This window comes from Maylandia zebra, linkage group LG7 (assembly GCF_041146795.1).
Source record: "Maylandia zebra isolate NMK-2024a linkage group LG7, Mzebra_GT3a, whole genome shotgun sequence".
NCBI lineage: Eukaryota > Metazoa > Chordata > Actinopteri > Cichliformes > Cichlidae > Maylandia > Maylandia zebra.
Window position 1 is genome coordinate 19795879 of NC_135173.1, and position 72089 is coordinate 19867967.

General features: G+C 41.7%; 2 protein-coding genes across 4 annotated transcripts in view; both read left to right on the forward strand.

Moving 5' to 3' along the window:
- The first annotated feature begins 8250 nt into the window (after positions 1 to 8250).
- On the forward strand, positions 8251 to 42328 carry si:dkey-82f1.1 (DENN domain-containing protein 2A). The gene is made up of 20 exons (XM_004563816.3): positions 8251 to 8672; positions 23577 to 23663; positions 26316 to 27350; positions 28619 to 28746; positions 29985 to 30097; positions 30209 to 30406; positions 30593 to 30686; positions 31472 to 31522; positions 31765 to 31952; positions 32338 to 32447; positions 33901 to 33970; positions 34503 to 34580; positions 35554 to 35694; positions 35844 to 35992; positions 37639 to 37816; positions 37936 to 37977; positions 38141 to 38246; positions 39890 to 40171; positions 41179 to 41265; positions 41405 to 42328. Exons 2-20 carry the CDS (start codon positions 23578 to 23580, stop codon positions 41434 to 41436), a joined length of 3168 nt encoding a protein of 1055 aa, XP_004563873.1. The 5' UTR covers positions 8251 to 8672; position 23577; the 3' UTR covers positions 41437 to 42328.
- A 13497-nt stretch (positions 42329 to 55825) lies between these two features.
- The window catches only part of tead4 (TEA domain transcription factor 4), a 26657-nt gene continuing 10393 nt past the window's right edge, over positions 55826 to 72089 (forward strand). Inside the window, exons 1-4 of one of the 3 annotated variants that reach the window (XM_076886025.1) lie at positions 55826 to 55954; positions 67794 to 67858; positions 70399 to 70470; positions 71966 to 72089. The exon at positions 71966 to 72089 is cut by the window's right edge and continues 11 nt beyond it. In XM_076886025.1, the coding sequence (XP_076742140.1) occupies positions 71999 to 72089 (91 nt within the window). In that variant the 5' untranslated portion in view covers positions 55826 to 55954; positions 67794 to 67858; positions 70399 to 70470; positions 71966 to 71998. Of the gene's footprint in view, positions 55960 to 67793; positions 67859 to 70398; positions 70471 to 71965 lie in introns of all 3 variants that reach the window. The other 2 variants (XM_076886024.1, XM_014409911.3) reach the window with 2 other exon arrangements.

Here is a 72089-nt window from a genome sequence, read left to right on the forward strand (position 1 = left end):
CACATCTCTGTATAGTGACAGTTCTTATGATTTAAACATGCAAATGTTCAGCATTCAAACTACAGGTGAACAATAGTCAGATGTTTCCCCCATTATGTCGATATCAGCCAGTCAAGTACACACCTACACAGCATATCAACAAACCGTGGAAAAAAAAAACACAGAAAAAAATTAATGAATGATTGCTGGTAATGGTCTCTATATATGTATGGCGTTATTTTTGTGCCACTATTCTGAGCGCATGTAAAAAAAAGGTTTGCAGCTGCAAGTGTTGTATTTTCAGGAAAAATTTATTTTGAGCGAAAAAAAGCTGAATTTGAGTGAACAAAATTCATTCCTGCGTGCAAAAAATGTATTTCGGTGTTTGCTATTATCCATACACAATAGCAGCCCCTCTCACTCAGTTTTTGCATTTGCGCTCGCTCTCAACGTGTTGCTTGCGCTCTCAAATTCAAATTTTATTTGTCACGTACACAGTCATACACAGTACGATATGTAGTGAAATGCTTGGACAACTGCTCGTGACCTAAAGAAAACAAAAAAGGAAAAGGCTATGAATAAGATAGGAAATAAATATGAAAAATTAAAAAGGGTAAATTTAACTAGGAAGGAATAAAATATAAATTAAGGTTAAAAATGAAATAACTGTACAACACAAATTAGAATGAAGGGTAAATTTAACTGGGAAAGAATAAGATAAAATATATAAATTAAAGTTGAAAATAAAATAACTGTACAACAAAATACACAATATAGAACTATATAAGAATGTATGAAGAAATATAAATAAACATAATATTTGTCGTCAGCAAACTTGATGATGGTGGTGGAGCTGGTAGTGGCCACACAGTCATATGTGTACAAAGAGTACAGCAGGGGGCTCAGAACACACCCCTGGGGGGCTCCAGTGCTGAGAGTGGTGGAGGCTGAGACATGTCCGCCCATCCTTACGGCCTGTGGTCTGCCAGTTAGGAAGTTGGAGATCCACTGACACATAGATGAGCTGAGTCCCAGATGCTCCAGCTTGGTGGTGAGTGTGGAGGGAATTATGGTGTTAAATGCAGAGCTGTAGTCTATGAAGAGCATTTTAACATAATTCCCCTTTCTAGTGTCCAAGTGAGTGAGTGATGTGTGGAGGAGATGAGAGATGGCATCGTCTGTGGAACGATTTGGACGGTAAGCGAACTGTAGTGGGTCCAGTGTGTCTGGTAGTGAAGAAATGATGAAGTCTCTGACCAGGCGTTCAAAACACTTCATCACTACTGAGGTGAGGGCTACAGGGCGATAGTCATTGAGAGAAGCAGGGTGGGGTTTCTTGGGGACAGGAACAATGATGGACTCTTTGAAGCATGTGGGGATCACCGACTGAGATAAAGAGATGTTGAATATCTCAGTGAACACAGGAGCTAGCTGGTATGCGCAGTCTCTTAGGATACGACCTGGGATGCCGTCTGGTCCTGCTGCTTTCCTGGTGTTCACTCTTTTGAAGGCTCTCCTTACTTCATGCTCGGAGATGACGAGCACGTTTCCGGTGCTGGCAGTATCTTCCTGTCTGCAGCCGTTAGCGCCGCTAACACTGGCATTGTTGGAGTCCTTAGCTGCAGCCTCGAAGCAAGCATAGAAAGTCTTTAGCTCGTCTGCCAGAGTCACAGCCGCGTTCGTCATACCGGTTGTTGGTGCTTTATAGTCCGTTATTGTCCTTAGTCCCCGCCACAGGCTCCTAGAGTCACTCTGTTGGAGTTGTGACTCTAGTTTCCTCCCGTAGCGCTGCTTCGCCTCTTTCACCGCCCTCCGCACGTTATATGACGCGGCTTTGTACAGGTCCATGTCCCCCGTCGTGAGTCCCGTGTTGTAGGCAGCGGTGCGGGATCTCAGAGCGTCGCGGATGGTTTTATCCACCCACGGCTTCTGGTTGGGAAACATTGTGATAGTCTTTGTCTCCACGGTATCATCCGCTAGTTTCCCGATGAATCCCACAACCGCTTCCGTAAACACGTTGACATCATCATCGGAGCTGTTTCTGAACATGCCCCAGTCTGCGTCATCGAGTGCATCCTGTAACGCGGCCACCGATTGATCCGTCCAGCGCGCGACCTTCCTCTGAACCGGAACTTCCTGTTTCAGCCTTTGTTTTTATTTTTGCGTCACAATAAGCGTCCCGGTGTTGTGTCTGGTGCTGTGTGAGTGCCTCATGCAGCTTGCATAAGGCGGTGACCGTGTACGCTTATTGTGGAATATAAACGGCACTTATAATGACCGATGTAAATTCCCGAGGTAGATAAAAAGGACGACACATGATGGACAGTAGTTCCAGATTTGGTGTGCAGGAGCGTGTGAGAGGAACAACGTTCGCACTGTTGCACCAGTTGTTGTTCACCATTAAACACACGCCGCCTCCCCTTGACTTCCCCGAGTCCCGTGTCCTGTCCATGCGGTGAACCGAGAAGAACTCGGCCGGCTGGATGGCGTGGTCCGGCACCGCGGGGTTCAGCCATGTCTCGGTGAAGCAGAGGAGATTGCAGTCCCGAATGTCTCTCTGGAACTTTACCCTGGCCCTGAGGTCGTCAAGCTTATTCTCCAGTGACTGGACGTTGGCGAGCAGGATGCTAGGCAGAGGTGTGCAGTGTGCACGAGCTCTCAGCCTGTTCGTGACGCCGGCTCGCTTCCCTCTAGGCCGCCGCTTCCCTTTGTTCTCCCTCAAGATCTCACTCGGCCAGCTCGGATCCGGAGTTAAAAACTTCGAATTGTGAGTACATTGTATACCAATAGAAACAAGAGTGTCACTGTCATACCTAATGTACCCAATGGTGATGATTTTGCCGATTTAGAAACGCTGAAAACTAACTTAAAAAACAAAGACAAAGAAAAAGTGGTCGGAGCAGTCGTGACGGCAGCCGACCTCACCGGCGCCATCTTAACGCTCTCAACATTTCTGCCCGTGCGCGCTCAACTGTTTCTCTACACAGTTATATTTGTGCCACAAAACCAGCTAATCACTGTTCTGGTCTCCAATCAGCTCGAAATGACGAAATGCAATATCCCAGAATCCATTTCGTCCAAAACTCAAACGAGGCAGTGGCGGAGGAACACAGAGTGGCGGAGTTTGAAATATTACTCTTTCTGGGTCACAAAATAAACTTTTAAGGTATTTTCATGCGAGAATGGTGCTGTGTAAACTTCAAATATCTGCTCGATTCATCAACACATCACATATTTGCATAAGTGCTCTAACGTTTTCTGAGATGCCTGTTAGCCTCCGAGCACTCTCTCCTGTACAGTACAAAATCGCTACATCGATCGCCAGCAGTGTGACTCTGAAGTGCTGTACTGTATGTTTGTACGTTTTTTCCCCAACAAACGCAACAATGTCGACGAAACGTTTTGCACCGTCAAAGGCACCTGTGGTAGGACCAAAAAGGCAGAGGAAGATAACTATTGCACAAAAAATTGGACTTATGATTCATTGATTCATTAATGTTGAATTCTCTGGCAGATGCTCTATTCTCATGTTCTGTACCTGAAAACAAGGTTTGATCTTTGGTTTCATTCTATAATACTGGACTTATTTTTCTACAAAGGTTTGAACTTTGAGAGTGTTTAAACAAGAGAGAAAGTGTGAAAATGTTCGTGCGAGTCTAAGAAAAGTGTGTAGGGGGTTTTGTACAGCCTTAAAACATCTAAAATAATTGTAAAAAATAAAGTTGGTTACTTTGCGGATTTCACCTATCGCTGGTTATTTTCAGAATATAACACCTCCGATAAACAAGGGACCACTGTATACAAATACTGAGAAATATAAAATTTGAATACTTTCTCTCTTTTGCTCTGTTGCGCAGGGGAAAAAATATCGACAAGACGGTGAACATCATCTACAGATATATTCGGAGGAGACTGTGCATTGGTGGCATTTATGAAAGAACCATAACATCTATTACAATAATAATAACATTAGATGAAAGAGGACAACAATGGCTAAGTTTTTCTAAGTTGAACGGTATTGAAGGAGATAGCGACCAAAAAATATACGGAAGATGAAAAGTAGAAGAACAATACTGTGGATGCTTAATCAGCATCCACACTAATTATTGAAGGTCTGTGTAAAGATGTCATCTGATCCATAGATGGAGACATATCACACACGATTCTGGGAGCCTGTTCAGTCTGTTTTTCCTGCTCTTATCTTACAAGAAGGATGCAAGGGAGAAAAAACGGAAGTACAAGGGTCAGAGAGGTGATCTAATTAATGCAATTGAAATATTAGAACACCGTAAATGCTGAGTTTAAGTAAGGATACAATTTTATGATGTCATTTAGCTACATAGCTACAATCTATAACATGTAAAAATAATGTAAATTTAATGGAATCAGGTTAAAAGAAATGTGCTTGGTTGATATACATTCAGTTTACACCAAACATGTTGTCATTGATGATTATTACTTTGAATAAATAAACCGTTGACTTTATATGTTTCAGGTGAAGTTTACTCAAGATTTTTGTATAATGAAGAAACTTTTTTGTGTGGTGTCATTAAAAATGGCCCAGTTGCTCATTCATAATGCTGTAAAATAAGTCTTTTGTTTTATAACCAAGTATTCCTTAAGAAAACAGGCGTCACTGCAGGACTATTGCTGTGATTCAAAATAGAAGTAAGGTGACTGGAGTAAGAAAGAGGAAGAGAGGATAAGTTATGAAACCATAAACAGTTTTGTTATGTTTGTTTTACTCTTTATGGGGAAGTTGAGAAGTCTTATTCGAAAGTAGCAACTCTCTGTATGACTGTAAACGATAGCTATCTCTGAAAAGCTTTGACATTTATTTTCTTGATTTGTTGATAATTACAAAATAAAAAAATGTTCACAAAAACAAGTGCGGTGTGACAAAGAATTGTGTGTTTATTGGAAGTGCCAGGATATTCCTGAACAAATTTCCTTAGAGAGTGCTCAGGCGTTTCTTTATCATTTTTCCGTAATCATGGATTGCAAGTAAAACAGCTTCCAGGATAACAGGCTAAGGGAAAGGGCAGCACAGGGAACAAAACACACTTTGGGTGTGATTTCAGTGCCACTTCCTTTGCTAAAAACAGAGGTCTTGCAAATAGCCTACTATGCACCATCAAGCACTGAGAACTTGTTTGAGTTGTGTTCATAATCATGATGTGACTCCCCTGGACAGTGGGCTCAGTACACTCTCAGGATCCCAGCTGTAGGCTTGATAGAGGACTCAGCAACACAATAAGGTGGCATAAATGCCAAACAGATGTTGCTAGCCTCCACCTTCCACCCTATTACCCCCACAGCTATTGAAGGACAAGCTAGGCTTTTTAGATCTCTCTTGCATTTCAAAGGGGAGGTCAGGGTTTAGGCTCAGAGATCAGCAAGATAGTTGTTTTGCTGAAGTAATGCTGTTTGAAATTTTGTGAAGGCACACCCAGGCCTGATTACTGTCAGACCTGTTCAATCAAAAAAAAATACTTAAATAGAACCTGTGTGACAAACTGAAGTAGGCTTAAAGATCTCAAATAGCTGCACGAGCAAAAGAAACAGCTGACAAACAAATTCAATTCAGTTTTATTTATATAGCGCCAAATCACAACAACAGTCGCCTTAAGGCGCTTTATATTGTAAAGTAGACCCTACAATAATACATAAAGAGAAAACCCAACAATCAAATGACCCCCTATGAGCAAGCACTCTGGCGACAGTGGGAAGGAAAAACTCCCTTTTAACAGGAAGAAACCTCTGGCAAAACCAGGCTCAGGGAGGGATGGTCATCTGCTGCGACCGGTTGGGGTGAGAGAAGGAAGACAGGATAGAAGACATGCTGTGAAAGAGAGACAGGGATTAATAACAAGTATGATTCAATGCAGAGAGGTCTATTAACACATAGTGAGTGAGAAAGGTCATGCATCATGGGAGTCCCCCAGCATAACTAAGGGAGGATTCAGGGTCACCTGATCCAGCCCTAATTATATGCTTTAGCAAAAAGGAAAATTTTAAGCCTGATCTTAAAAGTACAGATACTGTCTCCCGAATCCAAACTGGAAGCTGGTTCCATAGAAGAGGGGCCTGAAAACTGAAGGCTCTCCCTCCCATTCTACTTTGAAATACTTTTAAATAAGAACAACAAGTAAGCCTGCAGTGCAAGAGCGAAGTGCTATAATGGGGTGATATGGCACTACAAGGTCATTAAGATAAGATGGGGAATGATTATTTAAGACCTTGTATGTGAGGAGCAGGATTTTGAATTTAATTCTGGATTTAACAGGAATCCAATGAAGGGAAGCCAATACAGGAGTACAGCCAATACAAACAAAGTAATTGACATCTATCAGCCTGGGTTACAGAGCCATGTATAAGGCTTTGGAACTCTAGTGAATCACAGTGAGAGCCATTATCCACTAACAAAGAAAACTTGGCCCAGTGGTGAACCTTAAAAGGAGTGGCCAGCCTACCAAAATTACTCCAACTCATCGGAGAGGTCACAAATGAACCCGGAACAACATCTAAAGAACATCTAAAGAAATCCCATGGGAGGGTTTTGAGGAGAAAAGAACTTTTTGGAAGGTTTGAGTCTGGTGTAAAACTAATACAGCATTTCATAAAAAGAACATCATACCAACAATCAAACATGATGGTGGTAGTGTGATGGTCTGGGGCTGCTTTGCTGCACCGGGACCAAGACGATTTGCTGTAATTGATGGAACTATGAATTCTGCTGTCTACCAGGAAATAATGAAATATTATATCGAGCCATCAGTTCGTGCAGCAGGACAATGACCTGAAATACACTGGCAAGTCCACCTCTGAATGGTTAGAGTGGCCCTGTCAAAGTCCAGACTTAAATCTGGCTGAGATCCTTTGGCCTTTTGACCTTGAACAGACTATTCATGCTCGGAAACCCCCCGGGGTTACTGAATTAAAACAACTCTGCAAAGAAGAGTGGACCAATGAGCCAGTGTTATGAAAGACTCCTTATCTTCTGGTTATCACAAACACTTGATTGCAGTTTGTTCCAAGAGTGGCACAACCAGTTACAAGGTTTGGATAACTTTTCCCCCCTCTAAATAAAATAAACGCTCGAAAAACTACATTTTGCATTTACTCTGGTTATTTTTGTGTCATTAATTATTTTTTGATGGAATCTGTAAGTGAGACAAATAAGCAAAAAAAAGAAAAAAAAACTCAGAAGGGGGCAAATACTTTTTAACAGCAGTGTATGTGTGTTATTAGTTATCTATGGTGGAAAAAACTACCACAGAGTACACACTCTGAAACATGAATCACCCAGAGTCAACACATGACTGTTGTACAACTTTACATTAAATATGTTTTCATATTTTGGCGCTTTGACATTCTTGTATACAGAAACGGTCACACCAATAAAGCATATTTCAACTTTAATGGACCCATTAAGCAAAAAAAAAAAAAAAAAGTAACTAATGCTTGATTAAAGTATACAACACCTGCAGGCGCTCACAGAGCAGTGCTGCTGTTAGGTAACATTTTTCAATCTAAGATGTGACATGTCTTAGGCCTCTTTAACATCTATTTCACTGCATGTTCATGTGTGATTTTTGACAGGTTTGGAAGAATTTATGTCTTTAAGCTTCCAATAATGCACTTACTAAAGAGAGAGTGTGTGTGGGTTTGAACAAGTTAATATTCAATGGCCCTGGTCATCAGTATGCCTGTCTGGTCTTGTTTTCTGCTTTCTCCACAGGATCATTGAGTTACCCTGCTGCCTTGGGCTTAAGATGAGGAGCTGAATTCCTCAGTCTGTATTTCCTAACACGGATAGGTCAGTAATCAGCTCAAACCATTTTTCTCTTTGAAATCTCTGAAATCTTACCACACAGACACACACACTGAGCATTTGGAGCACTTAACTACCTGTGGTTGTTGTTGCCACTGATTTTTGGTCACATGTGAAGTCTTTGAGAAGATAAAACTGATTAATTGGCTCCCGGAGTTGGATTTTTATTTATGTATTCACTTGCGCTCAGCTTTGGCCCTTCCTGCGCCATTCTTTCAGTTTTTTCCCCCCTCCACTCGGTTTCCCTAGCAACCAGGGCTCCAATCACCCGGCCAGCTGCAGATTAGTTCAGCAGTGGGGGGTTTAGGTGGGTGGGAGGAGTTGTGGTGGGGGGGGAGGGGGGTGATGATGGAAAATGAAGAAGGAGGAGAGAGAGCGAGAGGAGGAAGGAAGAAGGGGAGGGGGTGGCTCGAGGGAAGGAGGGGTGGGAAAAGTTTGAGAAGGGGCGAGAGAGAGAGAGCGAGTCAGTGTCACTGAGAGATAGGGAGTCTCTGAGTGTGCGTTTACGGCATAAGGAGCCGTAAAGGTTTTAGTTCGCAGGCAGAAGACTGAAGAACAGAGGAGGAGGAGGCATATCCCCAACTTTGTGACTTTTTCAGAGTATTTTTTGTACCCTGCACCCAGTGTCTTTTTTCTGTGTGTATACGTGGGAGGTACTGACAAGGGCAATGCAAAGTGAGAGAAGTGAGAGGCAGGGGTAAGGCTGCTCAAACTTCAGGAAGAGAGAGAGAGGAAGAAAGGCAAAATACTCTGATGCAAAGGAAGCATGCAAGTGGATGCTGTCTTCTGCGGGGTCAGGATTCGCAAAATGAGAAACTGCCCCAGGAGCACTTCACCAGGGCTCACCCAGCTCAGAAAGGTAAGATTTCATTTCTCACATGTTTCTATAAATTATTGTTTTTACTGAACTAAGTGAAAACTTTTTTCCTGGGAAGCTACTGCTACTTTTGGTTTTTTGTTTTTTTTTTAAATTAGTATTGGCAAAGGATTTAAAGCAATCTTTGTGCGTTTACAAGTCGTCCTCACATATAATGCTTGTTTGTATAAAGAAAGCGCGTCCATGTTTCTTCAATGCAATATGTACGACAGAAGTTAGGGTATGGTTTCCTCTGAATTTTTATGAGTCACCGGTTATCCCGGACTGCTTTGGCTGCAGTTAAAGTATCCTGAGTGTTGCTCAAATAGTCAGTCAAAAAAACATCTGAATCAAGTCCACGGATCTCAGCTCTCTGGACCTCTGTGAGCTGTTTGTGCACATGCGTGCTCAACGGTTGTCAGCTCTCAGCGTTTATTAAATGAAAACAGCGTGTGGGTAGATGGTCTGGTGACAATTTGGATAATGGTCAAAGTGTGTGCTGCATTCCAAACTTGGCTTGTTAAGGGAGAGAGAGAGAGACAGAAAAGAGGGGATAAGTGAGATGAGCATTCTTCGTGGTGAACAAAGGCACCTCTTCATGCATTGCTTGTGTTGTTGTGAGGGGGCAAGCTTGGGTGGAAACCTCAGGTAGTTCCAGAAAAATGTCAGCTTACCAATATCGGGAAATGATCTGTATGCACGAGTATGCATTAGTGAGAGTTTGGAGCTGGGATAAAATGTCATTACACTTGAGAGCCTGCAGTTCATATGTTATAATATACTGTATGTGCTGTAGTCATTAAACAGAGGTCCACAACAGTACTTTTCTTCTTTTCAGTTTTTCCTGTTTAGCAACCTTTTATCTTTGGACTCTGGTTCACAGGACAGTGTGGATTATGTAGATATCCACATCAATAGCTGTTAAGTATCTCTTTAAATATATAGACAAGTTGCACAGTAACCATGGAGAAACAGAAAGCAACCAGAAGGAGTCTTTTTTTAAAAAAAGAATGAATGAAAATATAGTGCATCACAATGTTGGCTATGCTGCAAAGTGAATATGTGGCATGGCTGTAAAAAGAGTATTTAATACTACAAAATCACCACCTACATATAAAGAGGTCACCGTTGTGAATTATTGTTAAACTATAACTTACTGTAATATGTTGATATGTCCCAGGAGATAATAAAAAAAAGCACCATGATGTTAAATTCACTGTAAACAAACACAGTCTTGTTTATCTTCTTTCTCAGCAAAATTCTTGAATGCATTTCCTACCTCTTAAAACAACATTACAAAATTTTATTTGTTTGGAAATATTCCGAAACTTGCTGGAGAAACTTCATCTTTCCATCATTGTTGTACTGATGATATGTGGTATTGCCAAGAAAGCGGAACGCCAGCCGTAACATCTCCTCTCCGTTTCCTTCAGCAAATATGGTTGCTTTTTGTGTTGAAAGCCAGTTGAAGTAGAAATGCCCATATAAGGCGGTTATATTTGTCTGTCCTTTGCACCTATGTAGTCTAAAGATGCAGCTACCAACCATACGTGGTAGCATTAGCTCATAACTTTGCGCTCCACCTTGTTATCCAAACGTGAATACTTCTGTCTCATAAAAACAACGCATTCTATGGCGTGCACACGCAGGATGAAAAACACTGCTCTACTATGCCACTAGTGGTCAAAGAGACAATAATAAGTTTGATACAGTACTTTCTGTTTCAAAGCAGATTGTAAAACTGAAGGATCGTCTGCCATGTCCTGTAAGCAAAGGATGGCTATCAGTCAGCCAATATAATCCATCCCAGTGGATTCCTCAAGTCTCCTCGAGTATTTCAGTCTGTTGGGTGATCATTAAACCCAAGAACAAAATCCTTGGAACATGCAGCACTGGAATATTTATATTTCTGACTGAGGCGCAGCCAAACTTTTTTTTTTCTGTACTTTAGGTTCACTTAAATGGGTAAGGCTGGGACGTTTATTGAATTGAGAATGGCTGACTCCCCCAGCGTTGCAGAGAGAAGGTTTATAGAGCTGGAGATAAAGACACAGGGACCATCTGTCTGCTAGTCAGCAAACTTATAATAAGTGAGCTGCAGTCTTTTCCTGTAAACACATTGTGTCTGTCTCTGTGTTTGTGTCTGGTAGTAGTGTTACTATCATACACAAACTGGCCTGGCAGATTGGATTTTTGCATTCTGAGTTAAGGTCGGAGGCTAATTGCCTTCATGGCTGCGGTGTAAGACAATATGCACTGTAGAGGAAAAGTCAGCACTTGTGACTTTGCATTCATCACACAGGATTTCTACCCTCCCTATTTTTCAGTCATGCCCCTCCTCTGTTACTCATTTTTGCTCTCAGCCATTTGCTCCACTTTTCCCTGTTTGACTTTTCACACCAAAATCCTGACACACTCATATCCATGTTATTTTCACTCAGCGTCCATCTATGTGTTCCCTCATGATAAACACACTTAGACACATCAACACATGCAAAGCACAAGGGCTTAAATCTACTCAGAGAATGTTTCATCAGCATGTATTCATTGTGTGTGTGTGTTTGGGGGGGGGGGTCCTGAATTCTGAAACACCAGATGTTTAGTATTGTGACAAATTGGTCATCTTTCATGAGTGCACTGGCTTGTTTTTTTTTACTTGGATGCATACTGAAGTGGAGAAATCAGTCTTGATTCATTGGAATGACTCACTAGAGTACAAGTACATCCAGGAAAGCAGCGTTTTAGCTCCGTGCTGACGCAAAGGTCTCTATTTTGCAAGAAAGTTAACTGTTACGGACCTGTTTTTACGCGGACCCACACTTTTCATGGATTTGTTTTGCAAATGTATCAGACAGCTGTGCACACATGAAGCCCGTGCACATATCTGTGTACTGCAGTTTCACTGTATTGTGTGCATATTTTAGCAGTGTTTCTCTGTGTGTGTGTGTGTGTGTCCGTGACATCTGTCTCCTCTATTGTTTTCAACTCCAAAAAGTGACAGCAGGCCTTTAGGAGGTTACGGCCCATCCACCCCTCCTCTTATAGGCGCTCTGCTCTTGACAGCTGCTCCGCAGGGTGGCGTGCAACTTAAAGACCCCCCCAGGCCAATCTCCTACAGCCGCCGTTGTTACCACAGTGACATACCCTGAAAGAACAAGCGATGGTCAAAGAATTCCTCTGGTTTCCAAGTTGTGGTGGCAGTGGGCATTTATCTGTGATGTTGTTAGATGGCCATGGGTTTAATCATAGTTAAAAAAAAACAACCTTTGATACCTCCTCTCTCTCTCTCTCTCTCTCTCTCTCTCTCTCTCACACACACACACACACACACACACACACACACGGATGCAAGAATAATTCGTACCATCTTAGAGACCTGGAATCCTGTTTCAACTCACATAAATGCATATATTTATATTTATAATGCATACCATCACACTGGATACTGGAGTCATTTATCCAGTTGGCAGCTGGCCATATAGCTTTCAAGTTCACCCGTAACCTTGACACAAACACACACAAATACACACAGAGAAATCTGGGTGCCCCCAGCCTCTCGCATGCAAGCTGTCGCTCTGTCTGGCATCTTCTCTCTCTTTCAATGTCTGACTTATATTAAAAAGAGCTCTGACCACAGCCAGAGGGAAAATGGTTGCTGTGACACTAATTGGAACGTTTAACAGGACATGGCATGCCGAATTTCTGTCCTGCTGCGCTGTTTACATAGACAGCGGTGCAGAATGTGAATCTCTAGCAGAGAGATGGGCATAGACAGAGGCAGCTGCAGCTGGATGGCAGGTTGTTAGATGTGGCCTTGGAAAATCATCACGGGAAAACCAGTGCTGACAACCACCATCCAAACCAAAGTGCCAGCCCCGTGTGGCTTTGTAGCCTGTGCCCGTTGGCGGCGTGTGGCATAAACCCGAACACACACATGCACGCACATGCGCACACACGTGCAGAAAAACAGGCGCAGACAGATTCAAACAAAGACATGGAAATACAGGCGAGAACGTTTACAGCCTCACTGGTACAAAACCTTTCCATGCACATCTACAAACACTGTGTTTAAGAAGAAACATGCATTTACTCTTTGCTTAACATCCCCAACTTGGTGGGAGTAAAAAACATACTTGTAGGTGGAGAAGGCTGCAGTCTGGAAAGGAATGTGTCCATCTGGGTTCAAAGTGTAATTATAATGTGGCTGTACACCTCATTGATTTGGGCTCAGGTTGCCTTGTTATGATGGGCATTCCAAGCAAAGTGGGAAAAGGTTAGTGCACAGTTTGAATCTCTTCTCTTTTCTAAATTTACAGGTTGTTTACCTGTGAATTTAGTGATCTACTCTAAAATGACAATTAAAACAATACTGGAGATTTCATCAAAGTGTAACAACATAATGAGTAGATGCCCCAGACAATCTGCAGACACAGAGCAGCTTTGATCATACCAAATCACATCTAAGCACTGTCTTGTTAGATGGAGAGAAAGTAGTAGTTGTCTCTTTGTCTGTCTCCAGCTTAATTATGGTTTTCATAATGTAATTTCTGTATTTTATTGCAATACAGTTCAAAGCTTTATTGGCTGGTTTGCAGTTCTAGTTTAGCAATATTTAACTAAAAAAACAGAATACATTTTTGCACAAGTTTCTTCTTTGTAAGTTTTTCAGTGACTCTGGTATCATACAGAAATTATAAATCAGTTAGATGAACTGACAAAATGAAACACCTTTCTTCTTGAAGACACGAAAGCGGAAATGCACGTCTTTACATCAGTTTACTTTGGCTTGCTCCGCTGGTGCTAAACTCTCTTCATCCACCGGCGCGCTCGGCCCAGGCTCGCAGTTGTCGGTCAAGGGGTGTGTGGAGGTCAAAAACGTCAGCTCTGACTCTGGAGTTTGCACTCCAGAAGAGCACTTTCCCAAGCTCTCGCCTTTTTCAGCTCCCCCAGGGATTGGCGGCGAATTACAAAAATCTGTTTCTGTGCAGGCATGCAGAGGAGCAGGGGATGGGATGGGGGGGTGGGATCTCTGGTGGGAATTCTCAAGTGAAACCCTTAAAATATGAAACCGTGAAAAAAACAGGAAGGAGAAAGAACGAGAGAGAGAGAGAGGATTTTTTGACATTGGAGCTCAACTCAGAGACTGTGGCTTTGAGGAGAAATTTGATCAGGGGCCCAGAGGATAATGTTAGTGTGCTCAAGAAGCCAGGTTATTGTTGAAAGGATGTGTAAGTCCACTCACTGCAGCACATTCGCGCAGGCTGAAGCTTTCTCCGAGAGGAAAGGTTTTACCATTAGGCTCAAGAAACCCACATTGTGTGTCAGCACAGTATAATATCAGATAGCCATAAATGCTGCTTACTGTTGGATGTGTTTTCCCCACATGAATTATGGCGTATAAAGTGACGCTTCCTCGCATGTCTGTAAAATCCTGGCCCCTTGGGTGCTGTTGATAGCAGAGCCAGGTCTCAGGTGTCATGCCCTGGGATTGTTTCCATCTCTTCGAGGGCTTGGTAAAACATAGACATCTATGGTTGTGTGACAGCAGTAAGTGTGCGTAAGAGGCGCCTCTATCGCTATGCTACTTGCGGGTGTTAAGAAATCATCCGCTGAAATTCATCACATCAAATAGAAAGTCTCATTGCCTTTTGTTTGGCAAGATTTCCTGTCAAAGACCATACTTACTATGTAAGTGATAATTTATATGAGCTGCAACTACAGGTGCTCCTAGACCGAGACCTTGTTTCTTAGCATAGGGCAATCCCATTGTATTTGTGGGATAGGAGCTGAATGTTTTACATTTTAATTTCTAACCTCTGCACATCTGGTGAGTCACTGAGTAGTTTGTGACTATCAGATTGTCTTTTTCTGACACTCCTTCCTTGAGTTTGGTGTTGAAAATGTGTTCTGTCTTTTGTCCTGTCTCTATCCCCTCAGCACCAGCTGGTTGTGGCAGATGGCTGCTTCTCCCTGAGCCTGGTCCTGTCTGAGGTTACTTCCTGTTAAAAGGGAGTTTTTCCTTCCCACTGTTGCTAAGTGCTTGCTTATAGGGGGTCATTTGATTGCTGGGGTTTTCTTTCTAGTGTTGTAGGGCCGTTACATTACAAAGTGAAGTGGCTCGAGGCAATTGCTTTGTGATTTGGTGCTATATAAACAAAACAGAATTGAATTGAACTGAAAAATGTCATTCTAGTTATGCAGAAAATCCCAAAAGCACTTTTTGAGCACTTTGAGATTTAAACTACATTCTTCCAGGTTTGCTCAAACTAAAGTGGTGTATTAGCTGTAAAGGTACCCTATTTTGGACTTAACAGGGACAATGTTATGGGGGTAATGTAGGCCAAACTGAAAGCTGAAAATTGGCCTTGGAATGAGTTGGCAAGGTCTTTGGTCTTTGGAGCCAGAAGGGTAATTGGGAGCAGACTGGGGATGAGTCAGAGCTGTGCTGATGGGAGCTTTGTGTCAGTGGACAGGAGGGGCTGACAAGTCCATGGGAGGGATTTGGCGAACAGATGCTCCACCTCTGCAAGGAGAAGAAATACGACACGCTTTCCCAGATGGGGGGATAGAAAGAAAAAGAGATTTGTTTGCTATGCCTACAAGTCAGGCTCATCATCCTTCACTTCTATTTTTTCTTCTCATTTTGTTCACGAAGCTTTTCTTCACTGATGGAGATAGTTAATGCCTCTTAGTAGCCTCTGAGCTTGTGTTGTTGATTAGTAAAATCCATTGTTAAGATGGAGGAAATACTTCATTTTGCAATTTTCCACCGGGTCAGTTGAGTTTTTAAAAAGAAAGACTCAGAGGATCAATCTGATTTTCAGCATTTATCTTGCAAACAGTGTTTAAACGTTCTCCCAAACATAATCACAATATCACATTTAAGTCTTTAGTGTACGACTGACCTGCTAACCACATGAAAAATGGAAGCCACAAATTCTAATGGAGTTAAAAGCCTGAGATGAATCATTTATAAACTCTTGACAAGTGGAGATCAAGTGCGAAGGACTTTTGGGGAGGATTTTGCTGAGCTTGTGTGGAGTTTTCCTTCTGCTTGTTGCCATTTTGACCTTGTGGTAGCCAAAGTTGTCCCATTTATCAAAAGCAAACCCAAGTTCTTACTGTATGGGGTGAATTTGTAAGCAGAAACACTTTGTGCGGAAAAGCCCAATGACTTCATTTCAGGAGGTTGCTCTTACTTAAGCTTCCGGCGAACTGAATCACATTTCCTATTCATATGAGTGCACAAAGACAAACAAATAAATAAGTACTCACTTGATGTGTGAAAAAGCCTCACAAATGGTGTCGCATTCTGTTGCATGGCTGTGCCTTCACGCCCTAATTGCGCCTGCAGTGGCTTTCTTTGTCACCCCAGTCATAATTAAGATTTGTTTACATTTTCTGAGGTAATATTTTGGTCCATGATCCCAGCTCCCAGTGGGATAGACTCTAGACACCAGTCATCGGGAGTCTCTTGTTAAAAATGACAACCACAATAACAAGAAATGCTATACAGTGGGGCAAAAAAGTATTTAGTCAGCCACCGATTGTGCAAGTTCCCCCACTTAAAATGATGACAGAGGTCAGTAATTTGCACCAGAGGTACACTTCAACTGTGAGAGACAGAATGTGAAAAAAAAATCCATGAATCCACATGGTAGGATTTGTAAAGAATTTATTCGTAAATTAGGGTGGAAAATAAGTATTTGGTCACCTCAAACATGGAAAATCTCTGGCTCTCACAGACCTGTAACGTCTTCTGTAAGACGCTTTTCTGTCCCCCACTCGTTACCTGTATGAATGGCACCTGTTTGAACTCATCATCTGTATAAAAGACACCTGTCCACAGCCTCAAACAGTCAGACTCCAAACTCCGCCATGGCCAAGACCAAAGAGCTTTCGAAGGACACCAGGAAAAGTATTGTAGACCTGCACCAGACTGGGAAGAGTGAATCTACAACAGGCAAGCAGCTTGGTGTGAAAAAATCAACTTCGGGAGCAATCATCAGAAAATGGAAGACATACAAGACCACTGATAATCTCCCACGATCTGGGGCTCCACGCAAGATCTCATCCCGTGGGGTCAAAATGATCATGAGAACGGTGAGCAAAGATCCCAGAACCACACGGGGGGACCTGGTGAATGACCTGCAGAGAGCTGGGACCAAAGTAACAAAGGTCACCATCAGTAACACACTACAACGGCAGGGAATCAAATCCCGCAGTGCCAGACGTGTTCCGCTGCTGAAGCCAGTGCATGTCCAGGCCCGTCTGAAGTTTGCCAGAGAGCACATGGATGATACAGCAGAGGATTGGGAGAATGTCCTGTGGTCAGATGAAACCAAAGTAGAACTTTTTGGTATAAACTCAACTCGTCGTGTTTGGAGGAAGAAGAATACTGAGTTGCATCCCAAGAACACCATACCTACTGTGAAGCATGGGGGTGGAAACATCATGCTATGGGGCTGTTTTTCTGCCAAGGGGACAGGACGACTGATCCGTGTTAAGGACAGAATGAATGGGGCCATGTATCGTGAGATTTTGAGCCAAAACCTCCTTCCATCAGTGAGAACTTTGAAGATGAAACGAGGCTGGGTCTTCCAACATGACAATGATCCAAAACACACCGCCCGGGCAACAAAGGAGTGGCTCCGTAAGAAGCATTTGAAAGTCCTGGAGTGGCCTAGCCAGTCTCCAGACCTCAACCCCATAGAAAATCTGTGGCGGGAGTTGAAAGTCCGTGTTGCTCGGCGACAGCCCCAAAACATCACTGCTCTCGAGAAGATCTGCATGGAGGAATGGGCCAAAATACCAGCTACTGTGTGTGCAAACCTGGTAAAGACCTATAGTAAACGTTTGAGCTCTGTTATTGCCAACAAAGGTTATGTTTCAAAGTATTGAGTTGTATTTTTGTTATTGACCAAATACTTATTTTCCACCCTGATTTACGAATAAATTCTTTACAAATCCTACCATGTGGATTCATGGATTTTTTTTTTCACATTCTGTCTCTCACAGTTGAAGTGTACCTCTGGTGCAAATTACTGACCTCTGTCATCATTTTAAGTGGGGGAACTTGCACAATCGGTGGCTGACTAAATACTTTTTTGCCCCACTGTATATGCGACATTAGAAATATAACAATGGATACAATGGTATATTTAGAATGGACTGATAAGCAAAAACACACACACAGGGAGAAATTAATTGTTTATGGTATCCCCCCACAGTTCCTGTCTGCTTTTGAGGCTAACCCAGTTTCAATGCTGTCTCACGTCCATCCTCCTCTTACAATGGAGGGAGAGGGCCAAGGGGACACACCACAGCGGGGCAGAGGGATTATCAATGGGTTTGGACAGCACGTTGCACAATGTGTGTGCATATGTGTGTTTGTCGGTGAGTGGGCACTTTCCAGGCTTGTAAAAGTGTTTCTGTGCGTGGCCAAATATTGTACACGGGCACTCATAGTCAGAGTCTTTCTGTTTGGATTTTCTCCAAGGCCTTGCTATGGAATCAGCTTGGAAAAGCAGCAGGGGCCCTGAACAGGACACAAAGAGAGAAGCAGAGAGAGGGAGACTGCAGAGTTGTGATAAAATTCCATTTTTTATTTGCCAGACCATCTCCTCCTCTTCCTCTCTGTACATTTTTTCCTTTACCATCAAACCGTTCTGCCCTACTTCTTTAAGAATCAGGCACAACCTTTCCAAGCCCTGCAAGGGCTCAAGGCAGCGTGCCAGTTGGGATTCCTAACATATGCCTCACAATAAATTGGCTCTACATTATTTCTGCTTTCTGTATGGAAGAGAGTGGGCAAAGTATTAAACCCCGCCCCCTTTTTCCTTTGCTTCTTCCTCTGCATCATACTTTGCTCCCCGCAACTTTAAGACTAAGTAGGAATGAAAGAGCGGTAATGAAAGAGAGAAATAAAAGAGTGAAGGACGGTTAGGAAAAAAACCACCAAGTTTGCCATTCCAGAAGAACCTGGCTAAATGTGCAGTGGAGTGTTAAATTGATCACAGGCACGGCTTTGGCACGTCGTATACTGAACCACATCATGTAAGGGATACGGTCTCCAGCTCTGCCTTGGTTGCAGAAAGAATCAGAAGAACATGAATGATCGTCTCTTCTTTACTTGCTATAACTCACATTTTGGGCAATAATTTTTTTAGTGTTATGTAAAGGCTAACTCCAGTAGTTTATCCACCCAAAGTTACTTTGCTGTATTTACTCCAAGCTGTGATATCTGTGAAATGAAGTGTGAGCTCTGAGTAATTTTGTCCTTTTTAGGTATTTCGCAGTGACAGAGAGAAAAGAACAAGTTTGGGGAAGGACAAGTGAGGAATGATGATGTCATGGTGTTAGCTGTTCCTGCAGGGCTGGACAGAGAGACGGAGAGGAGGATGAAATCTTTATGAGAAGCAGCTGTAGAGAAGAGGCAGACAGGCCTCCCGAGTTTGATAACAGCAGCCGGCCCACAGCTTGCTGACAGTGACTTAAAGGTCTGATGAAGCAGAGAGTGAAACACTGACAGCACCCCCTGCATAGAGTCTGATAAAGGTTTCATTCCAATAGCAACATTTTGTCAAGTTATCACCAAATATCAACACCTGAGATGATTTTTGGAGCAAATGTACAAAAAAAATAATATTCTGCCAAGTTAGAAAAGTAAGACTGGTAATATCACTGTCTGAATGCATAAAAATATATTTGCACTTCATAGCAAAGACTAGGTCAACTTCTATATATGTGTGAATGTGTGTGTGAATGGGTGGATGACTGGTTGTGTAAAGCGCTTTGGGGTCCTTAGGGACTAGAAAAGCGCTATACAAATACAGGCCACTTACCATTTACCATATATGACTAGTCAAACAAGTAGATCCTTGCGTAGAAAATTTGTGTAAGCATCAATACATTGTCATCAAATAATTGAGTTCAGCATCATCTATGAAAGGACTGCTGTGTGTCTAGCTGGGTAATTTTTTGTGCTTGCTAACATATATCATATAACATATAACAGCATACCTTGGAAAAACACTTGATGTAGGGATTACTCAAAATTCTTAGCAAACCACAAGACTTCTGAAACAGTGTCTCCAAAGTGGACATGTTTGGCCATAATGCACAGCGACACATTTTGCAAAAATCAAACAGAGCATGTCAGCACAAACACCTCACACCAACTGTCAAGCATGGTGAAACTTTTGGAGGGGTGAATATTTAGGATATTTCACAGCCATAGGACCTGGGCACCTTGCATTCATTGGGTTGATCATGACCTCCTCTGTATAGCAGTATAGCAAGTATTCTACAGTCAAATGTGAAGCTGTCTTTGACAGCTGATAATGATAATGGATAATGATCCAGAGCACAGCAGTGAATCTGCAAAAGAATGTCTGAAAAAGAAAACAATCAAGGTGTTGGAATGGCCCAGACCTCAACCTGATTGAAATGCCAGGACTTTGAGAGAGCTGTGCATAAATGAATGGCCGCAAACCCGAATGAATTGAAAAATAAGTGTGGGCCAAATTTGTTCCATGATGATACAAGAGAGTGATGAAGTCACGCAAAAATAGTTACTAATGATTATTATTATACTTAGATTTTCACAGAGTGCTTCTGCATTTTGGCTTATTTTTAGTAAATAAAGAATTACACCGTGCAATATGTCACTTTTTCGTTGTGTTTACCTAATTTTAAGACCTGGTAAGCACTGGACCATTATACCTGAGAACTGAGAGGCTTTTTACCACAACCATAAACATGTTTAAAAACTGTTCTCTCTCTTATATGTACATTTACCATTATATTCAGCGTGTATTTTTTGACATTTAGCAACATAAGCAACATCCCTCTCTCTGTGGTATATTTTCGGTGTGTTTATGTGAATCTGTCCGTGTCCAGATACCGAGGGCCCATCTGCTGATAAAATCTCCCACGGGGTTTGTTATGCAACTGATGCTTGGCTCTGATGCCCTACCTCTGACACCAGCTTCTGTTATCTTTTAAGGTTTAAAGGTTTAAAGGTATTTAGTGCTGTGTAGTGTTTACCAACCACCAAGACTCTTTCCATCCTGAGTCCATGACTGCTTTGAAATTTGTCCTTTGTTAGATATATTTTTGTCATTGATTTTTTCTTCAGATCGCTGGATGAATAATATAAATATTAGAAACAGCAATAGAGTCAGTGCATGACAGAATGCAGCAGAAGTACTGTTTGTAGATAAATCACTTGGTATCCAAACCATAATTGTCATAAACATCAGACAATTATCTCCATTCCAGGCGATTTTCCCCTCCTGTGTCATCCACGCAGCTGAGGATGAACAGTACTCCTTCCATTTCCTCTGCCCCACATGTGCAGCCTGTCACACATCACAGGACAGAGGCTGAAGGGGGCGGGGCAGGTAGAGGTCTTTTGGGTCGCAGTTTCCCCGTGATGTTTTTATTGGTCTCAGCAGATGACTTCCCTCAACCTCTGCATTGTTATGGCGGCCATCTTTTTTTCTAGAGGTCAGCGTTAACAATGGCTGCCAATAGATGTTGCAGACAAAAGCCTTAGCACCCTCCCAGAAAAGTTTCCTCAGTAACCGAATGCTGTAAAACCAGCAATGCTGTCGAATTTACCGCTTTTACAAGCTGTGAATACAATACACTGCTGCTCGTCAGGTTCAGGCAAGTGCTGGGAAGCGCATCAGTCAAAATGTTAGAATCCAGTAAGACAGAATCGCGTGAAAATACCAAATTACCTTTTAAGGCTGAGAATTTTGGCCTTGGGGATCCTAACAATGAAGTGGGACAGCCTAAAAGCATGCACTGTTTTCACAGTGCAACAGTATACTCATATTTTTCTTTGCAATATCTACTTTCCTCTTTGGCTTTGACAACCCCTGTCTCTCCAGCTGCACCACCACTGCTCTCCTCTGTTCCTGTCTTCCATCCACCCCACCCCCTTCCCCCTCGTGACATGCAACGCCCTTCTGCAACACAGAAAAGAATTAAATCGTAAAAGTTTTACAGTTTAATTACGGCATAACATCCCTGTGGAAGTCTTCATGCTTCTCCGCGCCCACCCTCTTTTCCATGCTGGATTTCTATTCTTCGTTTCTTTTTTGGGGTTTTCTTGTAAGAAGAAAATAATCAGGTGGGGGAGGAAGAAAAAAAATCACTTGATGTTTCTCCTCAAACATGTGACCCCGCTCAGCTCACAGCTGAAAATAATTTGGGCCTACAGGCCAGTGGATGGCTGATGCAAACCTCCCTCCTCCTCCTCCTCCTCCTCCTCCTCCCTCGGGGGCTAGACTTCGGACTGATGGGGAGCTAAACACAAAAGAATGAATGGCTTGAGCTGTGGGCAAAAGCTAGAAGCTAAAAAGGATGACACATTGTTCCTGTGGTCAGCTTCTAATCAGACCAGACCACAACTCTTCCTCATACTCCATTTGCTCTTTCATTCTCAAAGAGGAAAACACATAAAGCAAAAACCTGAGGGCTATTTATGCTATTAGCTCAGGGAAGAGTTCAGCTATTTATATTATTTTGCAATTTACTTTTTTTTCATTTGATATTTTGACTTTTTTTTTTGGAGTCTCCCCCCTCACTAGCAGTTAGGACAACAATTTGTGGAATTTGGGTCAATTTGGCTCACATACCCCTCAGAGAGGGAGAGCCAGGCCAGGAAATGTTTAACGGCCTGCAAACACCTCTAAGTATCCGAGCACATGTGGTAGGAGTCAAACACATAAATCCGCGTGTGGGCCTGGCATATGGACTCCTTGGCAGGATGTAGAAGTCTATGTAGGTGTATTTTCATATGGGGTTTTGTGTTTGGCTATGCAGCAGGGTGGCAATGCATGTATTAGTGGCTTTGTGAATTTACTGTAGAATTAAAAGCATGAATACAGCAGGACTTGGCCCTGAACTATCTCTTTTTTTCCTTGTGTCTACTACTACTTGCCAGAAGCAAAAGGCCAGGGCCTATTGCTTCATGCCAGCCCTCCACCAGTGTTTACAGGCCAAGCAATGAGCACTGTGCACCAGTGGCTCCAGTTCAGTGTTGCATATGGATGGCCTTGCTGCGCTCCAAGTGGATCTGGTTTCATTGCGCGCTGACAAATGGACCCAGTAATAATTTAAAACTGAGCACGTCCCCTCACCCTCGCATCGGCACTACTTTCCTGTGATAAACAACAGCAGGAAAATGTGTGGCTGGAAGATAGACAACAAATTACGGAAGCTCTTGTCAGAAATGAAAGGAGTAATGTGCAAAAACAAAATGTGTGTGTGTGCTGCAGTGCATCAGAAATCTGATCTGGCAAATGCAAAAAAGGGCAAAACGCTGAGGATAACATAAAAAGTTGAGTGCTCCTGTCTCACCACCGCCGATATAATCCTAATGGATCTTAATTGCATTACAGTGTGGTTCTCTTTTCTTTTTTTGTATTTTTCCATAATGCCACATGGCTAATGGGAACCTAATATGCCTGTTGGCTGTTTAGGCGTTTTTCAGTGCTATTCTCCAATTACTGACCAAGTGAGGAATGGTAGTTTGGTGGTATTCCATGCAGTCTGTGAGGTCTGCTTTTCTGCAGCTGTCTTCAAAAAGGAGTTTTAAAATAAGAGATTTGTTTGAGCCATTTGGTAGTTTACTTTCACACACCACTCCCTAAGAGAGTCCTCGAAAGGAGCATCTTCTTTTGACCCAGTCCTCGTTCATCAATCTATATGTCTGCCTATTTATGAGAAAAAATACAAGCTGAAATATTTTTGCTTATACTGTTTTTTTTGTAACTTTTTGACCTGCAAGCTGAAATATAATTCTGTTTTCCTTTTTAATAGACACTCCATCTTTCTGACTGACTGGCTGACCGTCTCTCTCTCTCTCTTTTTTTTTTTTACCTGTCTTCTCAGGATGCCAGCTGCTAGCACCATGACCGGTGGGAGGGCCCTGCTGCTCTGTACAAACACTGACAACTGCATCTACCAATCAGTCAACGGGTGGGTGCCTTAAAAGACAATTGAATAGGTTGCCATTTTGCTTCTGTGATATCGTGTAGTATGGTATCTGATTCCAACTTGTATGGTGTTTGTTTTGTCCTCCTAAACAAGGACATTTACCTCTGTGTAATAAGTTTGATGTTACACACTCATCTGTCATTATGAAATTAATTGAGGAGCTTCGATATACGAATGGTAAATAGACTGGTACCTATACACTTTCTTTCTACTCACTTTTTACTGCAACCTAATCACACACACAATGATATTCAAACACACTCCAATGGTTGTGTTCGGGGAAACTGATTGGGCGTTCAGTATCTTTGACACAGTAGGAGCCGTGGATCACTTCACCAACCTTCCAGTTGGTAAAATGACCTGCTCTACCACCTGAACCACAGCCACCCCAAATAAATAACTGTACGGTTAATGCCAGTAGTGGAACATACTAGCTGGCCAAAGCACAACTTCCTCCAAATTTCAAGAAATGGTCCCATAGCCAACAGAAAACTCTGAAGTGGACTTAAGCAAGGAGGAGACCCCCCTTTTCATTAAGCTCAACAGTACAACAATAGCAGGGAAGGGGAGCAGAACAGGGCAGAGGCAGCCATCTGGCATCTTGATACTGTTACTGCCCCCCTGCTGCCACTGTCTGATGCATCCATGACCACTCTCCAAGGCCCCTTCTGTCATCCTTACAGCATTCATTAGTTTCTATTTAGATTATAATGATGGGATTTTCCTTTTTGTTTGTGCCAATAGGGGTGGAAGATTTTGATGTCTGTTGTTTTGAGGGCCTGCCATGCCAGTCACAGTTGCTCAAAAGGTTCCAGACATTTCTCTCAGGGAAAAGTCCAAAGCCGATGAATATTTTTGTCCATTTCAAACACTCCTGCAGTAGCCTCCTTTCCACCCTCAGAGACCCACCGAAAGTACCGTATCACCCTCATAGAGAACTTTGCTCTAGGATGGCACACTCTAGTTCCTAGAGTATTTAAAAGCAGAATGAGAGACAGAGCCTTCATCTTCCAGGTCCCTCTTCTGTTGAACCAGCTCGCAGTTTGGATGTGGAAGACAGACACCATCTCTACTTTTAAGATTGGGCTTAAAACCTTCCTTTTCAATAATGCACAGCGTTAGAGCTGTCCCAGGTGACCCTGAATCTGCCCTTAGTTACATTGCAGTAAATGTCCGCTATTTATTGTTAGACTACCATTTTTTTTCTTCTTTGGCTCCACTTTTTCTGTAACTCAGTCACTTGTCTCTACCTAATCTGGCTCTCCTTAACTTTTGTTTTTTATTGACCTTCCTAATTTGGAAGAGAATTATATCTTTTCCTCCGTGATCATATTTTCATCAAGTTTTGCCTTGTCTTTGAAGGTCTTTGAGGAAAGTAATTCCCCCCTCCCCCTCCCTGGAGATTTCCTCTAGATTGCATGACTGTTGGTTTTCACATCCAGCAATGTCATCAGAAGTCACCCAGCAAGGCCACATTTCCTCTGTTTGTTGGAAATTCAAGTCATTTGATGAATAGGCTTTTGGGCTAGAACAGAGTTTTGTGGGTCAGGAGCGGAAAAGAAAGGATGCACGTCCACACTTAGCTCCCTCTCGTCATCTGCGCATACTTGCATCTCCCTCTCCAGAAATAGCTTTGTGTGTAGCTCGTAAACTTTGACCCTCAAACCCAGAGTTCAAACAGTCATGACTCAGTAATGTTCCAGGAGTGAATCACAGCTGAGACAGAGGCACCCAACAGATGTTTGAACTCTTTTAACAAGAATTCCTGTTTGGCCCGTAAAACAAAGCTCGGTTTGGGTGGAACCGTAAGCACTGGGATTGTGTGGCCAATTTTAAGATTCTCTGCTGTGTACAGTAAAAGCGGAAGTGGACAATTTAAAAAAAATATTGCACAATTCATTATTAGATTTGACAACAGTCCAATGTAATCCCTCCCTCTGTTTTTTTTAATCTACATAGTTCTCACTGCTGCTTTACCAAGAAAAGCCTGCAGCTTTTGCCTTTCTTTCTCTTTCGGTTTCCTTTCGCTCCTTCCACACAGTCTGGTTGCATCTTTTGTTTTCTTTTTGTTCAAGCTTGCAGAAAACTTCCTTCCTAAAAACTGTAATACACTGTTTCAGAACGACTGAACCTTTTCTTTTGTCCCACATGACATAAAAGCTCTGGTTATGGAAGATCATAATCTATAACAAACATTTTGTAGTCTTGCAGTCATGTGTCGAGTTGAATTTCTAAACTTTTTGACAGGTTTAAGGAGAGCTTGTCTGAATAGTGTGTGGTTTTTTTGAGATGTTATTTTTGAAGTATTTTTGTGTTCTCTGTTGGCCTTTTCCATATTATGGCTTTGTCAAAAGTGTATTAGTGTGTGCAGCTTCTTCTAATAATGTCAGGGGCTCATCTGAAGTGTCATTGCGCAAGACGCTGGTATAAATGCAGAGTTTACCATGTGTTTTGCTATTTTCATTTTGGTTCTTCATTGTGTCTGCATTAAACTCAAACAATAATGAGATTTAATTGTATCCTTTAGTTCCGTGTACAGGTTTCTTAATTAACTGATTTACTGCCATGTCTCTCTAGTATTTTTTCTCCTTTAATTTGTGTGCACGCTCATCTTTCCGTATCTTTCCTTCCTAGGCTCCAGTGCTGTGGCTTGAAGCTTGGCGAGGCTCCATCAGCAGTGGTGCCCCAGCCCAAAGAGGTGTGTGGGTCACCAGTGGACAGAGACAGGAGGGACACCGCTGTGTCCATAAAGAATCACCTCTCTCCTCTCCTCAGCCCAGGTCCTCCTGACTCCATGCTGGCTCACAGGAGAGCCACGACTCCTGCTACTGACCCACGGGCTCCCAACATGGAAAACGGGCTGTGCGCTAAGCTGAACCACAACAAGAGCCCAGCAGGAGCCAAAACCGCCAGCATCCGTGATAAGATATCCCAGTGGGAGGGCAAGAAGGAGTCTGTCCCAGTAACTATTTCAGGAACATGTCCACTAAGTGCGACACTGAAGGAAGCTGAGACAGTGAGGAAAAAGGAATCCAAAACTACAGAAGTCCAAAGGACAGACAGCAAGAGGTTTGTCAGCTGGGACAGACAAGACTCGGGGAAGGAGAATGTTGGTAAGCTGGGGGATTCGAGACCTAAATCCCCAGAAGCCCCAGCAAACAAAGACAGAGAAGTGATGGTAGAGAGGGAATTTCGGGCTTCTAAGCCAACAGAACAACCCCAAGACAAGAAAAGTGTTTTAACTCATGTTAAGAAACTAGAGAAGGCAACAAAGGAGGTTCCTGACAGACCTTCACTGGCATTCCCAGGGAATTACTTCTGTCCTCCCTCTAAGGAAGAGCTGGAGGAGACAGAAAAGAGGGGCAATGAGCCCATTTTTGGGACTTTTGACATGGCTCGACCTAGTGGGACACGGAGATGGAGGGATGGAGATTCAGAGAATGTGTACAATGAGCCAGGTGCTCCATCTATAAACCCTCTCCCTAAACCTCAAAGAACCTTCCAGCACCACACGCCGCCCGCCACCCCAGCTTCAGGGCCTTTCTTGGGAAAGGGAAGAAGGAACTTGCCTCCTTTGCCCTCCGTTCCTCCTCCACCTCTACCCACGTGCCCACCCCCAGGAGTTTGCAGGAGACCGTGGGCAGATAAAGCACGTAACAGTAGCAACAGGTAAGACACTGAAAAGAAAGAAGGGAAAAATATCCTTCCTGACCAAGAATGTTAGATCTTTACTCAAGTTTAATAACATGCTGAAAATGTGGAAAAATAAAGTTAACCCAGCCCACACACCGCAAAAGCTAAAATTTTCCAAAAGTTGTAAAGTGGGAACTGGATTGGCCGGCGATAGCTCGGTGTACATGTCCTTAAACCCTTCCCCCATCAGCATTAAACAAACATGGAGGTGCACAACATTTCCCACATCTGCTGTAAATCAGAATCACCGGTGACCTCATCCTTTTTTCTAAATATCCCACAAAATGAGCTCATTGGTTTGATCTCAGGAATGTACACACCGACGCAACTAGTTCCTCCATCCAAAACAACTCCACTGGAATAATAGAAGAGCAACATGAAGAGTCATGTCAAAAAGCTTTGCTTTTTCACAGAATTACAAAAAAATGAGCTCTTAAAAATTCATTTGGCGTAATTACGTTAAAAGTGCAAAATCTGATCGATCTGAAAAGTAGTCTTTTGATTGCAAACGGTTAAAGATGTTTGACTTTTCGGCTCTCAGTAGCCCTTCAGTTCAGATGGTTACAATCAAAAAAGCAGGACTCTCTGTAGGGAAACCAAAAAAATGTGAACTCTGCAGTATTGAGCACATCTATTGTTCGCTTTTTCCAGTGGTCTGAATTCTTGTTTCGGAGCTTGGCTTGGATCTGTTACATTCCATACCATATGTGGAGGCCTCGCTCAAGTGTGTGCTCAAGTGTGTTGCTGTGTCAAGCCCTTTGTTTGGTCAGGCTGTCTCCCTCTTGAGTGTCCATTGCAGGGTGCTTTTCCATAGATGTGCCTTCACCAGATCCACATCATCCAGTATTGTTCAGTTTTGGCTAAAACTGCGTCAGAGCGGCGACACTGCATTTACTTTATCTAACTTTATTTCATATAAAGAGAGCAAGCCATGATACTGTGATGTACTCTGTTAAATAATTATTCTGTATAATCTAATGCAGTAAAATTGCACAGAATTACTTTGATTCCAAGACTTTTGATTTACTGATTGCACGCATGTGTAAATGTATGCATTGTGCTCCAGTGGATACATTTGGATTGATGAAACAGATGTGTTTATTTTGACGATGCAGCTAACAAACTGAAATATCAGTTTCATGTTTTGCAAGTGAAAAGAAAAAATCAACAACATTACCGTGACACATGTTCGCCTTAAGATGTCAGTCAAAACTCTTTCGTCTTTGTGCTCCTCTGTCCACCAGGAAGTCCTACGAATTTGAGGATTTGCTTCAGTCGTCTGCAGAAAGCTCCCAGGTGAACTGGTATCATCAATCCAGACTGGGCTTAACACGCACTTTATCAGAGGAGAATGTCTATGAGGACATAATAGGTAAATATTACATACCAAAAAATTATCTCTGTAACATTTTGCCTTGCACGCAAATTCATAAACTGACTCAAAGTTTGCAAGAAAGAAAGAGTTCAGTGACAGAGTTGACAAAGAGGGCAAAATCTCTTTACTCTTTTTATATTTTTTGTAATTTAGAGCTTTGCCGCTCAGCTTTTATTAAAAAATTATAAATAGAAATTCCTCACTTATTGTCTGTCGTATTATGCCGGCCCCACCTAGAGCGCGTTTAATTTCATAACGCACAATAGTGGCGTTGTGTGAGGTTGCATTGTAGCTGAGGTTGGCTTCTGTGATTGTCAGGGCTCTGGGATGGCGGTGGGGGAGGGGTTGGGGTGGGGGGCAGACTGGTATGTAACGGTGGCTGTTTTTGCCGGCAACAATCAAATTAAGTTCAACTACTTCTGAGTGATGCTGGAGCTTATTTTAACCTTGTTAGTTTCCTCCTTTTGTACAGCAGTGTTAGTTAAAACTCTCAGACATTGTTCACTGAACTCTCAATAACCTCCCATGGGTAAAGCGAGTCAGACTAACTATATGTCTACTAATAAAACTGTTCAGGGAGGCAGTGATGAATGCTTGTGATGTCCTCGAAGTCTTGCCTCCCTCCACCCACAAGCTTTTCACAAACACCCTTTGAACACACAGTCGCATGTCACTGTTTGCAGACAGAGAGGAAGGCAACTGTTGCCATCACATGTGTTCAGTCTTGTGCCTCTTTGATGGGTTTGACTAGCTGATAGCACACAGAAACACATTATGGAGATTAGTGTGACACTCTCTTCAGCAAGCAATGTGGAAAACAGCACACTGATCTGTTGTTTTTCTTTTTTTCCTTTGTCTTTTTCCTGAGCAAGAAGGAACAGGGAACTGAACGTCCCTCTTTATTTGCGTACAAGTCACATCTGGTGGATGGATTGATAGAGCAGGGGAGAGTCAGAGGCAGATGGAGAGAAAGAAAGAGACAGGCTTTGGAAAGCTACCCCACTTCGTATATGCAGGGCTTGCTTTTAACTTTAGCTGTGCAAAAGTCTTATCATGATGAAATATGAGCTGGGTTACACATACTGCTACTTGTAATAGCTCTCCGCACATCTGGAGTAGGAATCGTCTGGCAAAACAAACGTGAGTGATATGGAAAGAGTGCTTATCTGTGCTTTGGAACGAGCACGCTATTGTGTAACTTGTGACGTTAAAAACATGTGTTTTTGCTTCTAAAGATCCCCCGTCCAAGGAGAACCCCTATGAAGATATTGAGCTGGAGAGAAGCTGTTTGGGAAGCAAATGCATTTCACCTGCCTCTTCATCTCCTGTCCCCAGCACACCAAATAAGGTACATTAAGGATGGATAAATATGGATAAATACGATAATCAAATAGATCCAATGGAATCGGAAAACCTAACCTAACCTAAAAGTATGCTAAAATGTGTTTGTCCCTATCAGCTCTCCTCCAAGCCCGGCTTTTTGAGACAAAACTCGGAGCGACGAAGCTTCAAGATCCCCGAGCTACGTAAGACCAACAGAGACACTGGCATCTCCTCACCTTCCCGTATCAGCCCCCCCTCCACGCCCAGCAGCCCCGACGACACCCCGTGTCTCTCAGGGGACCCTTACAATCGCAGACGGAGGAAAATCCCTAAGGTACGAACTCCCACTTTGGGATTTAAAGAGGAGCAAGAACATTTCTACTGTACGTTTCCTGTGTGGAAGAGTACCTAATGAAAAGGGCTCACTGAGGTTGCACTGAAAGGATCTTGGTACAGGCACATTTTTGTTTATCAGTTTAAAGGGTTAAAGCCTTTGTGTTTCTGTTCTCAACTTCTCCAGATGGTGGTGAAGATCAATGGGATCTTCGAGGCGCGCAGAGGGAAGAAACGCATGAAGAAGGTGTCTCAGTCTGCTGAGTCCAGCTCAGGGAGAGGTGAGCCATCAAGTGAACACCAGGCTACTGTCTATCTCTGATTTAGTGAAAGAAAATTGAAACTGACTGCACGGACATCTTTAACTTGCGAAACATTGCGTCCGCTACTGCAGCGCTTTCAAGAAGGAGGTTGCATTTTTCAATATGTCTGTCATCTCAAGTAGAGACATGAATTCAATTTTACTTAATTCAGTGATTGTCTGGCACCTTGTGGAGTTTTTAGTAATCTTCATAAGGGAAACTAGATTGGTAGTCCAATGAAAACAAAAGACACAGAAAATAGGCAACTCATAGACAGAAAAACAGGACTTTACCATGCAAGGCAATGTTTAGACAATCATGGGTTCCCAGTTGCCATTAAATACAGTATAACACCAACTAAGTCCACAGTGTGCTTGGCAATAGAAAGCCCATGTGGGGCCCACATTCAAATATTACGTGCTGCTATAAAACTTTCTGTTTTCTATTATGATAACTGTTTGGTCTAGAAAAAATTTGACAAACTGGAAAAAAAATTCTCATATTAATTTTGATTGTGATCATTGTTTTAAGAATATGTACCCTTTGGCACAAATTATTTTATTTCTTCATTTTTTTCTTTGTTGTAGTTTATTAATAGTTTACCTTTAATACTCTCAGCAGTCAACCCACTCCATGTGCTTTGCAGTCTTGCCTTTATCTCATTATTTAAACAAGTATTGCATAAGTCATTTAATATTTTGGGGGCCTTTTCCGACTTTACTGGTGCTATAAATCTCTTTTCTTTTCTTCTCTTTTGTTTTCAGTGACAGACGAGAACAGCGAGTCGGAAAGCGACACGGAGGAGAAACTAAAAGGTGAAAATCCAAACAGACGTGCTACATAGTGCAATCTATAATGTAAATGTTTTTCATTCAGCAGGACATTTTAATATTAATGACAAAGAAGCACGATGTGAGCTTTTGTAGTTTTCTTCCAGTTCTGTGATATAGCTAAAGCTGGAAATGCAGGCTGTAATTTGTGGGTTCACTGCAACTCACACACACATCTGTGGATCGCATACATGCATGTTGATGAAATGTGTTTCTGTGTTCCACAGCTCATAGCCAGCGGCTTGTGTCGGTCCAGTCCATGTTGAGGCAGACGGGGCGGTACCGGACCTTGGAGAGGGATTTGATGGAACTGCAGGAGAGGAAACTCTTTGAGTATTTTATAGTTGTTGCGCTCCATAAGACCAAAGCTGGAGTTCCGTACCTGCCGGAAGTCACACAGCAGTTTCCTCTCAAGGTAAAACAGAAGTGTTACTGGAGCAAAACGAGTGAAGCTGAATATTATATGTAAACTTTTTGAAAATCGACATTGTCTGCTGTCTGCCTGACCATTATTTATGAGGAAACATGTACACCCCAGTTTATGAGCAGTGTGGCGATTTGAGCAGTGATACTGCTTTAGTTTTGATTGAAGAAAATTTTAATAAGTTAAAATCAAAGACTGATTGAACTCAGACATGCGGGGCCAAAATATGCACTAAGTAGTTTAACTGTGACTCTTTATATATTCAGTCATTACACGTCTGCTGTGCAAATAACTGTCGCTGTTTCTTTCTTTAATTTAAATGCTTTGACCTCTATTTGGAATCTCTTTATTTTATGTGGGGGTTTTTCTCATCCAGCTTGAAAGGAGCTTTAAGTTCATGCGAGAGACTGAGGACCAGCTGAAGGTCATCCCGCAGTTTTGTTTCCCAGACGCCAAAGACTGGGCACCCGTCGACAACTTTCCCAGGTCAGTTTGGATCTGAATGCTGCCACGGCACACAAGCACAAAGTGAAGTGAAAGCAAACGTGGACACGGGAATTTCCCTCTGGAGTGGTGACAGCTCACTCAGCTGTTTTCCTCACTGATTATCACTTGAAAAGTTGAAAGCTGAAAGTCCCAAAGACTAATCAGTCATGACTGACAAATTACTGGAAATTAGCAAATCTTTAGTGCCTTCAGGAGAAATGGTAGCTCTAACACCATGCACCTAACTTGTTATTACAGAAATTACTCTCCTTGTTTGCTCTACAAGCTGCATTACTCAATGCCTCCGGTCAATGTACACATTGTTCTGAGAAGTGATGATTGTGTGATGGCGATGGCTAATAATTATCCAGAGGCAGATGTCTGAGGGGTGAGGGCAACCAAGCATATGATTAAAGTGGACTGGCTGACACTCTCCCCTGTCATGAAGGTTAACAGCAGTGAATGATTACCTGTCAGGTAGAGGTTAGGAAGTGTTGTGCGATTGTTTTCCAGAGTGACCCTGTCCCGAGGGCTCTCTGTGTTAAGTACAAAGTAAGGTTTTGGTGGTAAAAACCTGACCCTGCGTTTTTTGTTTTTGTCACGATCCTGGGTCTTATGACCCAGTGTTTTGAGTTTTAGTTCATTTTGATGTTTTAGTTTATGTAAGCCCTTCAGGTTCCTAAGTTCATTTGTTATCATGCTTAAGTGTTTCTAGTTCTTATTATTTCCCCCTCGTGTTTCCAACTATGGTAAATCTCCCCTGCTTTTCATGTGTTTCATGTCTGTGTCTTACATTGTGAAGTTTGGGTTGTCATGTCTACGTCTCATTATGTTTCCTGTTTTATTGTGAAGAGGTCTGGTGTTTCTGTGTTCATCGTGTTCAGTTTTACTCTTCCCCTGTGGCGTTGTTATGTTCATGTTGATCTACTGTGCCTTTCTGTTCCATGTTTCAGATCCCTATGTTCTGTCTCCCCCAGTCTGTTAAGTCCACATGTCTTGAGTTCCGTCAGTGTGTTTCCTGTTTTACTTTCACAGTCTGTTCTATGTTAATGTTTCTAGTTTTGCTTCCCTTGCCTCGTCCTGCTTAATTACTCTCAGCTGTGCTCTCCTCCTGTGGCTCATTCCCCCTCGTTATCCCTCAGTGTATTTAAGCCCCATGTTTCTCTTTGTCAGTGTTGCGTCCTCCATCATAGCTGTGTGATTTTTCCCTGTGGCTCCTTGTGCTTTAGTTTTTCCCAGTTTAGTTTATTTTGTATTGTTTTTCGTGTCCCACTCCACGCCAGCAATAAAGCTGTGTTTTTTGAGTTTAACTTTTGACTCTGTGAGTTTGCGTTTGGGTCCTTCTCCTGCCTGCCACACAGCCGAACTGTGACAGTTTTTTTTGTGATTTAACAGTTTTAAGATGTTTTTTTTATATGATTGTTTGAATTATCTTTCCCTTTTACATCCCCAGCGAGACCTTCTCATTTGTACTGACTGGTGAAGATGGAAGCAGACGTTTTGGATATTGCCGTCGTTTACTGGTATGCTCTTACAATGCTTCCTGTTACGGTCGCAGGTTTCTGCTAATTCAGGCTTAATAAAACGAATCCCTCATTATAGTCTGTTTAAAGCAGTGGTTCTTAACCTTGTTGGAGGTACCGAACCCCACCAGTTTCATATGCGCATTCACTGAACCCCTCTTTAGTGAAAAATAAAATAGGATTTTTTTCAAATTCAAGACATACATATGTTTTTTACTGGTGCACAAAATGAGCCGTGCATATCACAGCTGAGGCTCTGCCGAACCCCTGAGACCGACTCACCGAACCCCTAGGGTTCGATCGAACTCAGGTTAAGAACCACTGGTTTAAAGCCTTCTGCTGTTTTTTTCTCATTCCAACGTATTTCTTCAACATGGATGACTTTTTTTGTTTTTTTTTCATGAATGTAGCTGTAAAGTTTCTGTCAAATAAAGGCTTTGGTTTGCTTCACTGCTCTAATCCTCTAGTTGTAGTTGGTTGAGCAGTCTTGTGTTATGAACCTGTCTGTCTCTTTCCTTCTGGCTGTTCACAGCCCAGTGGCAAAGGCCGAAGGCTCCCTGAAGTCTACTGTATCGTCAGCCGCCTGGGATGCTTTGACCTCTTCTCCAAGGTAGATACACAGCAGTGACTTAAGCACAGGCACAAATGTGCAAACTATACTCAGAGCCGTGACTTGCATTCAGTTACACTGCTCTGAACTGCACGTGTTAACACAAACCACCATTAAAAAGTACCACCCTCGGTGCCCAAAGAACTCCACCCACACTTTCCCCAGTCCCTTTTCCCACAGGGGCTCGTATCCATGGCTACAGTAAAGCGACACATGTGCAACGCAGCTGATGTGGTCGCTTCAGTGGAAGAGCTCCCCTGTAATGAGCCTTAGATTCATCTGCATGTTGACCTGTGTAAATGCTTTGCAGCGTACATATGCTATAGCTAAAGTTTGATTACTAAGGACACATACATGGGCATGGAAGAGTTTTCTAAATATCTTCAACATGTAGTCAATCAGCTACACACGCTTTAATTCAGCACAGATGCGTAGAGTGTGTTTGTAGAGTAGAGGAGTACACATGATTGAGTCAGGGTGTTAGCTGTTTGTTGTGTTTTAATGTGGCGCCATATTCATACTGCATTATGGTCAGAATAAATGCATTTGGCTAATAATATCCACTTTCCTAAAAGAAAATTAGGGATTTGAGTCTGGAACTATAGTGACAAGAAGATAGATTTTTTTTTCATTTGCAGCAATTTCTGTTAGATGGTCGTTTATATTTGGCAGTATGGTTGCATTCTAGGGCCTTCTACTTGCACAGCCACAGGAGGAGAGAGCAGGAGCAAAATCCAGCATATTATTATTATGTTAATTAAGTAAGAACCAGAATTCTATAAGAATAAATAGCAGGGAGGTGAGTAAAGTTTGATTACGGAGATGTTATTATATTTTATCTTTTAACTACATTTTGGCCCAAATATTTGAATGGTAAATTAGATTTGTATAGAGTTTTGTCATTTTTTTGTAACACAATAACTACAGGTTGCTGGTGCTGAAACCAAAGTGTTCCCTTTCCTGTCTCTTACAGATTCTGGATGAAGTGGAAAAGAGGAGGGCGATCTCCCCTGCCCTGGTGCAGCCTTTCATGAGAGGCATCATGGAGGCTCCCTTCCCTGCTCCAGGAAGAACTATCACCGTCAAAAACTTCCTACCTGGCTCTGGGACAGAGGTACAAAGACATTTTTACAAAGGAGTCTATTACCCAAATCAGCATTGTTTAAAACTATAGAAATAATCGCATTAGTAGCTTTGTAATTTGTATCTAAGGGTCTTCTTTCTTCTTTTTGTGTGCCTTACACGCCTCTTTCTTTACTGCAGGTGATAGAACTGTGCCGCCCGTCAGATTCCCGCCTGGAACACGTAGACTTTGAATGTCTCTTCTCTTCATTAAGTCTGCGTCTTCTCCTCAGAGTTTTTGCCTCCCTGCTGCTGGAGCGCAGGGTCATCTTCACTGCTGACAAACTCAGGTTGGCTCTCGTGCTGCTGGGTTCGGCCACTGTGTTATTTAGTTTGTTTGCTTCATAAATCGTTGCTGATAAGACTATGCAAGACAGGGTTGTGATGCTGAAAAGATCAGAGAGTTTGAATGATATGACACAGAGATTTCAAGTAGACAGGCAGTCTGGGGAAAAGAAGATCGCTGACCAAAGTGTGAGAGGAAGGAATGCTGTTGTGTTATACAGTCGCCTGGGGAACAATCAGTTTTTCCCTGGAAAACTGTCATAGATGCCAGACAAGAAGGAGTAAGGCTTTAAAGCATGGCTGCTGAGCTAACACCATGTGTGCAGTTTGACGTCTACAAACAAACATGGTTCCTTCGAACCTTTCACTTCATACGTCACAATAGTTGTCATCCCCCTCCCCACCCCACCCCCAAAGGGCTTTCTTACTGCTGTGATACACATGTGGCGTCTACAGAAGTCCCTCTTAATCTGATTTAAACACCCTAAAGGTTCATGCTGTATGAATACATAAAGCATAAAAATTATTTGATGAAGCTCTTCAGAGTGAACTGTTTTGTGTGTTTTTGTTTTCTTATCCTTAGTATTCAAACTACGGTGTTCAGACAGTATTCCATAGTATTCAAACAGCTTACATTAAAAGCATTTTTACCAGAGCTGTTGCACTTTCTCTGCCGTGAAGTGGAAATTTGGCCTCGTTAATTGTTTTTTTGGGTTTTTTTTTAAAATAATGAATTAACTGCAAGCAGATGGAAATGCAGTGGCGATTAAGCCAACAGTGTGTGAGTGTGTCTGCTGTCACTGTATAGAGTTTGCAAGTGTTGCATCACACTCCATTAAAACACTCATTTTAGGGTGACAGCGGGTTTGAATGGGGAAACATATAAATGAACTTTTCTCAACATGTTCCACATTAATAAGTGGTTGGCAGGGGAAGTTATTTTTTAGAAGGAGGATAGCGCCATCTTGTGGTAGGGATTTTCTTTCTATTTTAGACTTTTTTTTACTGTGATTTTGTGTTTTCCTTTTGTTGTGAATGTCAAGGATATATTATCATATATGAGCCAACATTTCTCCAGAACATGTGAATCAAAGAGAAAAAGCTATTATTATCACTGTCTGGACATTATCCATGTTTACTAGCTATGATTTCTGGGAATTCCCAACATATTAAATGGGATTAGATATGAAAATAATGTTATCTCAGTACAAGAATAGCCTACATTGTGCTTTCATATTAAAATAGTTACAGGTTCTATGTATATATTCAAATATAGAAGTGTTTTATCTAATAGTACAGGGATTTGGGATTACATACGACATGGTGAATGATACTAATGTTAAATTAGTTTAAAGTTTAAAGTTGACCTGAGAAACAAAATCTCCTAAAGGCGCTTTATACTATAACATAAATCGTAGGATAATAGAGAGAAAATCCAAACAATCAGACAACCCCTTATGAGTAACCAGTTGGCAACAGTGGGACAGAAAAACTCGCTTTTAATAGGAAGTAAGGTGGTTGGTGGAGGGAGGGAGGTAAGACAGAAGACAAATGATAACACTTGCCCATTTTCTGGTTTTATTGGAAGATTTATTCATCTGTTTACCAGATTATGACAATATTTTTTCACACTTTCTTTCTCTTTCCACAGTACGTTGTCTCAGTGTTGTCATGCAGTAGTGGCTCTACTCTATCCCTTCACCTGGCAGCATACATACATCCCGGTGCTCCCACCGTCCATGTTGGATATAGTCTGCACTCCGACTCCCTTTATAGTTGGCCTCCTTTCCAGTTCTCTACCTCGACTCAAAGAGCTGCCCATAGAAGAAGTAAGAGAAGGTTTTTCTTTCGTTTTTTTGTAATTTATTGCCCGTGATGCCCTTTACTCTGGGCACTTCCTATACTGAACAATAGCTTCAGGAAATAACATCATTCTCCCTCTTGTTAGGTCCTGGTGGTTGACCTCGGCAACAGCCGCTTCCTTCGACAGGTAAAAAAAAAAGAAAAGGAAAAAAAAGAGATTAAAACAGAAAGAGCACAGTAAAAAATGTCACTAGTCACACAAGAGTTCCTTGTTGTGACTGTAAAAGATGTTTTGTGGAGTGGGCTGTGTGTTAAGTTTGTTTAAATTAGTTTTCTTTCCTCTTCTATAGCTGGATGATGAGGACTCTATTCTTCCACATAAGCTGCAGGCAGCTCTGGAGCATGTGCTGGACAAGAGAAGGGAGCTGGCCTGTGAGAAAGGAGATCTACCCAATGGTGACTTGTCATACTTGTTATTTCTTGCATATATAATGTGGGTTTTCTGGTTTTTTGGTGTGTAAACAGAATGTACTATGAGCAAGAAAGTTTTCACAGGACTAGCAGAACCACCTTTACCAGCAATAACTTGAAGTAAGCATCTTTAGTGTGACTTTCAGTCTCTTGGGGAGGAATTTTGGCTACTGTCCTCTACAGTATTGCTTCATTTCATGGAGGTTTGCGGGCATTGGTTTATGTACAGCTCTCTTAGGTCCCGCCACTGCACATCACTCAGGTTGAGGTCTGGACTTTGACTGGACCATTGCAACATCTTAATTCTTTTCTGTGTCAGACATCCTGTTGTAGATTTGCTGCTGTGCTTGGGATTATTGGCCTCAGTTTCTGCCAAGCTTTAGTTGTCAGACCGTTGGCTGTGCATTTGACTTTACAAATACTAAATAACTTCCACCACCATGTTTGACAGTTGGTATGAGGTGTTTGTCTTGATATACTGTGTTTGGTTTTCATTAAACATGGTGCTGTGTGTTATAACCAAACATGGTGAAAACACGCTCTTGTCTGTCCAATAGACATTGTTCCAGGAGTGTTGTGGGTTGTTCAGATGCAGCTTTGCCATCATTTTCCTTTTAGAGAGGAGAGACTGTCTTCTGGAAACCCTTCCAAACAAGTCATACTTGTTCAATCTTCTAATTGTACTGTCATGAACTTTAACATGCAACATGCTAAATGAGGCCTGAAGAGTCTGAGATGTAGCTCTTAGTCTTTTGGCAGCTTCTCTGAGAACAACATGGTCTGAGGTGAATTTGCTGGGGTATCCACTCTTGCCAAAACTTGTGCTTTTATAGAGGTGCTCACAAGAGTGCATTTGATTAGTAACTCCTGGCTACTACTTAACATCTTAATTCTTATGAAAGCAGTAAGGGTGCACCTAAGTCCTGTGGAAACTTTCTTTTTTACATTAATTGCCACAGCCGCCTTTTTAGTGATATTAGTCTGCACAAATCTCTGGTTTAAAAAGCTTTGAAGTGTTTTCGTTACCAGTCATATCTTCCTGGGTTTCATGTAATGAATATTATGTACCACAGCTCTAATGTTCATTGCCAGCTGTTTTCCAGTGAAATATATAGGTATGTACGAAACACCTACAACTTATCATTCTGCAACTTGATCATAGTTTTGTGGTACACCGAAGAAATTTTCCAAGAGAACATTCCCAGAGATTTTCATCATTTTCCCTAAATTTTTAATATGACTGGACAGCTTCATTCCAGTATTCAAGTTTTTCCTCCTTAATAATTCACCTTTAGCATTAAAGGGTCCTTGAAGTATGACGAAATTCAAAGTAGAAATGTTGTGGTTAAAAATACAAAACCATAAATGTGGTGTAACTCTGCATAAATCTCATGTTCTTTGTGGTCGCCAAACCTTTCCAACAGAGTTCACTCCAACACTGCTGGAACATTCAGTCTAACCAAAGTCTGTTTCCCAAACTAGATCAAGATCTAGATCAGTGTCAATACTTTGAAGTAGTCTGTGTGAAACAACCTTGTATGTCTTCTGATGTGTAGCAGTTTTTTGTTGTAATTGCTTTTGGGGGTGGCTAATTTTTACCCCTCTTCTCCGATGGTTTTCTCTGCCAGACTCTAGCTCGCTGAGCACAGTGGTGTCGGAGGCTTTTGTTCGTTTCTTCGTGGAGATGGTGGGCCACTACTCCCTCTTCATGGGTGGAACAGAGAGGGAGGAGGAGTCTGTCTCCTCCACCACCTTGCCCAGCCCCACTTCTTCCTCATCCTTTCAGCGTGAGGCCTTTCGCAAAGCAGTCACTTCCAAGAGTTTGAGAAGGTTTCTGGAGGTGTTCATGGAGACTCAGATGTTCACCGGCTTCATCCAGGAGAGAGATCTGCGCAGGCAAGGCCTCAGAGGTAATAAGCTATAAGCAATGTTAATGCTCTTTAACATTGTTAAAGTGTATCTGCTCCTTTGTGCAAGTAGGAACAGGATGAGCACTGCCACTCCGCTAGCGACCTGTCACTCCTTCCACACTCCACACGGGGAAACACGGGGACAGGTCCGGGGAATCTAGGAACAAAGGAACACGTTAAGTCTCTGAGACAGAGGCACGGCAAACTTGAGCTAGGTGTGTACTGACAAGAGCCTTCACAACAATCCAGCGTTGAACAGCTGATCTCCTCCTTCTAATATACCAGCTGGTCTGATGAGGCCCAGGTGTGCACAATCCGGGAAGGCGTGGACCGAGGGCGTGAACCCGCCATGAGTTCCGCCCCGGCAAAACAGGGGAGAGGGAGAGAGAGAGGAAAAAGAGAAGAGAAGGGGGGCTAGGAGTGAAGAGATGCTGATCAGCGCCTTGCCGATCCTGCAGGTCGTGACAGTATCAGGATAAAATCCTTGGACGTATTGTCAGTCTCTACGCCGGCCCTGGACAATGCCCAGCCTCATGTGACAAGAGTATGTGGTTAGTTCTTGGAGGATGAAGGAATTGATACCATTGACTGACGCTCGCCTGACCTAAGTCCAAAAGAACACCACCAGGTTGCACTGCAGACTGTACAAAAGTGATCTCCCAGTCCATATCTGGGAGGCAACCCCCCAGGACACCATTTGTCATCTGATTAGGAGCATGCCCTAACATTGTCAGGCATGAATACAAGCACATGTGTGCCATACATACTGCTGAGTACCATCCATTATCCAGCAGTTTGTTTTTTTTATTGAGATCTAAAGTGTTGCTTTTTTGAGCAATGATATTATGCGATGTGATATTATGCTTTTTTTGGCCAAAAAATTAAGAAAATGATCAGAAACATTTCAGTGCACCGATGATTCGGACTTTGCTCTGACTTCAGTGTGAACTTGTAGTTACATTTTGTATACCACAGCACATTTAACGAGTTCTTTTTTCCCCCTCCAGGTCTCTTTGAGGTGAGAGCACAAGAATATTTGGACTCGCTGCCTGGGAGTGAGCAAAGAGGGGTCAACAAGTTCCTGAAGGGCCTAGGTGAGAGTCTCTGCACAGCCTCAGGCAGTCAGCTTATCAGCTGATCAATTCATCATCTGTAAAATCCTCCAGTTTTTCTTTATGGAAACATGCTCTTTGTCTCAAATGTGTCTTCATGCAGATATGTTGCTTTTTCCAGGAAACAAGATGAAATTCCTTTCCAAGAAATGAGACTCGGAGTCATTGCTGAAAGCAGAACTAAAAGGAGGTGCAGTCCCTGGATACAGAGCATGCACAGATGGAGATGTGTCTTTGGGTTACAACAAATGAAGGCCCCTGAATGGAACTGGACTCATATGTAGTGCTTAGCATGAAGAGCTGGTTTAGCTCTCAGCTTCATCGCCGATGATTCTGTCAGTGTTGGATGGGGTTTACTTAGCGTGCTCCAAAACTCCCCACAAACACGATAAAGCAACAGTGTCTGGTCTTACAGTCTAAATGTTTTACAGATTACACTAATCTCCTACAGTGTATTACAGTATAACACAGTGTAAATGTCTTAGGAACAGTGTTCTCATCACTAACTTCAACTGTAAACCTGTAAGGAGGAGTGTCCCTTAAGATCCAGTTTTGTACAATATTGTCCTATACATTCCATGTATTTTCTATAGGAAGTTCTATAAATGCAATAGTACAACTTCTTTGTCAACAGGAGGCTGTTAAGTTAATTTATATTGCTTTTTTGTTTTGTTTTTTTAGACCAACTTAATCTCTTGTTTTAATTTCTTTTAAATGAGTCCAAAGGAATCTCCTGTAGTTTCTAATACACTTTATTTAACAGAGTCTAGACTGTTTGTAGACCACTTTGGATTGTTGGGTATACGTGCCACTGTTTTAATTAAATGTACTGTTGATGGACGCTATTGTACCGATAAACACGTACTGATCCAAAGGAAATCAATGTGAATATGCCTGTCAGTAAAGGATGTGGGCTTCAGCTGATGAATTGTGTTTGTCTTAAGCCAATTAGTATCAGTATGTTTCACAAAAACAACTAAGGTTCCCTTAATATGATCGAACATACAATGAAACTTCATAAATAAAGTGATTTGATTTAGACAAACGACTCCTGTTCTTCAAATCCCATTTCTGTGTTTTGGCAGCTTTACTCAATTAAGCCATAATTTTCTGCTTATATTATCACTTTTTTGAAGACAAAGTTATGAAGTGGTTTTAGTCTCCACTGACTAGCCAACAAACCAGTGTAATTTCTAAGAGGTTTCAGATTCAGACTTTTCTTTACATTATAGAAACTTATATATACACACGGGATGCTGTCTAAGAATTTGGCAGGAGCCAATGCATGAGCAAGAAACTTAGCCAGTCTTCTAGATCTATGCGGTTTTTAAAAGTTAAACATAGAGGCTATAAAACTGACAATATGGAGATCAATATGAAGATCTGTTTATCTCTCTCTCTCACTTTCTCATATATGTATATCTATCTATCTATATACATATACATATATATGTATACACATATATATATAGAAATATATCCAAGAAAGGATGTCCAGTATGAAGTGTGGGACAGCATCAGGCCCCCACATGGTTCACGCCTACTGGCTGAAGAAGCTGACTGCACTCCAGGAGTCAGCACTCCAGTACCAAAGAACCAGCTGCTAGTCGATGAGAGACACCCAGAATGGCTAACCAAAGGCCGGACAGTCCTGATCCCCATGGACCCCAGAAGGGACCAGTCCCATCCAAACACCGGCCAATAACTTGCCCAAGTGCCACAAGCTCCTGTCAGGCATCATAGCGGTGAATGGGGCACAATACATGAGAGGGGCCCAGAAAGGAATTGGCAAGAATACCAGAGGTGCAAAACACTAGCTACTGGTAGACCAAGCAGTCAGCTGAGACAGCAAGACTAGGCTGACCAAGCTGTGCACTGCCTGGATTGATTACAACAAGGCCTATGACTCGATGCCCCACACCTGGAATGCCTATACAAGATCAACAGGACCCTAAGAGCTTTCTCAAGAAGCCCATTGAGTTCTCAGGAACTCAATGGGGATGTGGTATACAACACTAGAGGCCAACTTCAAGCCCATAGCACAAGTCATCATCAAGTACCGGATCTACCAAAGGGATGCGCTGTCCCCACTGCTGTTCTGCACAGTCCTGAACCTCCTCAGTGAGATCATTGACAGGACTGGCTACGGATACCGACTACGGAATGGAGCAATCATCAGCCACCTCCTCTACATGGATGACATCAAGCTGTATACCAAAAGTGAATGAGACACAGAGTCACTGATCCACACCACCAGGACTGTACTGAAAGACAGCACGGAGGCACTAATCGTGGCAGAACAGGAACAAGCTCTGAGCACAAGATCCATAGAGGCTGGGGTCTATCACACCAGGCAAGACCCCAGGTGCAGGCTGTGTAAAGATGCCCCTCAGACAATCCAGCACATAACAGCAGGGTGCAAGATGCTAGCAGGCAGGGCATACATGGAACGCCATAACCAAGTGGCCGGCATGTGTATACAGAAACATCTTTGCCATCTATGGCCTGGAAGTCCCTAGGTCAAAATGTAAGATGCCCCCTAGGGTGGTCAAGAATGACCGAGTTAAGATCCTGTGGGACTTCCAGATACAGACAAACAAAATGGTGATGGCCAACCAACTGGAGATAGTAGTGGTAGACAAGCAGAGGAAGACGGCTGTAGTAATAGACATAGCAATACGAAATGACAGCAACATCTGAAAGAAGGAACATGAGAAGCTGGAGAAGTACCAAGGGTCAGAGAAGAGCTCGAGAAGATGTGGAGTGTGAAGGTAACAGTAGTCCCAGTGGTAATCGGAGCATTCGGTGCAGTCACTCCCAAGCTAGGCGAGTGGCTCCAGCAGATCTCAGAAACAAATCCGAGATCTCTGTCCAAAAGAGCACAGTCCTTGGAACAGCTAAGATACAGTGCAGGACCCTCAAGCTCCCAGGCCTCTATTAGAGGACCCAAGCTTGAAGGATTGACTGCCCACAGGGGCGAAAGGGGAATTTAAAAAAAAAAGTTTCAAAATCCTATGTAACCTTGTTTTGAAGTTATTGTATTCACAAGATTTTCAGAAAACGACCTTTCACCTTGACCTTGACCTTGATGTCACTGAGATTCAAGATTTTTAGTAGATACACCTACAGTATCGATTTAGAGCTCCTACGTCGCTCCATTCTCAAGTTAATGTCACAAACTGAAAGCAGGGACTCAAGCGCAGAGCAGGTTGACGTATCAGAACACGATTTATTTACACACCAGTGCAATACTATATACAGTGACGGGGGAAAGTCCAGGATTCCAGGGGATTAGGGGAAGGCTCTCTCTCTCTCTCTCTCTCACGCTCGCTCACGTCCTTACATCCGACTCACACACGTCCGTACCGCGGGGAGGTCACAGGTCCGGGAAGATAAACTGGAATAGGGAAGGGAGAAATCACTCACAAATCACGAAGGTAGGGCGTAAAGGTATAAGACCAAAAGAAAGACTAACGTCAGTAGCTCAATCATCCAGCGATGAGAGGATCTGTGACCCAGCCTCAAATAGTAGATCGGTAATCAGCTGATCGCCATCAGCTGATCGCCAACAGCTGTGTGAGCCAAGGGTGGGAGCCAGCTGTGAGCTCCGCCCAGGCAGAGAGGTAGGGGAGAGAGAGAAAAAGCAAAAACACAAGTGTAGCCTTGTGAGGCCGGCTGGGCAGGCACAGGGACCATGGCAGTTAACCTATTTGCAAACTTGGGTGTCCATGTCACCCACCCACCAACAGCCTTTTACAGCTGAGGGGTGAAAAGTTTTTTATTTGAGGAAAAATGCTTCTTTGGTGTCACTCTATTTGGCTGCTCTATTACAGCATGACATAAACTGTACAGCTGTGTGGTTCTTTCGGGTGACCCAAAATGTTATCTAGAGCCGTCACTGATCTGTGGTGCTGAAGCAGAGCTGTGGACAATTTAAAATAGAAGCTCAAAATACTGAAAGGACAGCATCATATGGCTTTTATCACCAACATCACACACATTTTTTTTATTGTTGTTGTTAATCTTTGAAACAAAAATTACATTGCGCCTAATTTGACATTGCCTCTGCTTTCTGTGTACTTATACATAACCAGGACATCACCAAGAATGAACTCTTCCTATATTACCAAGTGCAGCTTGTCCAAATGAACATGACTGTGAGTCTTAAAAACAGTACGGCTAGAATAAACCCCAGGTTACAACCTTTAGAGAGAACTGTGATGGCTTTCCACTGAACGAACACACGCACCACCCAGAATGTCCAGCAGGGGGCTCTGTTACCCAGTTCACGTTATTCCGCATATGTAGCCTTGGAAGAGTCCAAAGTTCAGAATTACATCTCAGACAATTATGCCTCCAGGCCTTAAATGACTTGCACAATATACCCGAGTCTAACAATATTATCGCCTTTTGGTCTGATCATGTGACATAATAAGCAAACTAGAGCTGAAAAGCAAAAGGTTACAAGTTATATGGGGGGAAAAAACTTTTGAAAAAAAGATAGCCATCTTGGATAGACATTAATATGGGCAATTTATTTTTAAAGACATATTTAATATTGTTTCTTTAGTATAATAAGGCATAAGGCCTGGAGAGTATAAATTTAATAGCAGCGCTTAAGGTAGCTTTATCTGTTCAGGTGTATCACAAGTGATAGAAATACGGTGGATAAAGTATATGCACTTATTATTCAACAAGTCAAAGTGCAATAGTGATTCTTTATAGCAGGCAAAAAACTGTTGAGCCCCTATAGTATGGATCTGAAATATTACATTTGTGGCAACGGTCGTTCATTGTACCTGATATAAAGCTTAATAAAATTTGAAGGATTAAACCAGTGATTTCAGTTACAGTGGGAATCCAGTGTAACACGCTTGTCCTATAAATGGTGTGTTTGTACACCCATTGTCAGTGTTCATGAAGAAGTTGAGTGCTATAATATTGTGTATCCTTTCTGTTTTAGTTCTTTTTAAATTATTCTTCTTAATGCCATGCTCTTCCACCCTTTCCTCTCCTTTCTGAGCCCTCCTCTTCCTCTCCCCCTTTTCGTCATTACGTGTTGGCCGGTCAGACCTCCTCGCGCCCTCCCCTCCTCTGTCTCCCCCCTCCTCCTTCCCTCCCTGGGTCTTTTTCTCTGGCTTTTTCCAGGCTTCATGTCATACCACGGCTAATTCCTGAAATTCCTGCCCTCCTCTCGCTTCAAACAAGCGGCTTCAGGAAGGAGACGAGGCAGCAGAAAACAAACAAAGAGGGAAAAAAATAAGAAGAAAACCCCCTACGGACTCCTTATTTTATTTTTAAAAAAATCATAATAATAAAATAAAATACTACTCTACCTGCCCGCCTGCCTGCCTGCCGGACTGCTAACAGGAGTTTGACCAGGTAAGCCGGTGCAAATGTTTCACAGTTTTCTGAGTGTTGAGCGCTGTTCAGGTTTCAGTTGCGGGGTCTGTCGGAGTGAAACTTTCAGTTTGTTGAACAATGTGGATGTGAAGTCAGTTGTTTGAGCGCCTTCTCTCTGAAACAGCTCACACTCGCTGTCGGAGACAACATTCCATAAATTACTCGCATTTCTTCGCTGGAATTCCTGCATTTCCCCCCCTTCTTTTAATTCCAGCGGTGGAGTAAGTGAGCTCTGACTCCCTGTGCTTTAGCCGGAACCTTTCTCCTTCTCTCTCTCTTTCTTTTTTTTTAGTGTGAGGGAATAACGTCAGGGCTGTGCGGTCAAACATTAGCGCCCGTCTGGGTAAAGTTTTACTCCGGGATCATTCAAACGGTGTATTTATTAACCCGCAGGATTAATTAAGTTTTCTGCCCTCCACCACTCCCCTTCTTTTCTTCTCAACAAGTGTGAGTAGTGTGTAAGTGTTTTGACAGGGTAGTGCCTTCTCAGTCTGCTATTGATTGAATTGTATTTAAGTGTGATTAAAAGCTGGGATAAATGATGTCATCAGTGGGACGATGAGGTAGAACTTCAAGTAGAATCGTACTAGCAAAATAAAAAAAAATTGCTTCGTGTCTTTTTAAACTATAATTTATTATGTCATGAACTGTGGTACTCCCGATGGGTTTTTTTTTATTTAATTTTTTTAAATGTCTAATATATTTGTTTAGTTCGGCAAATAGGCTACAGTCAGCGGAATTAAAGACATGACGTGTTTTGCATGTATGCATTTACCCTGCGCTCTAGATTATAATCAAAGCAGTTTTTTGGCCATTTAAAATATCTGTTATGTTATATTTGTTGCCGTTTCTGCTGCTCTCTTGACCAGGTCTGTCTCGAAAAAGAGTTTTGAAATCTAAGACTATTTAAAGGATGTATAAAAATCACTTGAACAAACAATGATTGTAGCTTCTACCTTGTGGACAGAAGGGTTCTTAGATGACTTGATATCATTCACGAGGGATCTGCTTTGATACCTTACAGGTCGACAAGCCATTTACAGCAGTTTAATTACTGCCAATACTTTATTTTATTTTATTTATTTATTTTGAATACTGGTGTTGTGCAAAAAAAAGTGATCAACTGTCAAAAGTCATTTCCGATGTTTGTGTGTAAATATCTACCAAATTGCTTATACTGGTAACTTGAATGTAGTCAGGATAAAGAAATGACATGTCTCGTTGGTATCTTTATGATTGTGCTTTATTGTCTTTTTTGGTTGTTTAAATGTCCCACAGAACTGTGATGTTGTATTTTTTGCAGTCTCTGCCTTCGTCTTGGCCAGATCTCTTTTAAAAAATACATTTTAATGTTCTTTTTGGCTAAAATGACTTGATATCATTCATTAGAGATATGGGGTTGTTGTTTTTTTTGTTTGTTTTTTTTACTTTTTAGGACATATGTAAGAGGTAAGATGGAGCTGTCATTTGCTTTTTAGTGTATATCCACTTAATAGTTGTAGTCATGCTTTAAGGCGTAATGTACTCATCATAGTGTTGCACACTGAAGAGGAGTTGAGTTCAGCTTTTAACAGTTGTGTAAATCATTACAAGACTTGTTCTCATACTCTTTATTTTCAAAGAAGCTGTACCTGAAAAAATAAAAATAAATGGAAATAAACAAGCAGAGAAGAAGCCCTGCGTATTTGCACTTAAGCAAAATCCAAAAATACAGTGTAATTAGTTGCTGTACACTGCGTCAATGCACACATACTCCTCAGCTTTTAGTGGTGGTAGTAATGAAGTTTAAAATAGTTATGCAGTTCTACTTTATGCGTGTATTTGATTTGGCAGCTCAAAGTTTTGCAGATTATGACAAATTGGTGCGATGTGAATCACAATAACAGCATGTAGTGTGGTAAACCTCTTAGAGTTAGAAAGCAACTGTCTGCACTCATCAACGCACTATATTGTCTAAATTCTCATTACACTGTAACGCATCAGCAGCGGTGTATCAGTCAACACAAGATGTAAATGTGGTTTGGATAGGAGGCCTTCATGCTTATGCTGGATTATAGATTCTGGATCATGTTTCTTTTTGTAATACCCACAGTGACATGGGAATCTGTGGAACTGCTAGAAATGAAATACAAGAAAAGAAAATCTACACAAAGCAATTTTATAGTGTATAAGTCTCTATTAATAGGTGAGCTGTGAAAACGATCTTTAAAAAAAAACAAAAAACTAGTTTGCAAAGCTTTATTGATGTTTTCAGTTAAGTGTGTGTGTGTGTACAGTGTGTACAGTGGCTGGGACAATTGCATTTAAGCAGCTTTGCTTCAAAGCGAAAAGAAAAAAAGTATTTCATATTATTATTTTTGTCTCAATTTCTGATTTTAGCTTTACTGCTGTGTCCATTTTGGCTCATCCAGATGAATACCTGTCATGTCCCTTAGGTCAGGCTGCTAAACACAAGAAAAGGTCCTATCAAGACTTGTTGATTAGTTTGTCTGTTCTGGGCTACTGTAGAAACATGGTGGTATCTACCATGGATCGATTCCCTGGCTACTCTGAAGTGCATGTCGAAGTATCCTTGGGCAGGATACTGAACCCTGAGTTGCCCCTGATGAATCCATCATCAGTGTGTATGAGTGTTACACAAAGCAGTTATAGAATCAAATCAAATCACTTTTATTGTCACATCACATGTGCAGGTACATTGGTACAGCACATGTGAGTGAAATTCTTGTGTGCGAGCTTCACAAGCAACAGAGTTGTGCAAAATACAATAATGTAAACAAGCAAAATACAAGAATGGCTACATCTGAAACTAATAAATATATGTACAATATATAATAGTATATGCATTTCTGGATGTGTATACTAAATATTTTTCTACGTGTGTGTGTGTACACATATTTTACAAATTAAATAGAGTAAACAATAAATAAAATATATAAAAATATACAGAGTTAGAAAAATGCATGAATGTGTGTGTCATTGAGTGAATGAGGTTTGTAGTAAAAGTTTTGAGTAGAAAAGCGCGGTCCATTCACTCACTACTTCGCAAAGGAGAACAGAACTAATAGAACCAAAGCAGTTCCTATTTTCAGGTATTAATACACAAAGCAAAGCATGCTTATAGATACTTTATTCCTTTCCTCCTGCATATCCACCAAAATCCTACACACCGGATCTTTAAAACAATAAAAATACTCAGATTTCAACCTTATGAGTGTATTATAGACTTTTCATTGTTCAATATATTTTAATACATGTACAGTTCAGAGTGTGGATCGTGTGTGTGTGTGTTATGGTGTTTGTAGGTCAGCTGAGTGAGTATATTTTTCAGAGGAGCAACAGGTGTGAAGGAGCAGGAGTGACTGTGATGGAAGGGTAAAAATCACACCTGCCAGAGCCTCCTCTGAAGAGTCTGGCAGCTAGAGGAGTTGGCCTTTCTGTTTTCAAGGCTTTGGGTTCACTCTTGTCCCAGACACATGAATTATAATGTAATCTGAACTCTAAGGTTGCTTTGTTCACACTGGAGTAGCATTTGTGTGCGTGTGGGTGGATGTGGCTGGGCCTAGAGGTGGATGTGTTTGTGTGTTTGTGTGGGTGAATGAGTGGAACGAGAGGGGAGGTTAAAAAAGGTGTGTGATCAAGAAGAGAAATATGTGCGCTTTCATCCTTGTTTGGGAATCATTGTGTGTTTGTGTGTGCATAGCTGCCCTGAGACAGGTCCTCTCCACAGTGGAGGAGTTTCTTTTTTTTTTTTTTCCTGTACTCATCCCACATAGCGATCATTCCTCCTCCGCTTGCACGAGAAAAACGAATAATGCCTCAGATATGAGCCTTGTAGAACAAAGACTTTTTGCACAGCCCTCCCCTCCTTTTCTGCTAACGCTGCTGAGCACCCGTAGCACTGTGCAGTGTGTGTCTGTGTTGTCTATTGATTCCAGACAGTCTGATAAATCTTTACATTTGGATTATCTGGGATTCATATGAAAGACCTCAGCTCTTTTTCCCACTGGCATGTAGAAAGGGCAGAAGTTAAGTCTTAACTGTGGGATTCTGTATTATAATAGCAAATTAACAAAAGAAGCAAAAGTCTTTACCAGCCCTCATCATGTTCAAGCAGTTACGGAAGCATTTACACCTTGGACTGTTGAGAACAACCACTCCACTAACTTTTGGCAGCTTAACATACCGCATGTTATTAGTGTTAATAGTTTGTTGTCATTACCTGCTTATCAGCCCAGCATTTGGAGCCCCCTGTTTTACTTAGTTTAAACCCACCATGACTGATTTTATTTGCACAGCTTCCTGTCGCCACAAGTCTATAAGACTCTTGATTGATGCTGGGAATTTAGAGCAGCCTGCTGCAGGTGAACGCTACATCTGGCTGCAAGCGGTGAGACCAAATGATCATAGAGGGGTTGTGGACTGTGCAACCAGGCAGAGCTGTCAGATGATCATTTGCACTTTAAGTGCTAATCAGTCAACTGATCAATATATCGACAGGATGATTGTGAAAACAACCTTTGGCTGCTGCTTGTGATGTGTAAATATACTGTGAGGGGTTGACATTGCCGTATCAAAGTCGTCCTTTTATGTCTAATATGCAAAATATGCAAAAGCCACTGTGTTTGTTTAGTGTGTGGAGCTCGGAGACTCCCGCTGGGGCAGCCCAGTGGGACTCGGTGCCAGAGAACACGTGCTCTCAGCAAAAACCTAACAAAACAAACCTGTTTGCAGCCAGAGGCTCTCACTGCCACTTTATTTCTATCACGTAGCCTGATCCCATACTACTGCCTTTTTGCCAGAATGTTTTCTGCCTGTCTTTACATTCCCGGCCCGATTAGTGGAGATTGTGACCACTTCAGCACAACGCACACACTCGCACACAGACACACTCTGTGAGTGTAGCAAGTACTGTGACTTCTGGATATCTACACAGTATCTGTCTCAGTCTCTGTGTCCCTGTGTGGCCTCATGCTCACAGTAACACTGCTAATAGGTGAAAATTGTTTCCTTCTGAAGAACATGAGGTTTTACGCTAAAACCACTAAGATGAAGCTCGGGGTGCAATTAAAATAATCAGGACATTACCAAAGTCATTAGCAGTGTCTGTCAGTACAGTGTTTCCAATAACTAGTGTTGTTGGTGTTGAACTGCACAGCTGATTGACGTTGTTTATAAAAAGCTGCCCTGCTTGCCCACCTGGCTGGCTCTGGTCCAGAACAACCTGAGGCTCAACTACCTGCAGCTGCTTGTTGCTCATGTTTTACAATATGTGTCAGTGTGTGTGTCAGAGGGAAGGTTTCATTGTTTCTCTGTATGTGTGCCTCAGCCTTGCATACGACCCTGCTCTGATAAAGTCTTTGTTAGCGTTTTAACTTGTGTATGTGTGGGCATATTTGTGTTTTTGTGTGTCCCAAGTGTGTTTTTTTTTTTTCCCCCTCTGTCTCACAAGTTTTAACCATGACCGGGTTTGCTTAGTTGGTCAGTGTGTACAGTTGTGTAAAGGAGTCGGGGCAGCCAAGGGGTTACGTGGCCCCTTGACCACAGCACCAGCTGGGGGATTATCCTGTTGAGCAGATCCAGTGTAGAGGGGCCACGCTGGGGCTGGTCTGGAGGCGTGAGGGAGGGGAGAGGGCTGTTTTAAGGCATGGCTTAGGTTAATTAACCTCCTGGACGCTTCGAGAGAGGCACAGAGCTCCACACTAATGGTTTATGGCCCCCACAGTTCTCACTTTGACATGCAGTGACCCTGAACTGGAGTTGTGTTTAGTTTAAAATCACGTCCATAAACAATAGAAATGTCACACTGGGATTATATCTGTCAGTTTCAGAAAGTTTAGTTTTATCGCAATCCATTAGCTCTTGACTAGCTGGTGAGCTTGTGATCGAGATTACGCCTTACATAAGCTTTTTAACTAGTTTGAGTTATGTGAGGGATTTAATTCAGAAAACTTAGGTTGGATAAGGCTGGAGGGATCGTTTAAGCGAGCCATGTTATGTGACTTGGTTTCCTAGTTTTCTTCTTAATGGCAATAGGTCTGTTAAAATCTGTGGATAAACTAACGCCACTCCGTTACACCGCACATGTCACACAGATGCTTGGCTAGGCCGAGTATTTTTTAAGCATACGTTATAAAAGCAGTGCCACTTTGACCTTCACAGCGTCACAAGAAAAGATCTGTTAACTAGTTAATTATGAACAATGTCACACTTTGAGTGCAGGATCAGGTCAGATTTTTTTCCTTGAGGGTTATCCAGAGTTCAAAGGTTTGACTCCTGTTTACAAATGAATCATCACCTGGACACACGGCGAGTGCGTTATGCATTTTATTAATGATTAAATCTTTAAAATGGGAATTCTCGCAGTTTATAGAGATGAAACCATGAAACCTTATCCAATGGATGCTTCAAATGCTTCTTTCACAAACCCTAATCCTAAGTAGAACCGTTTTCCTGAATCCTTTTTATATTTTAAACGTCAGAATTAAACACTGAGAAGAATTGCTCATAGGTTTGTGTATGGACAGTCTGCTCCCTTAGTAAATATGGCATACTGCTTTTAGTGTTTTCTGACTTTTTGCTTTTCATGTGTTGGAGTTTGTGTGGGTTCAAGTTGTTTTTAAAATCTATATCCGTTGTTGTTTGTACACATGTAAGTTCATGCGTGTGTAAGAAACAGAATTTGATGGGGCCGAATGGCTGACTGGCCGGACGCCTTGCAGGAAGCTTTGTGGAACATCGGGGCGCTCAGAGGAAGTGCAGGGGTGGGGAGAGCAGGGGGTGGGGGATGGCTGGAGAGTCTTACTCACTCCCCAAATCTCTTGCCAATCACAGCCTTTTTCGTTTGAGATCCTTGTACTCTCTCCACACACGTTCAGGTTTGGCATTATAACTGACGTAATGGTCACCGCTTTTCTCGTTGCTGCCCTAAATGGCCATGGAGAGCACCGGCAGGAAAAAAGTCAGTGACACAAACCCCTGTTTGTATTGACTCATGAGTGCGGAGCTCTTTCTTCACCGCGTCCTACTATTGTGGCCGTTCTCCCGTTTTTCTCCTCCTTCTCCATTTGTCAAGAGGAAGCGGTGGAGCCGACAACTGTCTCATTCTCCCCTCCCAAATATACATAAGGGCTGTGTGCATATCCTAAAGAAATTGGTGCGTAGGGAAAACAGGATGTGAATCTGCTGCGACTCAAACATCCCTACACTGTCACCCTTCCCTCTGGATTTCAGCACTGTTTAGAAGTTTGTTTGTTTTCCCCCCCTGTCGCAAACAGTCACAGGAATGCATAAGTTAATCGTTTTAATAACTCATCTTGTTGTTACAACACTCTTACACCCCAAACAATGCATAAACACATTGATTAGGACCTCAGCTGAGGATTGTAATAACACAGTCACTTATAGCGCTGGTGAAGAAATGGACAATCCTTAAAAAAGCCCCATGGCTTTAATATCCTGCTGTGATTCCACTTGGCATGTGGGTCTAAGTGTGTCTGAGGATGCAACTTGCAACGTGACGCAACTTTAATGTGTCTTCTCATTTGTCACACCCCTCCTCTCCTCCAACACCACATGCCCTCCGTTATTTGTTTTCATGTTGGCATTAAACTTATTAATCTTTTTTTCCCCCAGTGAGGGTTAGCAGATGTTGAGCTGATGTGATCTAATAATGGCCCTAATGTAGCAGCTAGGTTGCTAATAGTGTAGCTAAGAACTGGGTCTCAGTGACATTTCCTCAACATGATTCACTTTTCTGAAGATATTATGAAGGCATGAAGATATTTGCTCAGTATTAAGAAAATAATAACATCCCACTGCCCCTTACATCTTCAGCATATCCCTTTTGCTTTCCATCCCTGTGATCTGTTGATGATGCTGTTGTAAATCAACATTTAGTACTTAAGCATAAGTTAGCTACTGAAAAAAAGCGAGCAGAAACAGAATAGAAATGTTAAATTGCAATTAAAAAAGTTTTTTAAAGGTGCCATGTAGTTTCAAACTGCAGCTTTTCAAACAGCTCCAAAAATTTGTCACAAAATGTTTCTGTGAGCTAAATGTACAGTTTCTCCCAGGGAGAGACCCCCCCCCCCAAAAAAAAGGAGAGGAAAGGACAGGTGTAGCTGCTCAGCTAGTATATTTTCCTAATCTTTCAATTTTATTGTCCTGATTTATTAGTTTTAATTCCGATATTGGATATTGTGTTTTTGTGTTTTTGTGAAATGTCATGAAAAATAAGTTGTTACTAGTTTTGTGTTATTCACTGGTTACCAGGCACTTTAGTCCAGGCTACTTTTTATACTAACTTTGTAGTGTCTAGGTGATCGAAATCTGCCATGTAGCTCACTTAAGATCTGCTTATATCAGTTGTCAAAATCCACAAAGAGCAGTGATGTCGGAGTAGCAACACAAATCAGCTGATCACATTCTGTACACAAAGAACATTGTACTGGAATGCACAAAACAAATTATTATGTGACTCTTTTCTGGTTAATTCTGCATTGCTACACCTGATCTTCAGGTTCCCCAACGCACCGAAGTCCATTTTAACCCCTGCTTCTAAATGAAAGAACTAAGATTTTGAATAATGGTCTTTACAGGCTGTGTGTGGTAACTGTTGTAGCTGCTGACCAAATAAGCTGAATAAATGATAAAATTATAAAATTTTAGTTAATAACAGTCATTGGTTTTGTGAAATGCTTATCATAGGAAATGTTCTATTGTTGCTGTTTTAGTAACAGCACAAATGATATCAAATGTTTAAAAGCATACATATAAGTGGTTGTCCTTGTTAGATAACAAAAAACACTATTGTTATCTACACACTATTTTGGAAATAATGTAAAATCATTAAAACATTTTGTGTAAACTGACAGAGCACCACTTCAATTTTTTCCTCTTCTGCCTTTCTTTTCTGTCCTGCCACATCCAGACGCAGCATCACCATCACACCTGTGCAGTTCATACAGACAGATTTGCTCCCTGCGGACACCTCGATCTCCTTCCACGTCCATCTACCACAAAGCTCAGACCCTCTACCACTCGCTCTGTGGTCCTCTCTCTGTCATCCCACCACGTCTGCAGAGTGGGTGCCAGCTCCCTCCCCCAGGGGTGGGAGTGAGGAGCTGGGGGACGGACTCGACAAACCCCTAGAGAATGATGCCGAGGGTGTGTGGAGCCCTGACATCGAGCAGAGCTTCCAGGAGGCCCTGGCCATCTACCCACCCTGTGGCCGTAGGAAGATCATCCTCTCAGATGAGGGCAAGATGTACGGTACGCCCATCTCTATAGTCTACTCTCCCTGTGAAGGACAGGATGATGTTCTCATGTGAACCAGGGTTGAGGATAATTCTCCTTAAATTAAACAAGTCAAGAAGTCTCCAATTTGATTTAACAATATGTTACACTTTCAGACACACAGGTCCTTAATGCATAGTGTATCATATTTGATACACAGAGTCTTTATGAGTTGTTAAGACTTCTACATCATTGGTGTGTGTTTTTGTTCTTTTCTCTACCAAAAAAACCTACAACTCTATAATATGTTTTCAAGTGCTAAACTGCAAAAAAAAAAAAGCTGGATGTAGCAAATATGACACAAATTAAAACATATATATAGAAATGGATGATTTTTTAAATTTGTCAGAAAGTTTAATAATCACTTCCCCCAAAAAAAGAATTTTATGACAATTAATTCACAGTTGAGGCTTTAAAGGGTTAAGCCATATTCACTTGCTATATATATATATGCACTCTTGACTCTTGACAACCATGCAAATCATTTGGCTTACTTAGACACTCAGAAATTGGCATGTCACAGCTGACCTTTTTATATTATAGACTAGGGGTGTCAAACATAAGGCCCTGGGAACTTAATCAGCCTGGCAAAGACTCCGGCAACAACAAAAACCTTCTGCTTTATAAATACAGAACAGTCTGGGCAACGAACCTTTTCTTTAATTGTACACATTTATTTCTCAAGATTTAGGTCCAAAGATTTCTGCAGCATTTCTTTAGCATTTAAAAAAACTGAGATGAAATTACATTTCTTTTTCTCATATTGACATTTCTCAGGGATTAAATTACTTTACACTGAAAGAAAGGGGATTTTTACTGGTCTTGCCACTTAAGATCAAAGTGAGCTGTATGTGGCTCATGATGTAAGATGCATTTGACATCCGTAGCAAGAGTGTTAAAGTATTACATTTATAAATTAAGAATGATTTTATTTTTTTTACATTCACAACACAAATGTTGGTCATGGCATATAAAGCAAATAGTGTGAAGGTATCTCCATGAATTAGATTTTGCCTCAACAGAAAAGACAGCTGAGGTGGGATCCAAATTCTTTGACTGTGCTAAATGTGCTGTTTGAATAATATATTGATTAATATACAGTTAACTTTTCTGATGCATTCAAAACTGTGAGAAATTAATGTGTTCATTGCTGGTTTGTCAGTAACATAATGATTTCTTGTAACTGGACTATTGTGAAAATCCACCTGTGAGCCTCTTTGAATACTTCCAAACCTTTATAACTTGTTGTGGGGCAAAAAGAGATAAATATTCACCCCCACACACGCCTCATTATAAACTGAACTGTATATCTGCTTAAATTAGGGCCAGTGACATTTTTAGATATGTGTTTGCATATACATGCATGGGTTTAGGTTAACTGGTGATCCAAAAATGCCCTTAGGAGTGAATGTGAGCATGAATAGTTGCTCTGCGACAGACTGGCAACCTGTCTAGGGCGTACCGTGCCTCGTGGCCTTTGACAGCTAGGTTTCGAACACATCTACATATCAGTGTTTGGCAATTATCATAGGGCCACCAAGTGGATACAGGAAATATTTCATGCTTTGATGTACTTCTTCCTCCTGTTATATGACAGATAACCAGAAACCTTCAGACCTTGAGTCCTGGCTATATTTAAAAAATTCTGAGCTTGCATAGAATGGTGCATCCTATCAGTATGGTAAATGCGAAGTTACTGTAGAGGTAATAGGGATGCTTAAAAACAGTATGAAATATCGAACACACTGAGATGTGGTAGCAGCTTTTCAGTTTTTATGGGTCTTGCATGTGAGAGTGGCGAAATGGCTCTATAGCACCAGCACAAAATTTCAAAAAAGAAGCCCTACATTTCATCTTCATATATGAAATCTAACATCCCAAATTCAACCCTAAAATAGTCGTCTTTAGTTTGTAGTTGCTACATAACTACACTGCAGGTCTTTCGATAATGAATGTGTGGAAAATGTCATTCCCAAACAGGTGTTGGGAAGGTGAGGTGACATGCCTTTACAGCATTTTGCTGAAAGATGTTTGGCGACAGATGGTTTGGCCCCCTGAGTGACTGTTTGATAGTAGATCTGGTAGGTGGAAAACAGAGCAGCCAGAGGTAGTGGTGCTTTCAGACAGACTCTGTCATCGCCTTGTTTTGTCACCGTGCCAGACAGCTCCTTTAACTGTTAGCTTTGCCTGGCCTAGCTTGGTGACCTATTGAGGTCATGGCCATCCTCTGATCATCACTTAAACCCTTATAAAGCCTGTAATAATAGTTGGAGTAGGGCATGAGAGAGGGGCAGGTGTGTCACTCTGTGTCACGGGGCCGTGGCGAGGGGTGGGGGAGGACTGGATCAGCAAAGATGTGGGGTTAGGGGTTTTTTTTTGTCAAGGAAAGCACTGAGGGACCCCTTCCTCCCTGTGGGGGTCAGGGGCAGGCGATGCGTGCCAGGGAGTGCGTCGGCTTGCCAAGAATGGCATGCACGCTTGAAGCCCGGGGGTTCAAGGCAGCTTGGCTGTAACCCTAAACCAGAATAGACGTTTACCCTTTGAGCGCCTGGAGGGGGGAGGAGGGGTGGACAAATAAACACCAAGGTGGGCAGCGGTGTCGTGTATGGCCTCGATGCACGGCACAACTCTCTCACACCTGTCTCAGCTGTGCGTATATCTGTCAGTTTCATTTTAGGTAGAAGTCATATTCTGTTTTTCTGCTATCTCTGATTTACCGCCCTCATATCTTTTAGTCTCAGTCTCTTTTCGTTCTTAATGAACAACCGCTTTTCTCTCTCTCTCTCTCGTGTCTGCTGGTGTAGCCGCCTTTCATTTCGCCTCCAGCTGTTCCCTGAGTTCAACCTGACAGCCTTGTGGCAAATCCGGATTTATGACTTGAGAAATGAGGCAGGACTGAGCCCATGCATGGCCCACTTTGCCCCCATTGCCTCTAAACAGAAAGAGCAGCCCGTCCCTTAAAGCCTTTGCAGCCCCTGCAGCTCCCCTTTTATCGCCATCCCCGAGGTCACCGGTGGCCAACAACTCAAGTTATTCAAGCAACCACAATCGATGCAAAGCCACTTTGAAGGTCTTTAGTGTCGTTAATGTTGTTAAAGCGCAGATGGGTGGTCTTTAATCAGGTAGCTAAATCAAATATCAACTTAGAATATCTCTAAAGGCATACATGAAATAGTAAATCCATGACTTAATGCTTTTAGAAATGTGATTTACTGTAGTTGTCTAGTGCAGGTTAAATATGGATACATAGACAAAACAAACTGTTAGCAAAATAACTGTGTGTCTGTTGGCTGAGGACGACATGCTCCGAATTTCAGGTTGAATTCCACTTCGAAGAATGAATGCCATTCTTTGCTAAACAATATGATATTGAGTCTCCAGGCAGGCAAAACAGAAGCAGAGTGTTTGGATCACCTTCTGCATTGTAAATTCCTAAATCGAATAAAAGCTTTTTCACTGCATACTCTGCATATACGCGCCACATTTTTTCCCATAATACCATGTATTGCCCCGGCCCCCGTGCCCATTACTCAACAGACGTATTAGCTTGCTTATTAGGGACGGTGTCACGGAAATTGTGGCGGTTATGTGCTTCAGCAGTAATTCGACATGCATCTGCCAAGGAAAACATTTCCTGCCTTGTGTGGCTCTCAGCAAGCGATGTGCCCCGTGGTCAGAACGAAGGCCCCATGCTGCAATAATGGAAAGAAAGTCCCAAAATGTGCTGACAGCTCTCACTAAAAGAATGTAGCTCTGGAAATATGATTATCTCCCCCCGTTTATTTGTGGCCATATATCTGCCACGCTAATTTATGTGCTGCTTTTGCAAATGTAATTGTTTTCTTTTAATGATGTCTTTTTAATACCTTCCTTTTTTAAATTTAGCAGCATTATCTCTTTTTTATTATCTCTTGCGTCACACAAAGTTTTATGCAGCTGTTTGGTTTTGTCATTCTGGATTTCATAACATCTGTGTAGGGAGCACTTTTCTCACATTTTGACGTGTCTTATTTCCTCTTTGGAAAAAAAAAAAGTCTGTGTTAGTGAAGTGGATAAACTCAACAAAGCTCCCGACAGTAGTGACATATTCTTTCTGTCAGTTCAGAACAAAGAATACCCACACAGTGAATCATGCTCCCACCGCGCTTGGCTTGCGCAACGTGTCAGCCCATTGTCGCTTTTTGTCAGGCGATGCAAACGTGTTTTTGTCTCAAGTCGTGCTCCTAATGAACATAACGGTAAAGGTCAGTGGAAAGCTAACAGCGAGTCCTCACCTAGGTCCAGACTGTGGCAGTAAAGTGAGAGATTCACCAGCAGTGTTGACCCGGTGACCTTTGAGGAAGCTGAAGGCCTGTGTTTTCAAGTGGTTTCCTTCAGTAGCTCTGCCTCAGTTGCCTGCTTGAAGAAGTGAGATCATATATGTAGGTAGAGGTGAAATGAAGACACTGATACAGACATAGTGCCATCGTTTGGAAAAATGAATAATGTGTTTTTTTTATTTACTTAGGGTTTTTTTTGTAGCAGTCCAGATTTTGAATTAGTGACATTATTTGTTTAACCTGAAAATAATTTAGAAATAATAGAAAGTCATTTATTTAATCACCTTAATGAACTGATAATAGTATACTGCCACACAAGTGTTTGTGGATATATTTTTCCTGCAATTACATTGCATATGAATCATTTATGGGAGACACCCAAACCTTAGTGATGATAGGATGATGATAGGATGACATGGAAGGTTCTCATGAGAAATCTGGAGTCTTTACTCCAGGTTTAAGGCTGTCATGGGATTTGATGCTGTCCGGAGACACCCCCCCTTTGCTGACTTCTGGAATCTTACACACTACTCTCTCGCCTTTTTTTCACCAATGACTTCTCTCTCTGTCTCAGAGTGCAACCAGTAAGATATGGTGAGCAGCACCATCCATGCAACAGGGTTGCCTCTGCCACTTTATTTAATCTTTTCAGATCTACAAGGTTGAAAGAAACAAGTAGAAAGATGTGCCTGCAAAATTACACACACACTTCCCTGCGTAAGTCATAGCAACTCTTAAGACACTAGTGGATTTGAAATCTGTTAGATCTTCACGCCTCTGCTCTAGTCTGATCATGGAAGTTACTCTGATATAGGGCTGCCACAAACGATTATTTTGATAGTCGACTAGTCACCGATTATTTTTGCAATTAGTGACTAATCAGATCATCATCCATTGGACGTAAAACGTACAGCTTATTACACCAGCAGCATCTGCTCTTATATAACTATCATTAGCTTACAGCTTTAAGTGTTTAAGGTATGTGCTAACTAAAAATAAAGACAATATGATAGTTTATTAAATTTTAATGAAATTTGCAGATTGTTTCGGTGAAGTTTAATAAACTCCTTGCTATCTAAAATATAACAGGACACTGGAGTATATTCTCGAGCATCTCACACTTCTGATAATCAGCTGTCTGCTTGACGTTTATTCAGTTGTGTAAAACTATAACTTTAATCTCAGCCAAACCGATTTACCCCAGAACTTAAAAAAAAAAAGCCAAACAATAAAATTTTTAAGTTATCTAAGTGACTTATATATGTTTAACCTGAGTAGCAAAAGACCGTGGGGAGTTTGAAAACGATTTGCGGGGAGTCCGGTGTTCTCACGGCTCTAGTTAGCCTTGCCCCCGGCTAGCTATCGAGCTAGTGGGTAACAGACGTCTCCGAAAACGTCGGAGCGCTTTTGAAAATATGTGGCGTCTTGATAAACTGAGCAGATATTTGAGGTTTACACAGCTACATTCTCGCCTGAAAATATGTTAAACGTTTATTTTGTGACCCAGAAAGAATAATAAGAGTAATATTAAAACTAACTAGCTGCCGCCATTGTTGGAAACTGAGCTGAGCTGCGCTATGAATTCTGGGACACAGCTTCTTCTTCTTCGGGGTTTAACGGCAGCTGGCATCCTTGTACATGCAGTGCTGCCATCTTCGGTTTCAGTCCGTTATTACACTCTTAAATTCTACTACTTTTTCCTGCGTCTTTTGTGATCTTACAAAGCTTCAAACGACGCGTCGACTATTAAATGAGTCGTCGACGATTTTGATAGTCAAGGTAATCGTGACTAGTCAACTAGTCGACTACTGTGATAGGACAGTTTGGTTTTTGGAAGTATGCATGACACATAGAAACTCATAGAAACACACAAATACAAAGGTCAGATACAAATACAAAGACACATCAAATACAGATGTGTCTTTGGAGAGTATCATAGGAATTTCTAAACAGTTATTATTACTATTGTTATTAACGCTTAAATATGGCAAAGATGCAACACAGCCTAGTGTATGGATATTTGACACATTGTTTTATGTGTATCAGTTAATGTGGTATGGATATCCATAGGACTTTATGCAAAAAGGGTTATTTATTTACACATATATACATATATAATGGATAAAAGAAAATGTCAAAACAGTCCATGCAGGACCCAGCACACCAGTCGGTGTCTATATGGTAATGTCATGAATGCACTGGGTAGAGAGAAACACTGAAAAGCAGAGGGAGTGAGATCAGACCGGGCCAGTTATAACTGCATCTGCATCTCTGAAGGGCAAATTTATGAATTTTACTACCAGCCAGGCCCGGCGGTTGACTTTGACAGAACTTTACAAAACCCGTCCACTTTTCCCTGATCTTTATCAACAGGCCTGAGGAGGAAGAGGAGAAGACAAAAGACAAAAGAAGGCAACAGCTTTTCTAACGTCTTGCATGACTTTTTTTTTCTCCATTACTGAATACAGTTAAGAGATGTTTTCAATTGTCTACAGGCTGGAACAGGGGCAGCTGTTTTTATGCTTCTTTTATACAAATAGAAATGTTTCTTTAAAATAACTTTATTTCAACACCAGTATTTTATTTGAAACCCACCTCCCAACTATTAGTTTGATAATCCAAACAACTAATTTGATTAGCATTTGGCATACAAAAAGTGTACATGTTCTAAAAATACGAAATCAGATGTGCAACATTCATAACTTATAACTCTACTTTGCTGAAATGTAACCACTTGTCACCGTTGTAAGTTAACTGTTATATAAATGACAAATCAGATTGCTGTGAGGGGGTACATGCTTTTCTATGTAATATTACTATGCCTTGAAGGTTCTGTAAGGACTGTCACATTCAGAGGTGGGTAATATATTTCCTATAGCAATGATATCACAATATGACATCACATAAACATTTATACCTGTATAATCACGGGCGATATGACAAGGCACGACACTAGTGACATTATAACTTTAAATTGGAGGAAAAGAGAACACCGAGTCACAACCCAGTGACTCAGTATTGGCCAGTGCCCTAAAATGAGGTGTCAAAATTCTTATCTGAAGTGAAAAAGCTGGATCATGTCACACATCTTGTTTGCTGACCACGCGATTTTTACTTGTGGTATTGTTGCAGTACATGTTGGATGTTGTAAATACATTTTACTTTGGCTTATTCAAAAAATATTACACAACTAACAAAGTATACATTAACCTTCCACTAACCATTCAGTTGTCTTGTTAACAGTTAACAGGTGTGTCTCTTTGAATGGTGGTCCAAGTGTGAAATAATGTTATAGATGATTTTTTTTATAGTAATGTTATTACAGCTTTATAGAAGCTCTTCTAACTTACACTTTTCCCTCACTCATATGGTGGTGATATTATTATAAACTTTTTCCTACATTGCAAAGCCCAGCAGTATATCTTGAGCGCAGTAAAACCCTGACTTGGCTTCTTCTACATCACTTTTCATACCCTTAAGAAATGTTTCCAGAATCAGATTCCCCCTTAGACGAGTCCGTGACTGCAGGCAGTGTGATAAACAACATCAGACCGCTGACCACTGGGTGATGGTATAATGTTCCTACTGACTTTCCTGCAGCCTTGGCTGGCACTGGTTCTCTGTCTGTGCTGGTCCCATTGGATATCATGATCTCATCGCTGTGTGACTGAGTCGCCTCTCTGATCTCATGGGTGTGTTGGAGGGTATTTTTGAGGGGCCCTTCCCCAAGCACACTAGGAGTGGCAGGGCATCTGATATGTGAGCATGAGGCGAAGTGTGTTTGACGGCTCCTTAATGACGTTGTGTATCGCTTGGAATACATACAATATTGTCATACTGTCCATCGCTATGGTGACAGAATAATTTTGAAATCATTCAATTTTGAATTGAATTGTTAAATTGTTTCACTTTACTATAGAACAGAAAAACAATAGCTCTTAGGAGCTGTTGTTTTTTTTTGTTTTTTTTTTAACCATACAGCCTTTCAGGAAGCTACAGCTCTAGGTTAGAGCTACAGCTCTAACCTCACTGTCTTTTGCTTGCTCTAAGAATGGCACTTTACAGGTTGATCAAGTTTTACAACAACTTACATTCAGGGCATGACAAAGGTTCAAAAAATCTGGCGAGAAAAATGACAAAATTGAAGAACTGCATTAATCTGTGGAGACATGCTCACACATCTGTGTCTGCTACTTTGAAAATCCCTATTGGATATGCAACGTACATCTTACTGTACACTGAAGATAAATCGGTGGGAACTGGAAGAACTTGCTGCTGTAATGTGAGGAACTCAATGCAGGCAACTTAATGTTCATTTGAGGTCAAGTACTGTGAGGACTTTGACAAAGCTCTGTGTTCGTCTTTTCAAGAGTTTGATTGCAAGGAAATGTGGAACACTTTCTTAATCCCTGGGGAATTAAAGAAATATGCATTTAGGGGCTCAAACAATCGGCCAGCGAGTGCACCTCCTGATAAACACTAAACGGTTGAGGAGTTACAGCCCTGAAAGGAAAATAAGATTGAGACGGAATGAATGCCGCAGCTGGGGCTGGAGTGTGTGTGTGTGTGTGTGTGTGTGTGTGTGTGTGTGTGTGTGTGTGTGTGTGTGTGTGTGTGTGTGTGCCAGTATATGTCTATATCGACTTGTGTGGTTGTGTGTATAAACTGGAGTGCAAAGCATTTTGGAGCAGGGTTTAGTCCACAAAAGCCTTATACAAAAGCAGTCCTACAGTTGGATAATACTGAATGTGTGTGTGAGTGTGTATGTGTTTCAGGGGCCTGAAGCTTTAGGCAGAATAATATCGACCATTTTTTCCTCTTTTACTCTCCAAACCGACTCTCATTTATTCTAATTCATGTCCTTATACCTTGACCATAGCAGCACGTTAAGAAAACACATTTTCTGCATATTTCAACCGTGTTATATAATGTGTAACACTTTTAGAGTTTTTACATGAACTGTAGTCCTTTTGACTCAGACCACCAGATCAGTAAAGTCTTCCACATGTTTTTCTAGTGGGAAAGGAGGAATAATATATTTTATTGTTAATTCCTCAGTGGCACCATAGACCTATAGGTTGCTCATTGTTTTATTTTATTTTATTTTATTTTTTGTGCAGTAGGAATTTGTGAGTCCCACATTTCCAAAAGCGTTTCATCAAGCTGATCTAAGTTTAAGTCATTTATAGCTATTTGAGTTGGTTCAGGCAGCCAACAAAGTCAAGCTTGGCCTCAAGTTGCCTAAGTTGCTTTAGTTGCTCACTGTTTTGTTTTCAAGCGATGTCTGACGTAATCAGTGGCAATGAATGTCCTGGCTCAAATACCTGAATACAAGAATATGAATATATATACATAGAAATCATAGATCTGCCTTTGAGTTTTTGCAGTAAGGCCATCAAACCTTTGCTCGTGCTCGACCCAATCTCTCACTGCTTAGTATTTTACTACAGTTGGATTGCTGAGGTCGGGAAATATAACACAAGTCTCCTGGGGCAAGAAACACATGCCGTCACAGAGTCAGTTTTTTAAACTGACTTGGAGTAAAAAACTATAAACTTGTTGTTGTTACTCAATGTCTGACTTCTTGGAATGGTGTTCTGCGCTGGTTCGAGAGCTTTGAGTAGAGTGAGAGTGATGGTGCAAATGGTGAAACCAAGACAAGAACTTGTGATGAAATGTAATTCTAGTTTTGATTTAACTGATAGTTAATCAGTGCATCAAAGCTCTCCATCCAGAACACAACGTGGGTTGTAATACGTTATAATTATCTATTTGAGGTTTCAAGAAAGCGCTTTACAAGTGGCAGATGTCTGGTTGAAAGGTTGTCTGTTTGTATATTTAGCAGCAAAACCTTCGTTAACACGTGCTTTCGAAAAGCATTAGGTGGAAATTCATGTCTGAGTGAACTGCTTGGGTGGGATCTAAGTTTACCATGATCTCCGAGTAGAAACAGTTTTGAATTCCGCACAAAATCTGATCACTTTTACTGGCTGACAAAATGTTTGATGGGGCTTGAGCCAGGTGTTAGGTTTCCATTTTTTCATCATTCAGAGTCATCTGATTGGCCGGTTTGAGTAGCGTTGTGAGGTCTGACCCAAACATCACTATGTGAGGGGAAAATCTGACGGGTTTATACCAGGTTGTGTGTCGTGACTGATCCGTGTGTTAATTCACATGGAGATGTGGTGCCAGGGGAAAAATGACCGTGTTTAAGAGGTGGTGCAAAGACTAGCAAACTCTTGTGTGACTGGTTGTGTATATTTTTGTGAGTTTGCGTGGGTGCACGAGAGGTCCTTCGAGAGTGATTCACTCAGTATGTGAGTGATCCGGGGAGTTTGTCTGTGTCCTCGCTTTTTCGTAGTGCCTAAAATAATGTGAATGTGTTGCTGCAGGGTTTCCATTAATAAATATGTTTCTAATTGCTCCCTTGAATAATCAATTATGAAAAAAAAGCCTCTTCGAATTTCCTAGCACCCACGTTGACATTAAACTGGTTATTTTGTGATCATTTACACTTACAAAAGAGTCACATGGTTGAGAAATTGCAGCCAGGTAATATGTGGAATTTTTGCCCAACAAATGACTATAATCAAAGTGTACATTTGTATGACAGAAACACACAAACACACAAGTTGAACCATTTCCTGTAAAACCTTCACTTATAGTAGCAACAACAAACGAAGGCTGCATTTTTCATTTTAGGCCTTACACGGCAGTTTTAATTTGGAAGATGAGTTAAAGAAACCACGTGATTGTTGGCCTCTATAGCAACTGTGGAATTTGGATGGGAGAGAACAAGCTCAAAATTTACTGCAGGCGTAAAAGCATATTCCATAAACATTGACACACACACCAGCTGTCTTACAGCCTCACCAGACCCACCCCCTTTGGTCAGTGGCCTGTGTCGTGTCTGTCCTGAGTCCGGTCTGAGGATCGCATGGCTGCAGCCTCCACCTGCTCTGCCAATTGGACCTGTCTGTCAGCAGTGGCAGAGCACAGGCACACACTGTGGGGATATGAGCTCAGCGTATACTGGGGGGGGGTCACCCCGGGACTGATGCAAGCTCTCTCACAGGCAGACATGTAAACTTAGCGATATACTTACACTTTCTGCCTTCAGCGTTGACACATTTGACAGCCTTGTGGTTACTTCGGGCACGTGCGTTTGCAAAGTTCTCTATACGTACAGCCATCTAAATGCTTACAACAATGTGCACACTCAGGCAAATCTGTTTCAAGCTATTCATTTTGCTGATTATATTCCTGATATGTGAACACGTAAACAGAGATTGTCTTGCCTTATCTATTCAATTGTTTCAGTTTTCCTAACAAAGAAGCCGCGACAATCAATTCATGTCCATCAGTACGATTGCAATGCACTAGATGATGAGTTAGATCTGTTTCAAACCTCTGTAAAATTTCCAGTAACTGGTCCTTGTAATTAAAAAGTAAAATATGTTTTTTTCTCTCTCTCTTTTTGGACCCTTGCAGGAAGAAATGAGTTGATTGCACGATACATCAAACTTCGCACAGGGAAAACGCGGACCAGGAAGCAGGTGAGTTCTCTGCAAATACCATTTGTAGCAGCCTCTATTTTTGAACCCCTTCAGAAAATCCACTCCTGTTGAGTGATGCGCCAACACCCTATACACCCCCCCCCACTGAACCCTCAATCCCTGGAGGGCTGGAGATGATGATTGATTTAGGGCCGTGGCCCAATGCACAGATGCTATAAGATCATGTGTCGGTGTTGTATCTTCACCACCTTGTGGATCTGGTGCTTGTTAGTAGGGAAACGAAGCTGGGGAAAACAGTGGTCTGGATGGGAAACTGAGGCAGGACGTGGAGGGATTTGGAACTCAATCCTCAGTCCGGTATCTGATATGGAAGAACTGATGTATGGGGCTGTGATAGATGTGGAGAGAAAGGGTCTCTGCTAAGTCATCTGTCGGAGACACTGTGGGAATGAAAAGAGATGATTAGAGATGGAAACAGAAGGAGGGGCAGTGGTAGATCAGAGATGAGTAGTAAGACAGGTTGAAGGCAGAGAGGGACACCTGCTGGTTTATCTGTGGCAAACTGACTGCTGTTCTCCAGAACGACTACATAAGACTATAGACCCCATAATTATAGAATTCAAGCGAGAAATGGGATGAAAATGACAGTGTTTCAATAAAAATACATAAAAGCAAATTAGTTATCAATGAGTTTGTTTAACAGGTCATAACTTAAAAACTGAAACTTGAACTAGTGTGTAGTTTGTACACTTTTTACTTATCGTTTTATTAAAGTATATACATTTCAGTTACATGTCTATCACTGTTTTTTTTCTTGTTTTATAGTTTTTGTTTATTAGTGAATGAAGGGAATAAAACATTTGAATCCATGTAAGCATCTCCATGTGGCAGAGGCCCAAAATGCAAAGCATTTATACCACATTGTTGTTAAAGCAGCTACGCACACCAAAGCTCTGCGTTACAAACATACATCCAACTCTTGAGATCTGCTTTTAGACACTGTCTCATGCACCACCGCAGACAGATCAAAACTTCTTTTTTCTTTGACTTCAGTAACACACAGCAGCAGGTTAAACAATTCAGTTAAATCCAATTTCTTTATGTAGCATCAAAATACAACAACAGTCACCTCAAGATGCTTCATATGGTAAAGACCCTAAAATAGTATAGAGAAAACCCCAGTAATCAGATGACCCCCTATGAGCAAGCACTTGGTGACAGTGGGAAGGGAAAAATCATTTTAACAGGAACAACCAGAATCAGAGAGGGACAGCCATCTGCTGCCACCATTTGGTGGTGAAAGGGGGGAAGACAGGACAAAAGACACACTGTGGAGGAGAGCCAGAGATTAATAATAGCTAATTCTATCTCCAAAGTGAGAAAAGGAGCTGTGCACAATTTGAGTAAGTGGCACATTTGTCCTCTGGGGTTTCATTTTGGTCTTACATATCCAAACTGTGTGGTTTTTTGGGGGGGTTTTTTTGTGCACATCAGACAACTGTGCTACGCATGTATTCAGTTCCTACAGTGAGATCATTGGGAAAACATGGATTGTGCTCAGGATTGATCCATCACAACTGTAGCTAAGTTTTAATTATTATTATTATTATTATTTCCTCTAGAGAATCATTATTCTTTAAAAGTGTTCAATTACTGAAGGAATTTCAGTTTTGCACCATAAATGCAGTATCATTTGCAAAAGTGATATTGCTGTGAGTATGAAACCTATCTAATCATTTAAGTATATAAAAAATAAGGCAACAGACAGGTGGTTAAGAAATCTATGTTCAGCCTATAGGTTTACTTTAGATACCACTTTTGCTAAGTGGTATCTTTTCTTTATATGCACACCTGGAATGTCAGAATTCCCGGAAAAAGAAAATAAATGTTGATACTTTTCACCGGGCTTTACAGATTTCAGTGTTCCTCATTTAAAAGGCTGTTTAACCAGAAAGCACTGTACATAAATACATTTTTTTAAACACACCAAGAGAAAACAGGACTGAAAAATAACACATAAAATTTTAGCTGCAACAAATCTTCCCAGGAACAGTCTTTGCAACTCTGAGTATCCCAGAAGAAAAAAGTAACTACTTTAATAAACTCCTAGGCACTAAACTCAGTGGACAATGGTTCACTTTTCTCATAAACCATAAATCTCATAAATCCTAATTTAACCCCTGGATATACCATACATTTCCTATCAAATAACAGGTATCAAATAACAGTGACAACGTGAAAGGGATCACTTATAGTGATGCACATGTGGCTTGAAAACAACTTCAGATGGATGATAATGTTTGTCTCTGACTACTGGACATGTAATAGTAATTAATATTAGTTGACCTTAGGTTTAAATTAACACCGTTTTTTAAAGTTGCTGATCGTCCGTGGATTAGTAAAAGAATAGGTCGTAGTTGCCACGCGGTCAAACATGTACACCTTTGGCCAGAGTTTCCAGTTCACCTGCCTTTGTCTTTTAAACTGTGCGAGGAAGCTCGACCAGTGGGAAAACCATGTAAACAGACCGTTTTTGTGGTTTATTACATTCAGTTGTTTTTGTTGTCTGTGCTTTCCAGGTGTCTAGTCATATCCAGGTTCTAGCTCGACGGAAGGCCAGGGAGATCCAGGTGAAGCTGAAGGTACGCTACGTGAGTCAAACTATTTTTATACATTCTCAAAATGCTTTTGACTATTCAAGATGTTGTTATTATCACTATTACTGCTAGATTTGACTTCAGGCTATAATCAGACCAAAGTATCAGAACTGAGGTGCCGTTAATGCGGTGATATTAATCAGCTTGAGCAGTAACAGATGGAAAAGGGGTGAAAATATAATTACCCTATATTATTTTCTTTCATACTGAAGAAAAAAGCGCTGCCGTTCACATTCCTTTAAAACAAATACACAAATGACCAGCTATCTTAATTGCACCCTCTAATTGGTGCCGGTTTTAAATGCGATGCTGGCACATTTCAGTGAAATGTGAACATGTTTCCCCAAAGCCCGAGGCTTTCTGTGCACGCCTGTGAATATGATGATCCAAACACAGTTTTCAGGAAATATATGAATCCCTGCATTATTACTGCCAGGTATTACATTTATTAAGTGCCACAATAAAAGTGTTCCGAGTGGTACGCTGAGCATTTACACATCCCTGTCCCCCCAGTACTTTCTCAGTTTGCATTTCTCATCCGCATGCGCTCGCATAGTCGCAGTCACAGAAGGCAACAGGACTCTTCCTCGCCTTGGATGGTAGCCACGAGGGTTCAGCTGGCAGGGCTCTGCGCTGGTCACAGGGTTGGCCCCTGTGACAGGCCTTTTTTAAATGCGTCTTTGGTGTAACTGAGATCCCTGCCACATGTACCCCCCATATTTCAGCTATGCCCTTGTGTTAGCCAGTTCTGGGAAGAAGAATGCACCCCGTGGCCTTGCCCATTTGGGCTTGGCGGCAAGTGCTTGTAGTCCTCTGTGGTCTGCGGACTGCTGAAGGAGTGGATTCAAAAACAAGAGCGATATCACTTTACAGTATTCCTCATAGTTTAAACATTTTGTCCTTTATCTCTTTTTAAAAAATCCTTTTTGTGACATTAGAATTTACCAGTTCTGGGATTGTTATGGTAAGCAAATCAAATCAAATCAAATCACTTTTTATTGTCACATCACATGTGCAGGCACACTGGCACAGCACATGCGAGTGAAATTCTTGTGTGCGAGCCCCACAAGCAACAGAGATGTGCAAACACAACAACACAAACGAGCAAAATACAAGAATGGCCAACCTGAAACTAATAAATATATGTACAACATATATCAACATATCACCCCGTTGCCTGCAGTGACTTAAAGTATGACCTCTAACAGAAGCTAGTTGTCATCACTGGCTTGCCCCTGCCAAAGCAATAAACTTAACTCTTGACCTAAAGGTCCTTGACTGTAATATCACCTTCTCTGCAGCTCTCTGACTGGCAGGGATTCACCGATGATGCAAGCTGGCCTCTGCCTTTCATTTCCCCTTTTAGGGCTCTGCTTGTGTTAGTGGAGAAGTAGGACGCAGACTTAAATGGAGTCTGATGAGTGCTGTCCTTTTGCTTTCTACTGTCTGTTTAATCTTACTCTCGCTCTCTCGTCTTCTGTCTCTGTAGGATCAGGCTGCCAAAGACAAGGCCCTCCAGAGCATGGCCACCATGTCATCAGCCCAGATCATATCGCCCACAGCCTTCCAGAACAAGATGGCTCTCCAGGGCCTGTCTCGGCCAGCTTACCCCA

Excerpts from the sequence above, each read along its gene's own strand:
- si:dkey-82f1.1 (XM_004563816.3), top strand. The coding sequence starts at position 23,578 with ATGCCAGCTGCTAGCACCATGACCGGTGGGAGGGCCCTGCTGCTCTGT. Across the intron at positions 28,747-29,984 it reads TGTCTATGAGGACATAATAG|ATCCCCCGTCCAAGGAGAAC; the intron begins GTAAATATTACA and ends TTGCTTCTAAAG. Across the intron at positions 38,247-39,889 it reads GAAAGGAGATCTACCCAATG|ACTCTAGCTCGCTGAGCACA; the intron begins GTGACTTGTCAT and ends TTTCTCTGCCAG.